The 72089-nt window shown below is 39.5% G+C and overlaps 1 protein-coding gene across 2 annotated transcripts; it reads left to right on the forward strand.

The window, feature by feature from the left end:
• Positions 1-6808: 6808 nt before the first annotated feature.
• Positions 6809-49562, forward strand: LOC117370734 (protocadherin-1-like). 2 transcript variants are annotated; one of them, XM_055221683.1, is made up of 4 exons: positions 6809-7240; positions 7327-7425; positions 33832-34672; positions 45651-49562. In XM_055221683.1, the coding sequence occupies exons 3-4, from the start codon at positions 33839-33841 to the stop codon at positions 47892-47894; spliced, it is 3078 nt and encodes a 1025-aa protein (XP_055077658.1). In that variant the 5' UTR covers positions 6809-7240; positions 7327-7425; positions 33832-33838; the 3' UTR covers positions 47895-49562. The 2 variants fall into 2 exon arrangements, with proteins under 2 accessions (XP_055077658.1, XP_033822154.1); XM_033966263.2 differs by having other exon boundaries at positions 6809-7425.
• The last annotated feature ends 22527 nt before the right edge of the window (positions 49563-72089 follow it).

Below are 72089 nucleotides of genomic sequence, written 5' to 3' on the forward strand. Positions count from 1 at the left end.
CTACACAGAGGAACATCTGACTCAAAAAGATTATATTCAAGCTTTGACTTCCATGTTTGCTTTGAGGGTTGACACAGATTTCTCGAGCCCACTTAGTTTCATTATCACATTTTTCAAAGAGCAGCCTACCAGTATGCTAATGTTTATTTTGGCCTTTTTTCCACAAACCTACACATCCCATACACATCCCACTCTCCATCTTGCTTTCCCTCACGAGCTAACAATACCTCCCCCATACTTTAATCTCATACGCATTCAGTAGGCCTACATATTTGTATATTAAGTATTACTATCCTCCACAGGACTAATGTGTTTTTCATGGCGTGTTAAGATTAACCCAATGCAGCCACCGTATGCTAACGCTAATCCGTGTTGTGTTAATATCTCTGTACAGTAGCCTAATCTGTTTTTACATTACAGCCATTTATATAATTCCCTATTTTGTATTTTGCAAAATGTCTTGGTTATAATGGTTAAGTTCTTGGTTCCTAATAATAACTAAAGCACATTTAAAGTCCCAGTATGTATGTTTTTTTTTTTTTTTTTTAACACTATAATAAAAGCATGTTTTTTTCATTATGGCTGTATCGGTCCGTTGTGGTAAAGAAGGAGCTGAGCCGGAAGGCGAAGCTCTCGATTTACCGGTCAATCTACGTTCCTACCCTCACCTGTGGTCATGAGCTCTGGGTAATGACCGAAAGGATAAGGTCGCGGATACAAGCGGCTGAAATGGGCTTCCTCCGCAGAGTGGCCGGGCGCACCCTCAGGGATAGGGTGAGGAGCTCGGTCACACGGGAGGAGCTCGAAGTAGAGCCGCTGCTCCTACACGTTGAGAGGAACCAGCTGAGGTGGCTCAGGCATCTGCTCAGGATGCCTCCTGGACGCCTCCCTAGGGAGGTGTTCTGGGCATGTCCCACCGGGAGGAGGCCCCGGGGAAGACCCAGGACACGCTGGAGGGACTATGTCTCTCGGCTGGCCTGGGAACGCCTTGGGGTCCCACCAGAGGAGCTGGAGGACGTGTCCGGGGTGAGGGAAGTCTGGGAGTCCCTGCTTAGACTGCTGCCCCCGCGACCCGGCCCCGGATAAGCGGAAGAAAATGGATGGATGGATGGGCTGTGTTTATTGTACTGAAAAGCATGTGTCCATACTGTGATCCGGCTTGCATCTCCACAAACCTGACTCTTATTTGATCTGGAGGAGGGCCTTCCCCGGCTTGTTTCCATGGAGATGCTGTCCCTTTGGCTGTACTGTTCTGCTTAAAATCTATTTCCACAGAGAATGTTCTGAAATATGGGTTTGACTTTCTGTTTTCATGGAATGATGCAGTTGACTTTCCACCAAAGTCTGTATTCTTTATGTTCTGGAAGACAATCATGATCAATCGATAACTGTAAACCCCCAAGTTGTTCACCTCTTGGGTAACTAATGTTTGGCCCCTGAGATCAGACGCCCTTTCCTGGTAAAGTATCAACAGCAAACCACACTCCTTAGCTGAGGTTTTCCTAAAGGCTCCTGTGTATGTATCTCCTCTTACTTAAAACAGTGGTGTGAGGATGCCAGAGGACTGACCTACACTGTCTGGTCTCTCTTACTAAAAGTACTTCTCCAAATCTGGACTCAATGACTCGCACTAAAGGGAGGCAGGACAGAGTACACGGTGACCTCTATATATTTATGGATTTACTGTGTACAAAGTTTACAGTTTTACAGACGGTTTAGAAAGCAAACACTAGAAAAACTGCGAGGTGTTTCCCTGCAACTCTACGCTGATCTAAGAAGGTTAAGTTATTAGGTTTTATCTAAGACCTTCACAGTGGCAGATTTTCTTTTATTTGTACTAAAATGACGACGCAACACTGCCGAATCCTACGCGTATCACCGATTAAGAACAAAGTGCGTACATCACAGTGGACGTGTACCAGTGGGGGCAAAAACGAGCGTAGATCTGTGCAATGACTTCTTATGAATACAGAAGAATAACGATTACTCAAACACGCACGAAAAACAAAACTAAAATTGCAAGGTGTTTCCCTGCAATTCTACACTGATCTAAGAAGGTAAAGTTATTGGGTTTTATCTAAGGAGCATGAAGGCCCCAACCATCTCTCTTAGTATTAAAGGTCATGTTTTGGAGTTTATCCCCCTCGTTAAAAAAAGGTGTCCAAACATCATCTTCGAATAACCAAGGTCTGCGTTATTGGAGATGCACCTCCATCTCAGAGACGAGCCTAAGCGCCAATCTTACAACCCCACGGTCTTCTTCTAGCAAGTGCTGGTCATGAAACATGAGTTCAAGGAGGTGAGAATGAGAATTGGGCTGATGTGGAGCTGGTCTTCGTTATAGTCGTTGGTGTCCTGCTTTGGTGACGTAGCCATCACGAGATATGCCTCCACTTCCTCATTCATTCATTAAGCGTATTGCACGTTTTTGTCTCCGTTTGCACCGGTTGGATTTTCCGTCTTAGGCGTCAGAGTGAACCACTTCCTGCCCACAATTTCCAGCACGTACACGGGGGCTTACACTTCACAAAGCGCGCACTAATGAAACACATAGTCAGGAATAGATGTTAGACTTCTCAAACTTGAATCACGTATACAATTACACATAAAGAGTATAATATATGAGCATTTAGCACAAGAATATGAAAAAAGACTTGAAATAGATATTAAAAAATCGATCATTTCTAACAGCACCCTTCGGTCCACCAAAACATTGCCCTAGTCTCTATGTTTCGATACGAATTTTGAAGTACAAATGGACAAAGCACAAAAGCCTATGGTAAAATGGGTTGTATTTCAAACATTACAAAGTGGTAGTCGCTCGCTTTCTATGATCTACGAATGGTTCAGTATTCTGAGAAAGTTAACAGAATTCAATTTTCTGTTTGTAATGTAGCCTACTGGGCGACTGAGAGATAGCAGAGACATTCTGAGAAATACCTCAAAAGATAACTCCACAAACGTTTTTTCTCTGATCGTTTCTATCAGTGACCAAGTCCATTCTGCCGCCGTTTTTATCCAACCACAACATGAAAGCATCATCAGTGAGGGGGTTCAATGTGAATTAGTTTAAAGCAGACATACTGTGCTTGTGTCTGCTGTACAGTTATAATGTATGACAGCCCTGGATCATTGTGTTATAAATTGCACAAACCTGGGGTCACTGGATCTTACTGCTCTCCCAGTTATCTCACCCATCGCTGATAGCTGTATTTTCTTTTTTATTTGTAATGAAATGGCTACACGACACTACAGAATCCTGTGCATATCACCGATAAAGAAAATACCAGTTCCGCTGGCAGTGAAGATCAGAGCAATGACATCTTGAATACAGGAGAATAAAGATTACTCAAACATGAATCACTCCAAGTACAACTTTAGAGAGAGTACCTTGGAAGGGAGAAACAGTTAAAAAGCTCTGAGAAGTTGATTTTGCAGAATAGGTCGGCTTTGAACATTAAAATTATATATTCCAAAAAAGTACACCAAAATGGAAAGTGCTTTTTTCCATCTGTCTGTTTATTTCACTTTAGCACCACTTTTCATTCAGAAAGTTTGATTTCATAAAGTGGCCAGATACATATGAGTCATGATCTTGGAAAGAAAGTTAACTATGGATTTCGCTGCTGTTGGGTCCTGGTGTCAATAATCATGAATATTGTGGCATCTCTATTAAAGGTGCTGTACCTGATTTTTATTGTTTTAAAAACGCAAAAAACAACACTAGTTCATTTTAAACTGTTTGCAATCAGCCAAAGTTATTATTACACTTGCCTTATACATTCTGAGTATTCTAATTATTCACCATGATGAGTTTACAAGCTGTTTTCACAACACTTAAGACGAGAGCAGCATACAACAGACTTATTTTGACCTAAAGAGCTGCTTATACAGTATATCTGCATTGGAGCAAGACACATTTTGCTCAAACACGTGGGAAAAACACAATCATATACAAGCCCTTTAACGATTTCTAATGTTTGGGACTCGTGTCGGTAATTGCGTGATATTGTAACACTCAAATTTAACACTGGAATCCTTAGTACCAATATCTCTTTATAAAATATGTGAGAGCTGAAGACAGACACGACTTTGCCTAGACAATAATAGACCGTTTTTATCCCACGTTAAAATATGCTTATGTAACGACAAGCTGCTGAAAATGAGCTTGGATTGTGACTAAGTCGGTGATGTGGCTTCCAGCGCCCAGCCCCGGCACAGAGGGAAAAAAGTCTACTGTACCGACAAGAGAGGAAGACCACTGCGCACTGCAAAACACAAGCATGTGCTCCTAAAGTGACAGAAAAGGCACGCTGGGAAGTCCTCTCGGAGAAGTGGAAAAGGTGTAGTGTCCCACGCATGAGGAGAGGGAGGGGAGGGGAAAGCGGGAGCGGAGGGAGAGAGGGAGCAGAGGAGAGAGGGAGGGAGAGAGGGAGTGGAGAGAGGGAGGGAGGGGAGGAGAGAGAGGAAGGGGAGAGAGGGAGTGGAGGAGAGAGAGGGAGAAAGGGAGTACAGGAGAAATAGGGAGGGAGAGAGGGAGATAGGGAGTGGAGGAGAAAGAGGGAAGAAGGGAGTACAGGAGAAAGCGAGAGGGAGGGAGGGAGCGGAGGAGAGCGGGAGAGAGGGAGTGGAAGAGAAAGAGAGAGTGAGGGATAGAGAGAGGGAGCGAAAGAGAGAGTGGGAGAGAGGGAGTGGAACAGAAAGATGGAGGGAGCGCAGGAGGGAGAGCGGAGGAGAGCGAGGGAGCGGAGGAAAGACGCAGAGAGGGAGTGGAGGAGAGAGAGGGAGTGGAAGGGAAAAAGAGGGAGCGGAGAGAGAGGGAGGGAGCGGAGGAGAGTGAGGGAACAAAGCAGAGAGAGGAAGAGAGTGAGTGTATTGCCTGCTCTGATTGGACAGAGCTCAGAGAAAATGTAGGTTGCAGTTTTAAACAACTTAATTCCTTGTTATAAGTTGTTAACTTAATTGGGTTTTATATAGAAATTATCTAAAATAATACTAAAATTGAGTAAAAAAGTTAAATCCACCACAACTACAGGATTTTTCAGTATATATATATTTTTTTTACATATGTGACAAAAAGCACAGACCACAGAGAAAGAGAATTGCATAAGATTTTAAATCTCCAAGTGCAAAGACGTCAGCGGGATATGGCAGTGAATAAACCGCACACCACAAGCTAAAAGTTGTGAGTGCACCTCTCCTCAGCTGTTTCCTGTCTAGAATAAAACGACTCACTTTGAGACTCTAAAAAGTTCCAACAAGGGGGTCATTACTTGCGAATGATGGAGGAGAGATGGATAATATGGATGAGAATGCTGCAGTTTAACAACTTTACGTGAGTAAGCGAGTAGTATTTTTCATGTGTACTTTATAATTGTACACTCAAGCACAAATTTGGCAGCAGTACTTGAGCATATTTGTATCCATGCAACTGATACGTGCGTACAGTTTTTCAGTACTCTTTCAACCACTGCCAAAAACATGCTAGTAAGATTGAATGCTAGTAAGGTTGAATTGTTCACCATTAATCTGAGCAGAACTGAAGAAGCGGCTTGGATGAGCAGCCAAATGTCTTCACTCAAGAACGTCTTTGTCCAGTTGACAGAATTGAATGTTTTTTGTTGTTTTGTTTTTTTTACTGTGGCTCATACTTGGATGACTGAGGGATTACACAGCCAAAGGTGCACTATGTAACTTCTGGAGGAGGTTCCAGTAACTTGCTTTTGTCTAGAGATTTTATTAATTTTCCGATAATGTTCTGCAATATCACATTAAACTTGTCTATCTCCATGGAGACAAGCAGGTGATGCTAAGTTACAGGTCACAACTGCTGAGAGCCGACCTCGCTCACGACAATAATGCATGTTTCTCAAGCATGTTTTTTGCAATGAAAACACATTCAATAAAAAAAAAAAAATGCATGATACACAACGCAATACTGTGGAACATTACAGGCAAAGTAATAACATCATCACTGAGACAAGCAGGTGTTGCAGCTTTAGCTACTGTACAACTGAAAAAGTTTGTATAAGAAATGGCTTGGTGTGAAAAGTGGCAACCTAAAATTTATCTTTGCAAATGTATTTTTTGAACATACATTGCTCCACTATGTTCAGAGTGATCCACAGGCACACAGAATGCAACGACATTTTCTTCAGACCGTCCCAGGGCACATACGGCAGCAAATGTCCCTCCATGGTGACTGAGGACTGAATGATAAATACATTTCATAAGTGCAAGTTTTAAAACACCAGCCTAATATGACGGAAGATTTTTTTTTATATAATGGCCAAATAGTCCACAGTAATTTAAAATTGATTATTTCATTATTATTATTATTATTATTATTATTATTATTATTATTATTATTATTATTATTAGTAGTAGTATTAGTAGTAGTAGTAGTAGTAGTAGTAGTAGTAGTAGTAGTAGTAGTAGTAGTAGTAGTAGTAGTAATATTAAAAATGTACATATATATTTGCAATAAAAAGCTATAACAGGCTAAATCCACTTACAAAACGTGCAATACTTCTTAAATCCTCAAAACGTGAAATAAAACGCTTTTGGTTTAAAAACATCATTTTCGCGTGAAAATCCCACCAATCGATCCAGCCCCGGTAAAACCCAGTAAACCCCTCTGTAATTCTGTGAGACTAGCGCCTCCGGAGGCTCCCGCGCAGACAGCAGCCGAGCCGTGTGTGGAGGGAGGGAGCCGGGGGGAGGAGGGAGAGGAGACCCGCTGCTGCTGCTGCTTGTGCCTGCCTCCTCTCCTCCACAGATCCACTCCACTCTCACATCTCTCCCGGTGCAGTCACAGCGCAGACCTGCTCCTCTCCGGACCGCGACCAGGAGACAGCGGACCGCACTCACACTCACGCACTACCCGCGCTTCGGTGACAGCTCCCGGCACGGAACCTACTCACTCACCCGCTTCTCTCTGGTTCTCCCGGACCTAGTGGACCTTTAGATTTCTTTGCGATTTTCCTCTTTTTTCTGGCTTGTTTTATACTTTCTCACAAGATACAACCACACTACCGAGAACCAGCTCCACGTCCGTCCCACCAGCTTCGTAACTTGCGCGGAGGATGCTACAGCCTTTGAGCCGCTGAGCTAACGTTTCCCAGCAGCGCGGGCAGCCTGTCAGAGTGACCCGGTCCGAGTGGCTCTTCTTCGGGGCACTTGGCAGCGTGTCCCCCCCATCGAGGAGCGGTTGTCACGACTGAAAAAGTGGACATAAATTGTGAGCGGAACACACGGAATAACACTTCTTTTCCTCTATTCGGGATTGTTTGACTTATTTTACCCGCCTTGTGGATTGTTATTTAGGGGTAAAGTGCTCCGTGCGGACAGCGGGCGGGAGCGGAGCCTGTAAGCCGGGCTGGAGCGCTCAGAGGCGGGCAACTGCGTGGGGCTTACTCGGTCCAGGTAAGAACTTCCACAACACCCCACTTTTCGGGCAAAATCTCAAGACACATCATAAATTCGAGATATTACCATGTTTCAGGCACGTAGCACGTCTTGATAGTCTTTCTCCGAGTCGTTTTTCCGAGCGACACATGCACTTTTTCCAGCATTTCCTCCGAGATGTGGAGTTGCATTTTAATTAAAAATCTCCCCATTCTCGCCGGAGCTCCAATCCCCAGCAGTTCTAACACGCTTGTCGGTCAAATAAACCCGTGTTAAACCCATTGAATGCTCATATCCAGCGCTTAATCCCGCCTGATTGGTATTTTACCTATATTACACTACAGTTTATCGACCCCGGGATCGATCCACTTCTCCTTTACATTACCGCCGCGTCTCCCTCGCTCTCCTCCCGTAGAATATCGCTTCTCTCCTGGAGGGTCACCCCGGGCTCCCCAATCCCATTTTGCATCGGGGAAACAACCCTTTAGTGAAGCCCGGGTTTGGTACACTTGCCACGGGGAATCACCAGGATTAAACCGGGCCTAAACCCAGTCCAAACCAGGGATAAAGAAGGACCCAACCAGAATATTAACCAAGTCTAAACCAGAACTAAGACTAACTCTGAGAAAAAAAAGAATAATCCAAGTGTAAACTAGGAATAAACCAAACTAAGGTGTACTAAAACAGAAATCAGGACTAAACCAGGATTAAACCAGCTCAGAAAAATGACAAACTTAAGTGTAAACTAGGAATAAACCAAACTAAGGTGTACTAAAACAGAAACCAGGACTAAACCAGGACTAGACCAGCTCAGAAAAAATAATACATTTAAGTCTAAACGAGGAATAAACCAAACTAAGGTAAACAAAACCAGAAATCAGGACTAAACCAGGTCTAAACCAGGTCTAAACCAGGTCTAAACCAGGTCTAAACCAGGACTAAACCAGGACTAAACCAGGTCTAAACCATCCCTTGTTTTGGTGAAATCTATAGGCTCCCCTTGCACGTACATTGCAGGTGGTAAGGCACACTCATCTGGTGTGCTCGCTTCTACGGGGACTGCATCTTGTACATAAAATGGCAGTAAAAGCCACTTATCGTTACGGATATGGGCCTGGGCGTGTGGTTTCAAGCTAATGTGTCTATAGGGAACATCTCCGGGCTACACAACGACTCCCTCCATTCATCATTTAGTACTTTACATGGATTTTAGAAGAGGCAGAAATTTGGACACCTGTGGCATGCAACCTGTCAATTCAAACAAAACGATGCACTCGCAGTAGTCGCATAGTCAAGACTTTTTTCAAAAGACCAAATTAGGTGCATTTTAGTAACGCAATTGAAGTAGATGTCTAATAAAAAACAAAAAATCCAAAAAACTGAATAGGTTTATGAAATTTGCATAATTGAAGAATTGCAAAAACTTAAATTTCTACTTAATTTTGTAGTTTTTTTTTGACTGGTTTGTATCATACACTCTCTTGCTAAGGGTATGGTATGCCTCTATTGAAGTACAGTAGACATATCGATAAGCGTAATGACAGGTTTTTATGCAAATTATTGCAATTTTGTGAAATACAAAGATAAATCAGACACAATTAAAGCAACGTGTAGTGACTTAAAATATTTGTATAACTTATCACAAATTTTTCAAATTTGCTCAAATTCCCACCATGTAGGACATACAAAATAGTTTTTTTTTGTTCAGACCCACAATCTCATTCAAGTTTACACTTTTGATCAATTGCGTGGCTAATATTTTATGCTAATTTTGCCACGTAAAGCTGCATTTCCGCTTCCATTTGACTTGAAAGACGTGTTCTATAAGATTTAAGCTGCGTACATAATATATTTCCATTCAAATCGGCTGCTCTCGTTGCTTTGTTCTTACATCGCAGCCCCCGTACTTGTACTGTGGCATATCTTTCAATTACATCTGACCACTCTGCATACTGTATTCCGAAGCGGGGATTTGGAGAGAATGAAAGAAAGAGAGAAAGAAAGAGAGAGAGAAAGGAGAGTCTGGTTTGGAAAGCGGCCAAAACGCGACCACTTTTAGCTCGGCAGCAGACTTTGACCTACTGTAATCGTGCCTGTGAGTAGATAGGATTGCAACTCATGTTTTACAAGCTTTTCCTATTAGAAAAATATGATAAAACTTATGTGTTGCGAATTAACACAAAAATATGGGTTTTTTAACGTTTTTGTGCAACAGCGTGTTCTTAGAGGCCGATCTCGGGTCTATCTCTAAGTCAGAATAGTTTCAAAAGTACTGCGTTTTCATTCGCCGATAATCAAGACACATATTTGCACAATTTGCCAGTCCCCTGAATGAGGTGTCCTCTAAATCTTAAACCTGCATTTGTGAACCTTTCAAATTTTCAGCAATTTTAGAATTTACAGCTTCTAGTGTTTTTTCTGTTTTAATTTTTCATTTTTGTACAAGCACGTATTATCGCCATACATTTTTTTTTTTTCACAATGCGGCAGTATTGTTAGCTAACGTATGCTCTATGTAGTCGACGATATCACCAACTCCTTCTACGTTTTACCAAATATATGGGTTTTCAACTTTCTGAAAGCCTGTGGTGTAGTTAATAACATCAAATCAAAATGAAGGCTAATTTTTTAAGTAATTTTGTGTCTTGAAATTGAACATGGAATAGCTCGTTTTGATTTTTCTTAGCCCTTAATGAAACTGAAATACTTCAAAATTAGAATAGGATTTCTGAAATTGCACAATCAACCACACATTGTTTTATTCCAATCTCTATCCAAACCATATCCCTGTTATTAAGATACATTTTTTAAGACTAGGCCTGTCACGATAACACATTTTGCAATGCGATATATTGCTGAAGTCAGTATAGACGATGAATGATAATATTGAATCCAAACCATGAAGTAGAAATATCCCCCAAAAAGTATTCTAAATGTACACTATGTTAAATATTGTTGGGCTGTATAAATGAATAGCAGAATGCAACACTTAAGTCATCTTTAAGTTTGTGTAATTTTAGTTCAAATCTTATCATACAGCAGAAAAAATAACCAAAAGTCTTCCATGACTACGAAGAAAAAGTCCCCACGATAAATACTGACCCCCAAAAATTATTCATCCATTTATAATATATTGAACAATAAGTCGATATAGTGATCATCGTGACAGGGCTAGTTAAGCCCTTAGTTTAGACACCACATATTAGTCAGTAGTTAAGTGTTAATTGGTATGCTAGTTAGTGTTTATTCATCTAGCTAGCAGCATAACACTTACGATTATTACAAAATCACCTATTGGCAATTATGCTAATTAACTCAACTTTAATTAATAGGAAACAAAATAGCTAACTGCTGCTTGCAAATTACGGCCTGAGACAAGGAAGGCATTAATAAGTTAAAAGTATCGAAAATCAGATTGATCTAATCGGTACTAAAGCTAGTATCGAAACTTGATCATACTTTGAGCAGGTATCGATGCTGAAAAAATCACATCCACGGGACAAAAATGAATCTTTCCTGAATATCTTTAGACCGATTTTGAGCTGTATCCGAACAAGTATAAGACACATAGACTAGTATACGCCCATGGACCACTATGGAACCGACCTGGACCACTGAGGGATTACACAGATATAAGGCCACATGGGAATATAAAAGAAAGTGCTACCATTTAATGTTGAAAATCACATTCTATTGTCTAAAGAAAGAGTGTGTTTTTTTTTTTTTTTTATTAGCATTGTGATGTTGGAATCGGTATTGACGCTATTAATAAGCACATTATAAACACTAACAGAGACGCAGTTAAGTGTTTTTCATGCTTGTTACCATGAATTAATCATCAAAATGTTACCCAAACCATCTATTCTATGTGTCTCCTCCCTTACACAATAAGCTCAAATACAGCCTTACACACAGACATAACAAGACAAATGCACAGAGCACATACATTTGGATGGGAGCATCGCAGATAGATGGCATTGTGCAGTGCGGTGGCGGCTCATGATAAATAGCCTGTATGCATCTGGAAGTGGAGTCGAGGCGGCGTAACCAAATAGACCAGAGACCAGTGCATTACTTACACCGGTGTAGAACTGGAGCTTGTTCAACATATACATGACAGTGTAATAATGCTTTCTGACAGCTTATGTAAAATATTGCCTCTTTGTTACAAATCTTGATTAGGGAAATTGTGGAAACGCCTGTCAAAGGGGAAAAGTGAAATATTGTTGTATGTATTGAGTGAAGTGATTAAGTGTGATTAAGTGATTAAAATAGTGAAAAGCTATAACCTCTACCTCCCTTTTTATGCTAATTAAAATGTAAACTGTGTAACTTTTCTGCATCTGTCACCTTCTTATCTCCAGATGGGGATGTAATTTCTTTGCCTGGAACGTTCAACTGTATTGATGCAGCTTTTTCAATTTCGATACCGATTCCAATACTGTGTCTTTAAGTATCACCTCACACCCGATATGAACCGATACCAGAGCAGAAACTGAAAACAGCATTAATTTAAAACTGATCTAGATGCGTTATGTATCTGTTATTTATGTGTCAAGTAACCACAGAGCAACTTTGTGTAAATAAAATTCAAACATTATGAGACTTTTGGGGGCAATTGCGGCCAGTGAAGTGTCTTAAATCAACTTATACCGTCAGCCCACATATCTACTGAACCAATATTTTAAAACTGATATCCGATTCAGCAAAATTTCCTGAATCGATGCCAATACTTGATACTACTACGAGAGCCATCCCTACTGTATGGCGTTAAACATATCTATCATTACATTACAGGTGTGAGTATGCTCGCCTCTCCACAGATCTTTAACTTGAGCTGGTGGCAGCACATGTTAACAATGCCATACTATGGAATATTTTGTCCAAACAATAACATCTCCATGGATAAAAGCAGGTAGTGTACACTCTACCAGAAAAGTTAGGCAGTCGACCTTTAACTTTGTCATGTTCTTGTGTCTTGGTGATGCGTGTTTATGTGTCTTCCTGACGCGTGTACATTCTGAGGCCGTCTCCTCGTTGAGTTTCCTTGGTGGAAACTGTCGACGCGTTCTACATGTGACCATCGCGACATGTTAAAATGCTATGTTTCGGTTAAACATTGCTTTTAGAAACTTAGACAGAAGAACTTGATCGATGTAGCTAACTTCTCCATCCTACTACGCGTGGACAGTTTTGAATACATAAATCTATAACTGCTTGTCTCCACTCACTTGATCCTGTGGTGGCTTCTGTTTGCTCATTTCTTAGTCAAATATCCCGAGGTATAACCAGGATTACATCACCGCCAATGGACACATGCAAAGATACTGAGCGAGGAGGCAGCCACTGTACTCCTGCAGGCCTGGTTAGAAAGGATGGTTGTGCTATTTTGAGATGAATTCTTGGTAATCATTATTTCCATATTAGTATTATATTTGGATAATTTGCATCACATTATCATATTGCTTCTACTTGATGTAAATGACTTAGAAGAAGAAGAAACGGTGCCTGCTTTAAATATTTAATCTTCTTTCGGTTAAGTCCTAGAAGTAGTATTAGTAGCAGGCCTGGTATTCATCATTGCAATTGTATTTAGAGTGATTTGTGCATGTTTGAGTAATCTTTGTTCTGTTGTATTCAAGACGTCATTGCTCCAATCGGCAGGCCAGGTCTTTAGTTGACTATAGTCCCAAAAAGTACTAGGAAACCGTGTATTTATATGAAAAAAGACAGTTTAAACTCAGTATTTACTCCCAAAGCTTACATCCTTACTTCTCTTTTATATATAAGTTCTGATAATCCTGAGAAGATATTCAGTTGACTACAAATTTTCGTAGTCAAATTAATCAACTAATGTAGTATACTCGAATCTGAAACAGTTTTGGAACGTTACCACCAAATAGTATATTGTGGTAAAGCCACAGTTGTGTTGTGTAAACGATTCCCAATGGAACCGGAGCAGGTTTCCGATGAAGAAACAAGACGTCAACTACGGAGAATCCAGCCCAACCAGTCCAACCTGATATACTGTGTGTACTACTGAAGACAGGGAAGAGACAGAAGAGGGAGAGAGGGGGAAGAGAGAGGGTAGAGAGGTAACGAGGGAGAGAAAAGAAGGGAGGAGAGAGAATAGGAGGGAGAACGAAGAGGTGGGAGAGAGGGAGAAAGAGGTAACAGTGGTTAAGGCGGTGAGAGGAGAAGAGGGAGGAGAGAGAGACAAGAATGGTATGACAGAAGAGAGACAGAAGAGGGGAAAGAGACGGGAGAGAGAAGAGGGGAAAGAAAGGAGGGAGAAGGGGGGAGGGAAAGAAACAGGTAAGGGTGGTAAGGGGCGAGAGGAGAAGAGGGGGGAGAGAGAGACAGAGGGAAGGGTGTGAGAGGAGACAGAGAAAATGGAGAAGAGAGAGGAGGTACAAATGGAGGGAGAGCGAGTCAAGGGGGTGAGGGAAGAAAAGGGGGAGAGAGTTTGGAGAGAGCAACAGAGGAAAGGGGGTGAGAGGAGAAAGAGCAAGAACTGGGTGGAAGAGAGAGGAAAGAGAGGTAAGGGGGTGAGAGGCGAAGAGAGGAAAGAGAGAGGGGAGAGAGAGACAGGAAAGTGGGTGAAAGGAGAGAGAGAGAGAAGAGGGGGGAAGAGACGGAGAGAAGTAAAGAGGGAGAGCGAAGAAGTGGGGGAGAGTAACTTGATAGTAGAGAGAAAGAGATAATGGGATGAGAGGAGAGAGCGATGGGGGAGTGAAGATAGAGGGAAGAGAGAGGGAGAAGCAAGTAAAGGGGGGGTAAGAGGAAGAGAGAGAAAAGAGATGAAAATCATATACTTAAGCATTGGCAACTCAAAGAAAAATAGACAGGCAGGAGATAAAGGAGAAGTGGAATTAGGGATGGGTGATAATTTATCGCCCATTTACTGGTTAACAGAGAGAAAATGAAGGAGAAAGAGAGAGAGAGGAGAGAAAGAGGGAGGGAGCAGAGGAGGAGGAAAGAGGGAGAAAGTTAAAATGCACAGTGTGTCGCACGCTCTGCTCCAGTCCTTTGCTGTCACACTTAAACCTGCCTTGAGCTGCAGCCCTGTACGCTCTGTAGACCTGCTTTAGTCCTGGTTTAGTCTTGGTTTTGTCCTGGTTTAGTCCTGGTTGAGTCCTGGTTTATCCCTTACCTTCTTCTTCATTAGTAATGGTTTGGATCTGGACCTGTTTTAGTCCATATTTAACCTTGGTTTGGTTCAAATTTAGTTCCAGGTTTAGTCCCAATTCTAATGTAGTGTTTCTGGGAAAGCACCCAACACATATACTCTCCCATAGTCCAGCTAAATTGTTGAGACATTAATTTAGTCCTGGTTTAGTCCTGGTTTAGCCCCGGTTAAGCGCCGGTTTAGCCCTGGTTTAGTCCTGGTTCAGCCCCGGTCAAGCCCTGGTTTAGCCCTGGCTTAGCCCTGGATTAGCCCCAGTTTAGCCCCGCTTTAGCCCCGGTTTAGCCCTGACTTACTTCTGGCCTAGTCCTGGTTTAGTCCTGGTTTAGTCCTGGTTTCCTCCTCCTGCAGGATCCCCCTGCAGGAGGAGGAAAAGGGCCAAATCAGGGCCCCCTCTGTATCGTGGTGTTTTCATATTCATACTTCAGATGAGTGTTTAACTGGTGTACAGTGTGCATTATTGGCACAGACATATTCCAAGCATGTAGAGCAGTTTAAGAGCTCACATTAAGCTTCTCCCACTAAAAGCTTTTTTATGGAGCAGATTTAGCGCTCAGGTCAACACTGTAATCTCTACTACACCATCTCCCTCTTTCACTCCCTCTCTCCTCTCTTTCTCTCTCTTCTTTCACTCCCTCTCTCTCCATGTACAAGTACTGACCATAAACTTTGTTGTAGTTTTCATGGTAAGTATACGAGAAAATAGCTCATGTTGAACGACACTTGAGCGATGGAATCTGGTTGGGCCCATCACTCTTTTATTTGCAGGTTTTGAATTCAGTTCAGTTTCAGTTCAATTCAGTTCAGTTTCAGTGTGTTTTGTTGTCGTTTTCTTTTCAGTTCTCATTGTTGAAATTATGGAATATTCTTTCTCTATTTTTTCTTTAATTTCAAAGCAATTTTCAAAGTAACACCATCTGACTTTCTGGACGTTACGCATCACCTGCCTCATCGCATCACTGCGAAAATAGAAAGCTAAAAATAGTTTTTTTTACCATATTGTGAATTATTAAAGCCATGGAAACAAGCAAGAGGAGGCCCAACTCTAGACCAAGTAAGAATCAGGTTTGTGGAGATGCAAGCCTGCTCACAGTAAGGATGTACGTTTCAGTGCCATAATCAACCAGAGTCAAAAAACACGCTCTTGTTGTGGTGTATTTTTTTGGCAAAAAACTTTCAAAATCGTTGCTTTGCCTCAGCTGTTAGTTAAGTAAACATGAAGATAGTATCTTTTTTTTTTATTATTATTATTTTAATTTTTCTAACAAGAAAAACTCACTTCAGTCTCAAAAAAACTCAAAAGTTACGCAGTGCACATTTAAAATAGTTTAGAAAATCTGAATCAAACTGAGGCTCTCTTTAAGACGAGGCCCAAGGGCACAGCGGCCATTTGAAGTGAGCATTGAACCAAACTAAATACATTTGAATCAGAACGAATACAAAAATCTCAGATAACTTCACAAATGTTTAGTTAAGATACGTTTTTACAACCATTTGTCAACTCTCCCATGACAAATTTCAAAACCTATTGTCATTCAAGCATCTGCCAACCTCCTCCTGGTTTTCTATTCAGTTCCTCGTGCTTTTTATAGCCGTGCTCTCCCCTGGTCCCCCGTTCACCCGAGGTCTCCACTCTTGTAGCTCTGATTAAAACCACAAAAGGCTGAAACGACTAGTGCTGTGGTCAATGGTGCGTTAGCTGTCAGCTAGCTAGGACCGCCGTAAACCTCTTCTCAAATGAATTTAAACACATTTGTCCAGCCTCCACAGATGCTAAAACCTTGTCTACTCTTTCAAATGTTACATATTACTCATTGAAAAGCTACTTGTTCATTAATAAATCATAACAAAGGTAAACAGAAACATAATTTAGTTGTTTTGAAGAAATTGTACTAAAATAACCTTATCACAGCATTTCAAGGTGCTACTTGAAGATTGCCATTATGAAGTTACAATACATTTTTGTTTTAACCATTTTCTTTGTCATTGGGCTTGATTTGTCCTGATTTAGACTTAGTTCTTGTTAAGATGTGGTTTAAATCCTGGCTAGCCTTGGTTTAGTCCTTTCTGAGATCATGGTCTCAGTTTTATTCCGATGAGTTTAGTTTGTTTTAGACTGATTTAATTAAACTTAGACTGGTCTTGTCTTGCATCATGGTCTGGTTTAGTCCTTATTTGGACCTTGTTTCAACCCAATCCTTGTTATACATGTTTGACATTGGTTTTTCTACACTTAGTTAGCTCTGGTTTAAGCCTGGTTTAGCATCGCTGTGTAACCCCTCAGTGGTCCAGGTAGGTTCCATAGTGGTCCATGGATATATACTAGTCTATGTGTCTTATACTTGTTCTGATACAACTCAAGATTATTCTAAAGCTAGGAAAGGTTCATTTCTGTCCTGTGAATGTGCCTTTTTCGTATCAATACTTGCTCAAATTTGTAACTAGTTTTAGTATCAGTAAGTATCTGATCTGTGATACTTTTGACAACCCTAGTCCTGGTTACCTCTATGAGTAATCCCATTTTGAATAATACCGTTTAGCTAGCATTTTTACACCCACCTGTCATTAACCAAACCATTCATGAGGGTACATCCTTTTGTGAACACACTATTACATTTACACTTTTGTTTCTTTAGTATTTCCACATTTGCGTTAATCCCGAAGCTTTAGAAGTCTTAGCAGTACATGCCGCTCATTAATTCAGCAGAACAAAAGGAGACGGCGCCGCGGCGACTCAGAGAAGAGTTCAAGGCCCTTCAAACAAAATGATTTTCACTTAAATTAAAGCCAACAAAGGAGCGCAAACTTGTGTTCAAAGATGTCCCACGGCTTTGGAAAAGTGTTGAGTCACTGTTGTCTTTTTAAAAACTTACTTTGGTCAAACTGTGGTGATGTGTCAGGAGGTACAGGAAAAAGTTGAAATAGTACAACTGATACTTTGCAGTGACATCACATTGGGGGGGAGTTCTACATGTATCTCTGTGGGGAAATGTTTAACAGTTACCATGGTGACACGAAGCACACATCAGCAAATATTGGCCAAAAGTTTCTAAATGGTCTGAAAATTCAAAAAAGATATAACATTGATTTAAACAATACATTTTCAGGAGCCAAGTGTTCATGGTCCTGTTTAGGAGTTTGATTTTCAACCAAAACGTGAGAGTGGCTAACTGAAAAACTGTTGGCTAATGCTAGCTAGCTTGTGACTGTAATGGTATTTGAGAGGAACCTGTTTAACAGCACAGATCAGCTCACCTGTCGTAGTTCCAGCTAAGTCAGTTCCCTCAGGTCAGAGTTAACTCAGGTTAAAGTCTAACAAAGACTCAGACAGAGCAGTGCCTCGCTTAAGCAAAATATCAATATCAATGCGCGAGATGACAATCAAAATAAAATTGGAATTTGAGTTGGCACATTTATCAAATTGCAACGTCTGCAGTTATTTAAATTAGAGACGTCAAGATACTTTGGCTAAGAAATCATCGTGCTTACTCAGGTCTAGTGTTGTCACAATATATTTAACATGTAAAAGTCCATTTGATACCGAGGAATAGACTCGATTCTCAATTTTGATTCCAATACCACGATGATAATAAAAAAACACTCTTTCTTTAGACAATAGAATGTGATTTTCAACATTAAATGGTAGTACTTTCTTTTGTATTCCCATGTGGCCTTATATCTGTGTAATCCCTCAGTCGTCCAGGTAGGTTCTATAGTGGTCCAAGTGATAGTTCCTCAAGTGAGTATCTGGTTTCGATTTTAGTTTTAGTAGTCAAGGTTTAGTTCTTAGGTAGACCTGATTTAAAGTCAAGATTTAGATTTTGAGTTTAGACGCCTTGATGCCTAATCTTTTCAAATGATTCATAAATTGTGCATTTAAAACTCATATAAATATCCATCTTTATAATTTGCAGCTTTTGTTTGTCTTTCCCACGTGCATTTAGTCCTGTTCTACTTTCTCGCTTGTTGTTTTGAAAGTGAATCATTCCAAGTGTATTTTGCCCTTCATAAAAGTATGTGGCCAAACCAGCCTTTGCTGCAGTTGCCGGTTCCACTCCCTCAGTCAACAGTCCGGGGTGAAAGTCTACCTCTAGACTCACTGTTGGTTTAATGATGTCGCTCTGGTTTCGGTGGATCGTCTTACTTGTGCTGCTCAAGGGCACGGCGGCAGCGTATGCAACTTCACCATTCAAAAGAGCAGGGTCGGGTTTCAGTCATTTTTGCTGTTGACAAAACGAAGCAAATATGTGGACAAGCTGAATTATTCATTTATGATACTGTAGGGCATAGCCAGTTTTGGGGTCATAAAATAAAATGATTAACACTAGTACTAACACTACCTGATTAATATTTTGGAAAATATATTTAAAATCTTGGTTTTGACATAAAATTCAAGAAATATACTATTATTATTATTGTTGGGCAGGTCCCAAGTAAATCAAAAGTCCGTGAAGTCTCATATTGTCTTCATTTGTCCCAGTCCTGCTCCCACTACTCCACTCATGCCGCCGTAAAATTCAAACCATCTACCATGTGGTTGTTAGGCGTGCACTTAACCCACTACTCCACTTTTGCCTCAGTAACCCAAAAGGCCTGGAGTTGTCCTGACTGTCCCATATTGTCTTCATTTGTCCTCGTCCCGCTCTGTACAGAGACATGTGTTCTAAATATGTTTGTGTGGAGGATTTAGAGCAGCTTTTGATCTGCTGCTGCTGTTCATATGGCATCCATCCATCCCATAATTCAATCCCATAATCCCCCGCTGCTGCTGCCGCGGAGACCGTTGCCAAGGGGATCAGCATGCAGTCACATGACTCATCACATGATCCAACAGAACCATGGGCAATGGGTTTGTCAGGAAAACGGGTCTATGGTCACTTTATATTTTTATTTATTTCAGAATTTTATTTATTTGTTGATTTATTTGATTATGTTTTAAATTGTATTATTATTATTATTATTATTATTATTGTTATTATTATTAATTCATTGATTTACTTCTTTTTTTTTTAATAACTGCTTTAATTTGTCACGCAGGTTTAGTCTTGATCTAGTCCCAGACAGTACAGTCCAAATAGTTTAGACCTGGTTCAGACCTGATACAGTCTTAGTTTAGACCCGATTTAGTCCCTGTTTTGACTTGGACCAGTACAAGCACAAAAGTTGTCAACGGTATTGAAAATGGGATACTAAAACTAGTATCAAAACTAGATCAATTGAGCAGGTATTAGTACTAAAAAAGTCACATTCACAGAACAGAAATGAACCTTTCCTGAATAGCTTCAAAACGTACTACCATTTAATGTTGAAAATCACATTCTATTGTCTGAATAAAGAGTCTATTCCTTAGTATCAAAATGAAGTTCATATAGCTGCACTGAAATGGAGCAAAGGATTATGGTCTACGTAGTCCTGTAGTTTTTGCTTTTTACCCAATGAGCTTTGCATTCAATGTGTAAATCCAAAGCCTCCAACTCTATTGTATCATATAGTTTTCAACACAAAACAAACTTATAATCTCCTCTTCATGCCTAGAGCAAGGCCGTTAAACTTTGCAATCAACCTGCTTGCAACAGTGCCCAAGCCAGTTTTTCTTCACTGAATTTTTATTGGTCTGGTGAACTTCCAGATTAGTCAGCCGTCCAGGAACTAAACCATGTCAGTCATCCGGTCTGGCTTCACTGAAAAAACAATTTACAAAAATGATTAACCATTCAGATATGTTTGTAATGCAGCTTTAGTTTGTATAGATCAGCTGTCAGACGAGGTGTGGTGTCACGAGGTATGCGTTCAACTGCTGTGGGAAAAATACTGTTTTTATAAGTTGGAATGAAAGTAGGTGGACTCAAATTCAATATATTGCACTGAACTGGTGTGAAATTTGGTGTGAAAAAAAAAGAAAGTTTAATTAAAATGAAGATGAATGGTAATGATGATTTTATGTACTGCCTAGATACTGGTAGTTGCTATCAGAAGGAATTTCTATTGTGTCGCTAACCCTAGTGGGAGCAGCCTCGGGGAAATAAGTCACCCGATTTGTCTGTTATTAATGTTCATATCTTGATTTACTGACACAACAGCGAAATAAAAACACCAGGATCATGTAGAGCGGGTTAATATGAACAGTTTAAGACTAAATTGATGAGGCTCGCTGCAGCAGTTACAGAGAGACGGGCGACAGTTTCAGAGGTGGCGGAGTAGCCGAGGATTGTACTCAATTAAGAGTGACGTTACTTTGAAATAATATTACTCAAGTAGAAGTACAAAGTAGTGGTTTAAGAAATTACTCAAGAGTAAAATGTATTTGGGAAAAGTACTACTAAAGTAAGAGTAACTGAAAGAATAACTGTCAGGACGTAGCATCTGATTTATAAGAAATAAATATACAAATAATTTCACATTGTTAAGATAAAGCTTTTGTCACTTGTAAAAACTTACTCATGTAGGAGAACAGTAACTTCAAGACAATTTTACTCAAGTAGGAGTAAAAATATGCTGCTAGAAAAGTACTCTGCAAAGTACAATTTCTAAAAAAATTTCAAATACCCAAGGAAATATAATGAGTACTAGCCACCTCTGAACATTTTAGTACTAGACTGTTTGTACCTTTACTACCTTTGGCACAATCACTACTGGAAGTACTATTATTACTAAATACTATGAGATCATTTGCTTTCGGCTTGACTCTTGTCCTGGTGTGATTACAATTTGATCCTAATTTTGTCCTTATGAATACTTTGTCTGGTCCAGCTCTAGTCCTGATTTTAGTCATAGTCTAGTCCAGGATTACAACCAGGTCTAGTCCCACTTTTGACTTGGGATGTGCAAGTGTGAACGCAGCCTTATACTAAAATGTACTTTGTTACTTTGCATAACAAAGTATATGTTTCTCAAATAGAAGTATTTGAAGTACAACTACTCCCAATACTTAAGTTTTTACTACAGCTATTACCACTGCCTGAAATGAAAGAGAATGTTATTATATAAAAAAGTTCAATTTTAAAATGTTCCGAGTACAAAGTTTATTGTAAAGAAGAAAAAAAAAATGCAATAATTTCAAAAGTTACAGAAAATCTTGGCCAAATTTTAAAATACCATATTTAAAAACATAAAAGAAACTTAACACAATAATAACGGTTATACTCATTCAATTTAAAGCAACACTGTGTAACTGTTTGATAGCAGTAACACACCTGCATAACTTCATGGAAATAGTTTAAATAAAAAGCAAAACAAAAAGATAATGAAATCTCAGTATCCTATAACTAAAGAAATGTGTTTGCGTTTAGTCTCGGCGTTGTCGTGGTAATAACCTTGTGTTCCTGTTCCTAAGGCGAGTTGAAAGAGCCCACGTGTCTCTGATAAATAAGGCAGGAGGCAGCCGATCCGCGCGCCCAAAAGTGAATAAAATATGAGAAATATCAAACGCGCTTTTGAAGTTCCGCCACGCTGAGGGAGCAGAGGTGAGTGTGTGGTCCCGGACAATGGATTACTGCAGTACTACTACCTCCTCTGTGTACTGCCGGCTACCATTATTGTGTACTATTGTTAAGGCAGGATTAGTGCTAGACAAACATCCTACTCATTCAAATGCACTCAGTCACAGATACAATGGGCTACAGGCGCTAGCAGCTGTCGAAAAGAGGATCAGAGCCGGGCTGGGGATCCCAGTTTAATATCGCCATGGAATTACAATTTCACTGTGAATGTTTGCAATTAGAAAACCAAATTTTGTACTCAAGTAAGAGTAACTTCAGAATAATATTACTCAAGTAGAAGTACAAAGTAGAGGTCCATGAAATTGCTCAAGTAAGAGTTTAAAAGGATTTGGGGAAACTGCTCGAGTAATTCTATGAGTAACTGTCTGAAAGTATTATATCTGATTTATAATTTGAGTTATTTTGCAGAGGACAAAACTTTACTTGGTACTTTATTTGAAAGTGACAAAAAACTAAATCATATCTGAAGGAGCGCTGCAAGAAACACAAAAGTTCAACTCATCAAAGTCACTTGTAGACTTAGTAACTACAACTTTTATTCAAGTAAGAATACCGTTACACTGCTATAAACTCAAGTAGGAATAAACGTGTGGGTCTGAAAAAATCAAAGAAGTAAAACATTCTCAAAAAAAATACTCACGTAAATGTAACTGAGTACGTCATTAAAGTAACGTGAGATACTTGTGTCCCTGTGTCTCCATAAAGTCTTGTTCTGAAATACATGGGATTCTTGTAGTAGAACATTTCCATCTAGAAACTGCAAATCTAATCACAACCACTAACTCTCCAAAATGTTTCAACCTTCACTGGCACGACTACGAGGCTGACGATTTAAAAGGACGGATGTGTGCGTTACTAAATAAAAGTTTGTGAATAGTTCCATTCACTGCCAAAGACGTTCATAATCATTTCAGAATTACGGACTAAAAGGATGCCAATTTTACCAAATCACCAAACTTAAAAAAAATATTTGTTATAAAAGCACTTGAAAGGTGTTATCTTGACCCAGTGCTTTAATTTATCATGATGAAAGGGTGGCTCCTTTTTGGTAGGAGTATGCCAGGAGTAAAGAAGTTCTTTTGGTACTCCTAGGCCCTGTTCCCTTGTCTGTCCTTACGCTGGTCTCGTCTGCTGTTTGACATTTTGGTGTTGAGGTGTCACATTTGGCGCTCACTTAGGACATGTGTTAGAATGGACAAGTCTCTCCATAAACCTTTGATCACTCAAGTCGTTTATACGGCCGTTGTTCGGTTCTTCCTCTTCCTTGTAGACGTGCTGCGATTTGGAGAAGGATCCAGCTAGGTACTCCTGACCAAGATCTGGAGAACTGTCTTTAGGTACTTCTGACCAAAGTCCTGGCTCAGAACTGGAATTGCGTCCACCTATAGGTACTCCTGACCAAGATCTGGAAAAATGTCTTTAGGTATTCCTGACTAAGATCCTGGCTGACAGCTGGAATTGCATCCGGCTATAGATACTCCTGACCAAGATGTGCAGAAGTGTCTTTAGGTACTCCTGACTAAGATCCTGGCTTAGAACTGGAACTGGGTCCAGCTATAGGTACTCCTGATCAAGATCTGGAAGAGTTTCTAGCTCTTGACCATAGTGTACTGTGACACTGTTCAAATCCAGGCTCAAAACGGTTTTATATTTCCTATTCTGTGAAGTACTTGAATTACTTTGTGTACAGATTGTAAAGGATTCTGGCTCAGATTTGGAGATTCGTTCAGCTAGGTACTCCTGACCAAGATCCTAGCTTAGCTCTGGATATACAAGTTAAACTAGGTACTGCTGACCAATATCTTCCCTCAGAACTAGGCAATTGTCCAGCTGTGTACTTCTGTTTTAATGGGGTAACCTGGGGTGCTCCAATAAGGTATGAAAAACATGAATAGTAAGAATTATTGATTTCTTAGAGGTGGGCAATACTCACCAAAAAACATAGGTGTCAATGGTGATATACTGAAGATAGTATTGTGCAAAAAGTACATACACTATCATCTTAACTACACAAATATCAGTATCAGTTTATCAGTACTTATTATTATACACACAATACTTGACGTTCTAACTTTGCACATCTCCAAAACAACAATTACAACATCTCCTGCCTCTACGATCTCAACATGAGACGTAATTATGAAATGATTATCTTCAGAGTTATGGAGTTGAGTTGAGGAAGTTGAGAGTGAAACCCAGTCTAAAATAGCGTTAGATTCACTGTGTGACCTATGCACTTTAACACATGACCTACGTGACCTCAAAATGTCGCACTTTGGCACCCAAATGTTTACAGGCATCTGACAAATGGCGTGCTAGCTTACAAAAGGCTAATGGAGCTAGCTGGTCACTGGTCACGAACAACTTTTACTTGTTCATCCTGTTTGGGCTCTTTTTATTTTTTAAGAATTTACTTGAGTGCATTTTGAGTACAAGGCGTTTGATTCTGAAATGATTAAAACAGACAAAGTTGCAAACGAATGAAAAAAATGTATCAACAACATTTTTGATATTAGCGAATATGAGGAATTACAGTGACTAATTTCTTTAATCATCATTATAACAATTAGCTACTGCAGAAACAATAGCTTCTCACACATGTTTACACTACTGGTTAAATTCCTACTGTGTAACTTCAAACAGTAGCTTAAACATATCATTTCAAACACACTGACTTCTAACTTGCAAAACTGGATTTTACCGTTTTTCTCCCAGACTGTAAATGTCACTGGAGCCTGTCCTGTATTTTGTAAATGGAGTGGGCGGAGTTTGGGCCTGTGTGCTGTAAATGAAGGGGGTGTGGTTTGAGTTTGGGGACCATTGTCATGAGAATTTACTGTTTTGGTTTGGGAAGGACACGGTACAGTTTTGGTTTGGGTTTCTCGCTGTGAGCATTCTCCTTCTATTAAAGTTTTACTGGAGTTTCCCATCTACCGGAGCACACTGAACACAACGCAGGTCAGTTTACAAGTTTACAGATATTTTATAGACTTTAAATTCCTCTAATTTTTCCAATTCTTTTTGAATTTTCTAAATTTTTGAATTGCGTAGTTTTGATGATGTCGTCTTAATGTGGACTGGACTATACTTTTTGTAAGCATTTCTTAAATTGTTGTAACTTTAAAATTGCAGAAATGGTAAGACAATTTGCAATGGCTTGTAAAATTATCCAAAATTGAGAATGACAGTTGTAATGGATGCGCATGGATGGAGAATGGATGCATTCTGGTGTATTTTTACTTTTACGATAGGCTAAAAATAGGTTTGCTGATTATGCATCGGTGTAATATTTTTGGAATCTGAGTTTTATTTATTGAATTAAAATTGCCGTGTAGCGTTCAATTTGGTGGCTTGTAGCTAAAAATCAACCCTAAACTGGAGGGAAAAAGTCTATTTGGGATTTGACAAGCTGCTTTTTAAAGATATGAATCAAGACAAGCTGCTGAGATAGCTTTATTTGTCATCCGTTACTGGTCAGTCATGTCAGTTGGTAACAGGGTTGCCAGATAAGACATTTAGCGTCGTTTAAAGAGCTGCCACGGGTGAAAAATATTATCTACGGGTTTGGCCAGTGTTATTTTCCACGTAAATGTATTGATTTTAGAATAATTCTATTGAAAGTCCTGAATTTCAGTGACAAATGTTCATATCCAAAGCCATCAGCGCTCTGTGGAATTGAGACAGGGGACGAGGCAGGTCTGTGTCACCGAAGGAGCATTACTTTTATAAAAACAGCAGAAAATCCAGTTGTGTCGTATGTTCCGCGTTTTTTTCAGATGCTCTTGCGCGGGTTGAAACGCTGAAGCCTGGCAGCCCTGGTTGATAAGCTAGCTTGTACAGTTTTAGCACAAAATAAAATATAATAATGTAGCCTAATTGAAATAAATGAATGCCAATATGCTAACAAGTAAAGCGTGTCTGACAATTCTGCAAAAACTATGCATATAAAAAATACAAAACTGAGTTAAATGTACTTTAAAGTTAAATGTGTTGTGTTTAGTTGCTTTTTTTTTTTTTTTCCTGTTGTACCTGAAGTGGCCATAACATCCTGTCACTTAGAAAATGTGTTAGAATGGACAGAATTTTGAGAAAACTGTAAGGCCTAATATGGTACCTTTAATACTTTGCTAATTTACAATAGTACTGTAGTATTAATGGCATTTTAGTCCCTTTTTTATTTAGGTTCAAAGCCTTTAGTGTGTCATTATTGTATCTTGCTGTTATCCAGGAATGAGCTATCCTAGTTTCTAAATAGCGTAGGACTTTGACATGTTAGCTTAGATAGTTTGCTCGTAGTCGCTAAGTTTAAACCCGTAGTTGTATTTCAAATAGTGATTGTCTCTTTTGCTAGCGAGCATTTTCTGTCACTAGTATTCTAAATGTTAGCTTTTAGCACATGCTGAGTCCCATTTTGGTGCAAACGTGTGATATTTGGAGCTCATTCAGGGCATGTGTTAGAATGGACAGGTCACACAATGAACCACTAACCACTCAACTCATGATACAATTGTTTGGCTTTAGTTCCTCATTTTGTTTCCACAAGTTCCTCCTTACAAATTGCTAGCATTCTCATCCCTCATCAAAATTCTATTGTATTTTACTTACCACTTATTATCTAATTTTGGTCTATATAATTTTGCTCATTTTGGTCTAAATGTACACTATCATCTCGAAAAAAAAAAAAAGTGTTTCGATCATTATCCCCCAAATAAATGCAACAATCCAAGAACTTTGCATTATCACGGCATGACTATTGTAATTTTTAATAGGCTTGATGTGTTTCAATGAGTCTGCAAAAAATGATAATGCCTCCAACACACTGCTAAGAACTACCTCTATAAAGTTTCTCCATGTCTCTTGACTTTTGTCCCCGTCTAGCTGCCGTACTGCTCCTGGACATCTAGTATTCACCTTAATCCAGAAGTTACCATGACTACCGCCATCGTCATTTTGGTGGTATTATTTTGCATGGGGCTAGCGATTTTGAGCAGATAAGTTGTATAGGGACTACAGAGCCGTTTTAAAGCCTCCCTGAGAATCACTGAGGTGTCGACTTGTTAGTCACATGAACATAGAACGTTTGACACAACTTGAAATCATAGAAACTTTTCCCAAATTCGCCATTGAAAAGAATGGAATTACCTTTTAACCCGTTAGTGCCACCACAAGAAAGCACAGTTTGGGGTGTTTAGAGGCAAAAGTGGGTGGGGCTGAATCAAGTCAGTGCGTAAATAGTTTTAGCTTAGTCATTAGCTAGCATTTTTATCGCTCATTTCATGCCAAAACTGCACAAACCTTTAATTAAACAGTTTTTTAAAAATATGTTTAGGTATGAGTATGATCAATTTTTTTTTTTTTTTTTTTTTTTATCTGCTATTTTTGCTGTTTTTTATTAGCCTGCTCACTGTAAGAATGCATGTTTTTTTCAAGGAGTTTTGAGCAATTAAAACACCTATGGAGATAAAAAACACAGATTAGTTTAATACACTACAGTGGAACATTTCTGGACATCTCCATGGTAAAAAACACATACTCCAATAGAAAAGTTACATAGTAGATCTTTAAGTAAATTAGATATATTCTGAATCAGTTTACAAAATATATATTGTCCCGGACCCCATAAGTTTGTCCACATCTAAAGCTCCTGGATGTCTGGGCGGTTGACCCTATGTCCCTCCCGTCTTTGTGAATAGCTTGGTGGGGGACACAGCTGTAGAGCAGGAGCACAGTTGTAGTTTATTGTCATGGTAACGCCTTGGGCACGCCTCTGTCTCGGTCTCACACGTTTTTGTTTGACTTCACACCAAAACAAACAGGTTGAGCCACACGCCCCTCTCATTGAAATGCACCAGTGGTTTTGTCAGACAGCACGCTTTCCACTAAACAAGTCTGAAATGTAATACTATAAGAACTTCTGACTCGATAAACTACAACTTTCTACAACGGTTTGCTTTGATCGGAACAGTCAAATATTTCAGAATAAGCAAACTGCCGACATCGGTTATGAATTTAGATAGGCTGTGTCCAAATATTGATGTAAAAAGCTACGGTTGGTGAGTTCAAATCCAGAGAACAAGTTGCTCTTAAGTTGCATTATGTAACTTTTCTGGTGGCGTGAACTCATAGACAGTATAAAGAAGTGGACTGAGTGAGTGTGACGTCACCCGTAACATTCAGCTCCAGTCAAATGAAGCTCATCGACGCTAGCAGTTATAGGGGCGAGGTTGGACCCGAGTTCCATATTTGGAATTCTGACTGCGAGTATCATAGCAACCAAAGAGCCAATCTGAAGCAACGCTGTTGAAGGTAACGCCCCTTCCTGCTCACTCCTCTGGTTTGGCAGAGGGCAGGCACTTAGCTAGGTCAATTTATATATATTTACAGTCTATGGGGGAAACTCCATCTGCGTGTCTCCATGGAGATGTTACGACTTTGTGTGGAATGTTCTACAGTATGGCATTAACTTATCTATCTTAAATGTATTCAATTACAGGTGTTTTCACTGTTAAGGCATACCCCATGAAATATATGCTTAATGTCATACTGTTTAACCTTCCAGGCAAAGCAATGGCCTCTCCATGGGGAGAAGCAGGGAAAATTACATTAAGTAAACATATTAAAAGAAAATGCCTAGCTAACAATTAGCTAGCAGATATTAGTTTAACACAACTATCTTAAAACAACATGGCTTGTCTGAAACGTCATGAAAAAGTTTAATTCATTTGCTTATAATTAATTAAAAGATATTGCAATAGTGATTAAACTATTTAATAATTCAGCCTTGATACAAAGTGTTTGGATATTCGATGGACCACATGTACCCTCTGGCCCCTCTCAACTTTGTCCTGTCATCTTGTTAAATATTTACTTCAAACCCTTGTCCACTTCCTCTTGAGCCCCTCTAAAAATTGGTGGGAAAGCGAGGATCCCTGTCGCATCCCTAGTGGATTTTTCTTTTTTTTGTTGTTGATTTTGAGATTTAGTGGGAGCGTGCACATCCCTCTCTTCTCACTCCTTCATGAGATAAAACCACTTGTGACTTTTTGGCCTTTCCCAAACTCTCATTATTTACATGTTCCAGAGCGTTGGACAGCCGCTGGGACACTAAACAGGAAGCTCCATACATTCACCAGGGACTGACAGGGTTATGGAAAATGTAACTGTCTATGTGCTGGTTCTCATAGATAACACATTTGAGTTTTGTTTTTAACAAGATGTGTAAGATGTTTTTGTAAACTTTCACGTTTTATGTATTGTTAATAATATCAATGCATTTGTTTTATAGCACTTTTTTGGATACTCGCATTATTCATTCACACAGGCCACAGGCGCCCCAGGGCAGACTGACAGAAGCGAGGCTGCCAATCCGCTCTTACGCATCTCTGACCATCACCAACACTCACGCACGCATCACATTCATATTATATTACATTCATATCAGGCAATGTGGGTGCCTTGCCTAAGGACACAACAACAGTTTTTGCTACTGGCGCCCCACTGGCACCTGATATTCAATATTTATATCCCACTTTATGATTTAATTTTAAATATATTTTTAACAAAGGTCAATCACAACACCATTTGCATCCATAGTGATAATTTGACAAGCCTTATACAAAAAAAAAAAAAAAAAAAAAGAAGAAAGTATATACAGGCCTAGTGTTGCTGCATCAAAGCCTGTGTCTGTGTGTGTTAAGACTCTCCTAGTTTAGTTTGCCAATTATGATTTTTTTTGGGTTTGGTTACGGCTTTGTCTTGGTTATCTTCATTCTACCATTCACCTTCGCCTGAATTTCTCTCTATTTCTATAAAGCTTTGAGTCAAGTATTCTTCGGTGAACTGCATACATTATACATTTTGTTCCTCCAGTTTTAGTCTGAGTTTGAAGAGAGCTGTGTGTAATGGGCCCATGTAGTGAGATCTCTCCCTTCTGTTTTCACTGCCCTGTGTGTGCTTCTCCTGGTTAATATTCAAACGCACTGCTCCCAAAATCAACAGGCACTTTGGACTGAAAAACACTCCAAAACACTCCAATTTGAGCCTCTTCGGGTCAAACTACTTGAATAGGGAGTGTTTATCCCCATCTTGAATTGGGTTGGGTCCTGGGTTAGGTCTGGATTTTGCGTTGTTTATCCTGTTGTAGCCTAATCTTGGTTTAATACTGGTCTAGTCCCGTTTTTTCAATTCCTACAACACTTGGATTAGAATTTTGAGTATAAATTGTCTGGTTTAGTCCTGGTTCAGTTCTAGGTTGGGTTTAGGGCTATGTTCAGCCTGGATTGATCTTTGAGTTATTGTTTTAGGTTTGTTTAATCTCGTTTTTGTCTAATCCTAGTTTAGTCCTAGTTTAGCCACTCCTGGTTTCGAGTTGGTATAATATTGGTTTAGTCTGACTAGTTCTAGTTTAGTCAGAGTTTCTTTCCTGGTTTCGACCTAATGTAATCCTTTACTAATCCTGGTTTAGTCCTATTCTAATCCTTCTCTAATCCTCGTTCGTTAGTCTCAGTTCTTTAGTTTTAGTCCAGGTTCAATCATTAGCTTCCCCCCCTCTTCTTTTGTCCCTGTCTGCTTTTTAAAAACTCATCCCATTAAAAAGCTTTCTTCTCTTTGCGTTGTTTGGCCGGGCCTGGGGTTGCTACGGCAACGTGAAATGCCACGGTTGAGAGGTCAGAGGTCAAGGGTCGTCAATCGGCTCCGGACAAAAACACACACATTTACAGCAGAGATGAGGACACTAGAGCCCAGACAGCAGCTGAGGGGAAACAGGAAGGACAAGCTTCTCAAAGTGGAGTACTTCAGACTAATAGTTGTAGTAGTATGTGGTAGTTATTATACTTATATTGGTACAGGATGTGTATAATTTGTTGTTGTATAAATAGATATATAGATATATAGAAAGAGTAGGGTTGTCAAAAGAATCAAAAATCAGATACTAAACGATACTAAAACTACACATATACACCCATGGACCACTATGGAACCTACCTGGACACTGAGGGATTACACAGATATAAGGCCACATGGGAATAGAAAAGAAAGTACTACCATTTAATGTTGAAAATCACATTCTATTGTCTAGTGTTTTTTATCATCAGAATTGGTATTGAGTATCGAGTCTGTTCCTTTGTACCGAAATTGTGACAACACTCATAGATACATAGATTGGGCTGCAGGATTATTTGAAACAAAAATTGAAATTTGAATGGATGTAATTAGCAAAAGCTGCAATCTTTTAAGTACCATAATTTCCTCCAAAAACAACCAAATCTCTGTCTTATTCTGCATAAAAAACGTCTAACCCTGTAGTTTAGATTTGTATAAACATGTTTTGATATGTCAAGAGTCACATTTCAATTGGTTTGTCAGTTCATATTTCTCTTTTTGTCATTTCTTCTGGTCGTGTTTAAAATGTGAACTTCATTCATCATTAAAGCATAAATCACAAATGTAGTCGTAATGATTTTCAGAAATAAAATCAAACTGTTCAGCCCTAATTGATAAGAATTCACTTGGGATTTGAACTGGCTATCTTCTGATTTGTGGGCAAAGCCATTTATGAAAAGAATAATAGTCATAGTTGATTTGAAATATAGCAGCAACCAAAAGATTGGAATAGCTCCATAAAGTAATCTATTTTATCAGTCATCCAAGGTAAGAGCAAATGGTCTCTGAAGCATCAAAAGAATGAGGGGTTGTAAATTTAAAATGGCGGCACATAGCTTTGGGGCTTGTTGCTTAATTCATTGCCTGTAATAATTTACAAAATAGTTGAAAATTTAATGCAGGAAAATGTTTTATTCTGTCTTCTCAATGTCAGTCCCTCCGTGAGTTGAAGTCTTTTAATATGAAAAAAAATGTTGGAAATAGTAGGAAGTAAAATTGGATTGTATGGATGATGGTTAAGCAGTAGCAGAAGTCATAGTAGCTGTAGGTACCAGTAGTAGTAGTAAAAGTAGTACTAATGGTTAGTATTAGCTGTTTAGAAAAATGTAATTATGTTGAAATTCAACTTAAAATTACAGTATATTGTAAAAGCAACTCTTAAAGCAAAGCACTTTACTGTCAACGAACCAGGTAGTTCTTTGGTGCACTGTTAGCATGCTAGTTGTTGTTAGCAATGCATCGCCTCTCTGGTCTCTGAAATTTGGTATGCGTAAAATAATTGATGCTAGAAATGTGTTGGGAAAGTGAGGAATAAGTGTAGTGTGTCTGCTTTCATATTTTTAAGAAAAATCTGTACTTCTAATTAAATTTGACTTGATTTCAGTACTAAGGAAAAGACTCAATACTGATTCTGATACCACAATGATAAAAACGCCCTTTCTTTTGATAATATGATGTGATTTTCAACATTAAATGGTAGTACTTTCTTTTATATTCTCATGTGGCCTTATATCTGTGTAATCCCTCAGTGGTCCATGTAGGTTCCATAGTGGTCCATGGGCGTATACTCGTCTATGTGTCTTATACTTGATCTGATACATCTCAAACTCATTCTAAACTATTTATATCTTCCCACCCACTTCTATAGTGTTAGCAGTTTGGCATTGTCCTTGTTTACAATGTAAATTAGCCACGTGCTCTTGGGTTACGGGCAGTGTTTTGCATCACCTTATCCACATGTAAATACAGGTGTGCCTTTGACAAAGGTGTCCATGCATGAAGCTGCGGAGGCTGAATCTGACCCCAGCAGTGCGGGTGGGATCACGGCTCAGATTACCAAAAAAACTCCCTGACATGAGCAAAAAGGGGAATTTTCAGGATAGATTTGTACTAGAATTGGGGCTATTCTGCGTTTAAAATTGTAACTGGGTAGAAGTTATTCTAAATTTGGACACAATCTCAGCATGTTCAACTTGCTTCCAAAATTACTTATTTAATTCAAACTAACGAATCTTGCTAATTTAGTCCATTAAAACTCACAAATCAATTCTTAGCCATTTGAGAATTAGAATATGAATAGTCTAAAACTGCTCTAAACCAGGACTACGGTAAGACTAGACTAGAGCTAAACCAAGACCAAATAATTTCTTATTTCTTATCAACCAGGTTTAAGTCAGGACAGAACAAGTAAGTCAGGAATAACCCGGTGTGTAAGTTGGACTAAACCTAACTAAACCATGCCTGGGTGCATTCATACATGAGCACACACTCCACAAACTGAGACTAAACCAGGATTAGAACAGGATCAAAGCAAGTCTATATTAGGTCTAACTGAAACAAAACCAGGACTAAACCAGATCTAAACCAGGGCTCCATTTGAATCTGTTTTGAGCTTTAAGTTGACCATAGCAGTGTTACCCTCCCCTTGACCCATATAAGGACCAGAGCCACCAGTCGGGACCCCTGCTGTACAGAAGGGGTCCTGTCTCAAGGGAGGAAGACATCAGGTGTACCTAAGATCTTACCGTCTGCTGCACATCAAGGTGGAACGTCGACCTATTAAATTAATTAAGCGTACAATTGTATACTGTATTATCAAGGCTAACTGTTAGCCGTAAACAAGGATCAGGTGTTGAAGAATGAGTAATAGTACTGCTGTTAGTACTTGCACTACTTTAGGCAGTTTTGTGTCGTAACTGAGCATTGTATTCTTTTGTATTTTGGCTTGTTGAATTGTTGACCATTACCTTGTTTTTACATTACACCACACACACTCTTCATTGGCAGCATTTTAAGAAAGCATCAAGCCAAAATTCCATCCATTTAACTTATTTTTTCCTTTCTCTTGTCTTGCAGAGTTCAGATGGGCGGAGTCATGGCTGCGTCCTCCTCCCTACATCACTTCCTCCTCCTTCTCCTGTCCTCCATCTTGTTTCTGACCTCCTGCCTTGCCGCGCCTACTGACATTTTGTACCGTGTCCCTGAAGAACAACCCCCGAACTCCCTTATCGGCAGTTTGGCTTCTGACCAAGGCCTCCCCGACAGCGGACATCTTTACAAGCTTGAAGTGGGCGCCCCCTATCTACGAGTCGATGGCAAAACGGGTGACATTTACACCACAGAAGTCCCGATCGACCGTGAGACCCTAAAAGATTGCCGTAACCTTTTCGATGATGACAAATGCTTCTTGGAATTCGAAGTCTCCATAACAGACATGGTTAAGGGCATTGGATCGGGACCTAGGTTGATAGAAGGCCGCATCGAAATTTTGGACATTAACGATAACACCCCGCAATTCTCCTCTCCCGTTCTGACGCTGTCCATACCAGAAAACACGCACGTCGGAGCGCTGTTCTCGATCCCGATGGCGAACGACAAAGATTCCGGCGTCAATGGAGTGGACAGGTATTCACTGAGCACCAGAGACGATTTCGAGCAGCTGTTCAGCCTGCAAGTCGCAACGGATTCAGACGAGAAAGTGCCGCAGTTGGTGGTTATGGGTAATTTGGACAGAGAAGCCAAAGAGTCGTACGATATGAACATTCTGGTGGTGGACGGTGGGACGCCCGAGAGGCAGAGCAGCGCCTTGTTGAGGGTGATCATAACGGACCAGAACGACAACGCGCCCAAGTTTGAGAAGAGTCACTACGAGGCCAACCTGCTGGAGAACAGTCCGCTGGGACACTCCGTCATACAGGTGGGTGCAGAGACACGAGGAGAGAAGAGGGCATTTTGTTTTGGAGGGAGTTATAGCAGGTACCGACAGTAAGTGAAAAAAAATGCATTTGTTCATTTGATAGGGACAAGTATCTACATTAGACATTTAACATACTACAACATTACTAGCCAAAGTTAGTTTGCAGTGTCTGTCCCTAGAAGGAGTTTTACAAAAGGCAAAAAAACACACAGGGTTCACTTTATGATTTAATAATATACAAATGCAAGCAAATGCAGGTCCTCACTGATGGTTTTTTACATGTCTGACTCTTTAAGACACGTTTCAGTTCATGTTTAAAACCAACTCAGTCTAGGCCCAGTTTCAGCTGAGGGTTTAAAGAGAGCCCTGGACAGAGAATATGGACTGCAAATGTTTTTTTCTCAAGAGAGAGAAAAAAATAATAAAAACAATACATTTTATATAAAAAGTAAAGATTTTGAAAATAAACTCAAAAATAACATGTCAATATGATTTATGTCTTAAAATCATAAAAAACAAAACTACCGGTAGTTAATTTTAAATGCCTTGTTATCCTTATTCACAGTGACATGTTTATTAGCACTTTTTTACAACTTTCAGAAGCCAGAGCGGTGTTTGCCGTCACAGTAAATCTAGCAACAACTAGCATGCTAACTTGCACTTCCTGATTGTGAGACAGTAAAATGCTGTATAATTAGATGCAGATGGTACACAGTTAACATATTCTAACTGCTTATGCAATATATCTGCACCAAGGCAAAACACAATAGAACATTTCCTACAAAACCTCAAATTTCAAATAAAAAGTTACCACATTTTAGCAACAGACAACAATGGCAGTTCACATCAACCACAAACCATGTATTCAGTATTCATAAAGTCAGTGAGCTTTTTCATGCAAAGGCAATCACAAAACTATAGTAAAAATGTCTCAGATCATCACACTGGAAACTAACGAGCATATTTTCCCACTTTCAGTTTGACTGTCCCTTCATCAGAACCATTATATTAGCCTGTCTGCATTCAAAGCCTGCTCTGATCTGAAGCTAATATAGTCTATATGACAGAGTGGAAATAGCCCATAGGCTGCGGAGTGGGCGACCTCCCTGCTGAATCCAAATGACTGGCTCATACTCTGATTGATTAATAACAGGGTCCACGTCCTGACGAGACGCTCTAAAATCATTAAAGTCCTCTGCAGCCACTCGCACGTAATTACAACTTAGTCACAACTTCACTGACACCTGTCCACAAGAACACCTAAACCATCAACTTTAACTTAGAACATGTGTTTTGGGCATTTACTACTACTGTGACTGCTACTACTACTACGACGACCACTACTGCTACTACTATTACTACTGCTATTAGTGCTACTTGTAATACTAATACTATTACCACTTCTATTACTGCTAGCTGCAAAACATACATTTAAAGCTACCACTACTGCTTATACTACTACTTTTGCTTCTGTGACTGTCTGTCTAACTGTAATATATTAAAAGGTATTTTCATAAAATGACTTTTTACTCAGACGGACTGTTTTATTCGTGCACTCATTAGTATCTAGTTAATGTTCACCCTATGTCACCAGATGCCTCAGTGCACAACATTGGTTACTTAATAATCCAAAGAGAGAGAGAGGAGTGGGGTAGGAGAGAGAGAAAGAGGAGAAAGAGGAGAGAGAGAGGTGAAGCCGGGCGTGGGAGAGCAATATTCTGTCACATATTAACACAACACTTGACCTTTGAACCAGAAAACTGTGTCTCCAAATGTCCATAACAGAACAACTACTGAGCCTGAACTGGGACTGAACCCGGGACTAAACCAGGACTGAGCTAGGACTGAACCATGGTTGTCTGAAACTAAGGATAAATTAGGTCCAAACTCAAAACCAAGTAGTGTGTTTTATTGAAAAAAAAACAACAGGACATTGACCAGGTCTAAACCATGAAGCACTGCACAGGAAATAAACTAGAACCAATCACACATTTAATATTATGAAACATTTTAAGCCAACATTGTTAAGTAAGTTGTCTTACTACACCCGTTTATACACCAAAATGGGATATCGACTGAAATGGTATCGTGGAACCGATATCCTATCGATCAAAATGTTCAGTATCTGCACTGATATATCCAATACCAGTAACATATCGGTGCTTTCCATTAAGTAGTATTTGTAGCCGGTTAGCAGCAGCACAAGCGTCAGCGTCCTATATTTAGCAAAATTGTGAGCTTTAATTCACTTAAACATACCTGGAGTTGTGTTTTGTTTGATTCACTCAAGTCTGTCATCTCCAAAGCTCAAAATGCAAGCTAAAAAGTTAACAGCTACTTTCTACCTTTAGTTCAGTAGAGATTAGCAATTCCAAGATTGAAATCACCCAAATGATTCTAGTTAAGGTGTATGGAGATTAAAAACACAGTGGAGCACTTCCTGTATTACTACATGACATCATAAGGTGGAACAGAGTGTTTTCTGTTTGAAAGAAGAACTAAATATGCAGAGTTTGTGTGTTAAACATGAAACAAAACACAACTCTGGGTATGTTTGTGATTAGGAAACATTATAGAACAGGTCAGAAAATAGCGTAATATGGGCCCTTTAAGTCACTCACAAAGTTTTTCCTAATGCTTTCAGTATGTGCTTTAGCTCCGTTAGCATTCCTCCTGTCGACTCTTCCACAGCAGCCCCTCTGTACCGCACACCTCACCACAAATATCCCTAAACCCTTCCATCCCGCACGTATCCACGGCTCTAAACCGCCTTTTCAAAATGGCTCCAGATTATCCACGCTGCACATTGCGATTATTGGCCCGGCAGGATTGGCCTTAGCGCGTTTTCAATTCATTTCACTTACCTGTGCCGCGGTGGAGCCCCGAGCTGCTAAAACCACCCACCATTTCAAAAGAGATGCAAGGCCTTTTTCTGCAGATTTTTGTGCTAGTTCCGTCTGATTTTGAGCGGATTTTTTTTGAGGATTATTCGCCATGCCAGAGAGGGGAGCGGGGAACGGGTTGGGGCGTGAAGGGGACAGAGCAAGAGAAAGTTTTGAAGCAGGATTTAGTTAGCAAAGTGGTAGTTTTCAGAAATACACAAATCTCTTGATCATTTCTATCAGTGACAAGGCGCGATCACACCACACCATATGCAGGTTAACTAGAGGCTTACAGGCTTAGACGAGTATTCCATGCAGTCTAAAACACTCTTTATTTAGACAATAGAATGTGATTTTCAACATTAAATGGTAGCACTTTCTTTTCTATTCCCATGTGGCCTTATATCTGTGTAATCCCTCAGTGTCCAGTAGGTTCCATAGTGGTCCATGGGCGTATATTAGTCTATGTGTCTTATACTTGTTCTGATACAGCTCAAGATCATTGTCAAATTCACTGTCCTGTGAATTTGACGTTTTTAGCTTCGATACTGGCTCAAATGAGGACCTAGTCTGGATACTTTTGACAACACTACATGGCATTCAAACGAGTTTAGATATCAGTTCGGTGTAGATTTGATTCAGTTCTTGTTAGTCCTCCACCTGTAGACCACCGCACACCTTCCATATCCCCGCTCCACCAAACCCCTCCGCACAAACGCTCCATCCACAGGTCATTCAAGCAGCGTTTGGTTTGGAAATCGCCTTCCATTGTCCCTTTTCATTCTTCCACTTCTCTCAATTTTTCCCTCTCACAAAAGATCTGGCGTCCAATTACCAACACTGAGGGACTGATTTGTGTAATTACTGCCAGCTCCGAGCCCATTAAGACAAATAAAAGAAATGTTCCAACGAAGAACCATTCACTCGGAATGTCATCGGGGAACAATCCAGGGACAGAACGACGCAGCGCGATGGATTCACTTCGAGCTCAAACCTTCCTGCGGCTTACACATCGATCCCAAAGTCAATTTAGGGGTTATAAGGTTTAATGGGAGCAAAACAAAATGTGATTGGTGCACAAGAGTAATTCTGGGTTGTGATTGGTCAGTGTAGATGTGATAATGTTGTTTGGATACTTGAAGAGATGCAACAATATGTGAAATATCGTGATATTTATCAAAAGTCTCACAGATATAACATGGGCTGCAGTAATATATTGAATTATAAGCTTCTTTGTTTGAATGCATTGGTTCACTGTGGCAACACATAAAAAAACTGAGGGAACCACTGCATGATTATTTTGCTCCATTTCAATGCAAACGACATGAAGAATGAACTGCTATAAAGTTTTACAATGTTTTGGACCATGATAGTAGTATAGAGCCAGACTTGTCAAGGCTTTTTAAAAGGAAAAGTAGCAATTCAATTCTGTTAGCGTCTCCACAATAATGCAATAGATATCGTATCATGAAATGAGTATTTACATATCGTTACATCCATAGATACTTGGCAGTAGTAGTTGTAGCAGCAGTAGTTGTAGTAGCAGTAGTTGTAGCAGCAGTAGTTGTAGTAGCAGTAGTTGTAGTAGCAGTAGTTGTAGCAGCAGTAGTTGTAGCAGCAGTAGTTGTAGCAGCAGTAGTTGTAGTAGCAGTAGTTGTAGCAGCAGTAGTTGTAGCAGCAGTAGTTGCAAAAAATGTTCAAAAATGACAAAAATGTTCTGAAGCTTGGTAGAAGTTATTAATAGTTGTAGTAGTGGGACTAGTAGTTATACTAGCAGTAGCTGTGTTAACAGCAGAAGCAGTAGTAGGGATAGTAGTGATAACAAGTAGTTGCAGACGAATCAGTATAGTTAGTGACATTAATGTCTGAAGTTTGGTAGGGCATAAGTAATTACTAGCTTTTAATTGGTAATTTAAAGGGCCTGTACGCGACTTCTTCCCATAGATTTGAGCAAAATGTGTCTTGCCCCAGTACAGATAAACTGTATAAGCAGCTCTTGAGGTCAAAACAATCTCCTCTGTGTGCTGTCTGCATCTAATTAGAGAGTGTTTTATAATGTGGCGTGTTATTATAAGCATGCTAGTTGCTTTACCGTCACAGCAAAACTCTCCTTTGGTGTCTGAGAGCTGTGAAAGGTGCTTATAAGCTCATTGCAGTAAATAATTATGATGTTCGTAATGCATAAGATAAGTTAGGAATCATCTAGCCATCTTCTGTCTAAACTGACTCATAAAAACAAGAAGCTTGTTGACATTTGAAAATTCTAGACCACCTCAGACCAGGCTGAACTGGTTTCTCTGTCAGCACAGGTTAATATTTAACTCATATAAACCTGTAGTGTTTGAGTACTGGTACAGCTGAGTCTAGTAGATCTAGTTCACCCCTGTTTTAGACCTGGTTTAGCTCTGCTTCAGCCCCGCTTTAGACCCGGTCAAGATCTGGTTCAGCCTTGTTTTAAACCTGGTCAAGATCTGGTTCAGCCCTGCCCTGCCCTAGTTCTAATTTCACCCAGCTTTATCCTTGGATTCCATCTTCCTCAATATTTGATTCAGTTGTGCTAATCCTTTTGCTCTGTCCTTCTTGGCCTGACAAAATCAATATGGCCACTGGAACGATCATTTCAGTTTGCGCTTCTTTTGAAATCTGGCCCGAGTGGCACGCCTGGGTGACTCCTCTCTGCTCCATCACACAGGGAGGCCAGCCAAGCGCACGGCTCAGGGAAGAATCCACTCACACCAAAGGATTTGTATCAGGTCTGGGCTGAGAGAAAGATAACTTCAAATAAGAGGTCATTGCAGAGGGTTCTCTGCGTTTTTGGAATAGTTTAGTTTATGGTCATGGTTAGATTCAATTTCATTTATTTATTATTATTTTTTAAGTTTCCTGTATTAGTTCTGCGACAGTCCTAGTTTAGATCTGGATTTCACCTGTTTTAGTCTCGGTTAAATTCTTGTTTACAGTTTGTACTTGTGTATTAGAGTTCATTTAGTGCTGGTTTAGTCCTGGTTTAGTTCTTCGTTTTCATCTGGATTAACCATGAATTGGAATTGACATAATCCCTTTTGAGGCCTGTTTTAGTCTTTAGTCGTTGTCTATAGACCAGGTATAGTGCTGCATCAGGCCTGGGTTACGCTTAGTTGAGTCTTGGTTTAGTTCTGGTTTTGATGAAGATTAGTCCTAGATAGAACCTGGTTATGTTCCATGGTTTAGTTCTTGTTTCTAGACCCTGTATGAGACCGGGGTTAGTTTTAGTTTAGTCTTGGTTAGTCTTGGCCTGATGTAGAGCTGGATTGGTGTTTAGCCTTGGTTTAGTCCCTCATTAGTCCTAATTTAGTCTTTAGCCTTGAGTTCGTCCTGGTTTAGCCTGGGTTCAGTTCCAGTTTTGGTCTGTATCCTCCCTGGTTTGGTTTAGTTTTTGTTCATAGGCCTGGTGTAGTCCTGTATTAGACTTGCTTCACCTTAGTTTAACTGAAGCTCTAGTTTAGTTCTCTGATTTTCTGGCCCTATCTTAGTCCTGATTAAGACCTAGCTTAGCCATGCTTTAGCCCTGTTATTGCTTACCACTTATGTGTCTTTCATTTGCGCTTTGGTTCATGCCAGGTCCTCCTTGCTTCATCTTTCGCCGTGACTTTAACCTTGGCGTTTTACATTCTCGTTGTTTATGCTCTTCGCCGATGTCACCTCATATTTTTAAGACTTACATTTTATAAGATTATTTTCTGTAGTGCTGTTTTGGACTCTTTCCAGAAAAACAACAAACCCAACAACAAGAAAGAACACGACAGGGCAAAGCAAAGGAGGCACAGCTTTCAAGACCAGATAATGGGGATCAGATCAGGTGGGGAGGTGCTGTGAGGTCTGGTTGAGTCTGGTTTTAGTCCTGGTTTAGATGTGGTTTGGGCTTGACCTGGTTTAGTCTTGGTATGGACTTGATAAGGATTTGGTGTAGTATCAGTAGGTTTAGTCCTGATTTAGTCCTGATATAGTTTGGTTTGGGTAAGACGTGGCTTAGTCTTGTTTCGATTTGGTGTTAGTAGTAGTTCTAGGCCACTTTTAGTTCTTGATTTAGACCTGGTTTCAATTTGGGTCAGTTTTGGTTTAGTCTAGTTTTAGTCCTGGTTCAGACATGATTTGGTTTGGGCTAGACCTGGTTTAGTGTTAGTTTATACTTGGTGATGTAGGAGTAGTAGTTTCAGGCTCAGTTTAGTTCTTTTTTAAACCTGGTTTGCAGTTCGGTCAGTCTTGGTTTAGTCCAGTTTTAATTTGCATCAAACCTGCCTCAATATTGGTATATATTTGGTGTAGTATGTTTAAGATAAGATTAATACTTGATTTACACATGCTTTGGTTCTGTCTGGGTTTAATCTGGCTTCAGTCCTGGTTTAGACATGATTTGGTTTGGATTAAACCTGGCTTAGTCTTAGTTAAGACTGGGTGTGGACCTGGTATAGCACTAATCAGATTTAGGCCCTTTGAGACGTAGTTTCAGTCCTGATGTAGGAGAATGGTGAGGGACTCTGTGATTCCCAACCCTATTGATACTTTGTAGCTGACGTCATCAACGTTACCTGGGGGTGTGATGCTAACTGTAGGTTCTTCTCTGTCTGAAGCACTAGAATTTAGTCTGAGCACTGTTTTAACACAATCTGACCATAAAGAAATTACTTAGTTGGAACTACAACAGGTGAGTTAATTTGTGCTGTTAAACAAGTCCCTCTCAAATAGCGTTACAGTCACAAGCTAGCATTAGCCAACAGTTTTGCAGATAGTCACTTTCATTTTTTTGTTGAAATTCAAAGCCCTAAACAGGACCATGAACCCTCATATTGATCACAGACTCCTGAAAATGTGTTGTTTTCGGACTATCTTAAAACTTTTTGGTAGCGTTTACCAATGTGTGCTCTGTGTCACTATGGTAACCAGTTAACCCCTCCCATCATGATGTCACTGCAGATTACCAATTTCTTCTTCACATCTTCTTTAAAACAATGGGTTGGAGTTGCAGGGGGAGTGGTGATGACAGTAGCAGAATAGCCAACACAGCAGTCACACCTGGCCTGTGTTACAATCAGCTGTTTGATTCATTCACACAGCGCTCCGACCCACTTTCCACACTCCAACATCACTGATCATCCAGGCAGCTCCATGGGCTCTGCTGAGGGCCCACATGTGCAGACCAGGCACTTTCTCCATGACAGAAAAACAAAGAGGGCTAAATTAGGTACCAAGACTAAGCACATGCTGTGTTCTTATGCAAGAAGGAGACCGCTATTTTACAATTTACTTATAGCTGCAAGTTATTGCTGCTTCTAGAGCTACTGTTTGGTCAATGCTAGATATACTTGCTATGTAGATGTTATTTCTTTACCTGGAATGTCGCATACAAACATATATCTATTGCCATAAAAATAAGCAAGCCAAATTATAGGTCAGATCTGCGTAGTGACGAGCCCACTCATTGTATTGTTGTCGCAATACTAATTATTTTCAATTCAATTTCAATAATAAGGATACTCGATACTTATGCTGAACCCATGATGATAAAAAAAACAAAAAACAAAACAGTTTCTTTAGACAGTAGAATGATATTTATTAAATCATAGTACTTTCTTTTCTATTCTGATGTGGCCTTAAGTCTGTGTAATTCCTCAGTGGTCCATAATGGTCCATGGGTGTATACTAGTCTATGTGTCTTATACTTGTTCTGATACAGCTCAAGACCATTTTATAGATATTCAGGTTCATTTCTGTCCTATGAATGTGATGAGTTTTGTATCAATAAGTGCTCAAATGAAGATCTAGTGTCAATACTAGTTTTAGTATCTGATTTTCGATACTTTTGACTACCTTAGCCTCGAATGTCCCATTAATTAAAAACAAATATCTATATACAAGTAGGCCAAGTTATAATTCAGATCTGTAGAGGCGAGGCTGCTCACAAATGGAATGCATGTTTTTCAAGATGCCTGTGTAATCCCACAGTCGTCCAGGTATGATTCATAGTAAAACACCAAAACAAGGAAAACAATAGTGCTAGCCAGTGTGCTAATAGGTGTGAAAGCACACATTTGGGACCTGAACCATTATGCAAAATATGACTCAGTTCACAGTTCACACTTAATTTAGTTCAATAGACCTAGCCAACAAACAGAAACTGTGAACACACAGGTGTGTTAGTTTCAGTGTAGTTAGCTTGTCCCTTCAAATAATATATAGGACAGTGCCCAATAGTAATCTGACCAGAAATGAAGAAGCCGCTTGGATGAGCAGCAAAACATCTTCACTCAAAACACTTTTTGTCTAGTTGAATTGAGAATTGACTTTTTCAAGATGTGTTTGAGTAATAATAAACATCTGTAATAAAATATGCTAATATAATAATAGATATGTTTAATGCCATACTGTGGAACAGGCAAAGCAATAACAACACCATGGAGACAAGCAGGTGGCAGAGCCTTGTCCAGAAAACTTGCATAGTGTACTTTTAAAGTGAAAAGTTACAGTAGCACCCACAGATGCTTTGCTATAGCCGCCATTGCTCTGATTGGTCAGGACTGATCACGAGGGGGACGGTGCTCATTGGCCACATGAGATAATGAGCTTCCATGGGAGCACTTTAGAACCTATAGTTCAGAGTTGTTCATTAAAAATCTATACTGAAATCTATACTTAAAAATATCAGTAAAAATAAATTACTAGTACTCAAGCCAATTTCCTCAGTTGTTTTTTTTAGGCAGTAAAAGAGGTAAGGCTTTGAGAGTTTAATTAGGACAGTAATGAGAACACCACTCCACAAAGCTGCTGGTTGTGTGGTCTGAAGTGGTCAGTACCACAGTCTACATTTTGCACTTCTTCCACCCACCCGATCTCTTTATCTCCCTGCCACATCTGAACAGCCATTTGTTGATGTTGAACCATCACTAATTCAATAATTCCCTCCCTTTTGTTTCGAAGCAAGGAGGAGATTTTGAAAGCTAGCATATTGAACGCCCACGCGACCAAAGCTAACCCAAGAGCGTAGCGGGTCATTTGCGGCTAATGGACAAAGAGTTAGCGCTAATGTTGGGATAATTATCAGAAAAGCCACGGTCCATTTGAAAACCAAAGGAAATGGAGGTAATTAGCAGATTAAGAAATACGATCAGTCAGCGCAGTATCACTTAGAACTGATCCATCAAACGTGTCCATTTGAGCGTATAGGGCCATTGATAGATTTCTACATTGCTCAGTCTAATTGGGTGAAATATAAACATTAGCTATTTCTTCAAAGAGAAATTCAAAACCACTGAATATTATGGCGGCCCATTTTTCTGAGCTTATATCTCTATAACCGCAACTGCGATATATTGAAATAAAACTATATCAGCTGGAATATCCAAAGTAAATATGTTTAATAGTAATAAAATATATTTATAATTGCTGTCATTGTGTTCTTGGGCAAGACACTTGCCTCCAGTGTCTGTGAACACTGGTATATGAATGTGTGTGTGAATGGGTGAGTGGTTTCTTGTAACACGCTTTTGGGTGCCTGGAAGGTGGAAAAGCGCTATATAAAAATGTGACCATTTACGACTTAATAATTTTGGTCATATGATATACAAAATTAAATGACAATAAGAAAATCAGTTTACAGTACCATCATATTCTTGTTATTTGAAGGGAGATTAAATGTACTGCATAGCTCTACTACTTTATGGCTACTACTCATATTGAGAATAAATTATTCATATAGGTTGACTGAAAGATTACATAAAAAATATATTATGGAAATGTATAAAGCAGCATATTCATAGTAATTCAACTATATATATATATATATATATATATATATATATATATATATATATATATATATATATATATATATATATATATATATATATATATATATATATATATATATATATATATATATATATATATAATGGCTATACTACTGTCTATTATACTGTTACTTTGAAAACCAGTTCATATAATGTTGAAAAAATAAAGTAATAAATATTTAAACATAGCCTGCAAAGCCAAAACAAAATGCCAGGAAAAATTAAAATGCTATATTGTCTCATAATATTATATTTTTATTCTGTGTCTTTCAGGTCCGAGCCACTGACGCCGACAGTGGTGTGAATGCTGAGATCGACTACGCCCTCCACCAGGCGTCTGACACTGTTCAGCGGCTGCTCCGGATTGACCGCTCCACTGGCGTCATCTACGTCAAGGGCCCTGTGGACCGTGAGGAGGAGAATTTCCTCAAGTTCTTCGTAGTTGCTCGAGATCGCGGTCCCAACTCCAAAAGCTCCAAAGTTTTAGTCACCGTCATCATCAAGGACCAAAATGACAATTTCCCTGCTATTGAAATCCGCGGAATCGGGCTTGTTACGCACCACAACGGCGTTGCTAATATTTCTGAAGACATGCCCATCGGAACACCGGTTGCCTTGGTGCAAGTTTCTGACCGCGATGAGGGAGAAAACGCTGTGGTGACTTGCGTGGTTGCTGGCGACGTACCCTTCCAGCTTCGCCCGGCTAGCGAATCAACAAATGATCGCAAACGGAAATACTTTCTTCAAACCACAACACTTTTGGATTTTGAGAGAGTTAAGGATTACCGTATTGAAATTGTGGCAGTTGATTCTGGAAACCCTGCTCTCTCTAGCACCAATTCTTTGAAAGTGCAGGTCACAGATATTAACGATAATGCACCAACCTTTTCGCCAGCGGTCTTCGAAGTGGACTTTCATGAAGAAAACCAACCAGGGGATAAAGTTTTGGATGTTATTGCTGCAGATGCAGATAGTGGCTTGAATGCAGAACTTGTCTATAGCATTGTGGATGCAAACGCACGGCGGCTGTTTGAAATCGATTCAAGTACTGGGGAGATTAGGGTTAAAAATCTTTTGGACAGAGAGGAAACAGAGAGATACGAATTCCGTGTTGCCGCAGCCGATAAAGGAGTACCAATCAAAACTGGTACTGCAACTGTTGTTATTAATGTCTTGGATCGCAATGACAATGATCCCAAATTCATGCTAAGCAGCTATAGCTTTTCCGTCATTGAAAACATGCCTCCGCTGAACCCTGTTGGCGTAGTAACTGTTTCAGATGCGGACAAAGGTGAAAACGCAAGAGTTAAGTTGTTTGTTGAACCAGAAAATGGAAAATTCTTCATCCAAAACGGGACAGGAACTATTTTGTCCAGTATTTCTTTTGACCGCGAAAAGGAAAGCACGTATACTTTCCGTCTAAAAGCTGTAGATTCTGGAGACCCACCCCGCTCCTCCTATGCTGGCGTGACAATTAACGTTTTGGACGAAAATGACAATGCCCCTTACGTTACCAAACCATCCAATTCATCATACACATTTCTAACCCCGCTAACACCACCCGAAACAACCATTGAAGTCGTTGAAGCCGAGGACATTGACTCTGGACCTAATTCAGATTTGGTTTTCACGATTACAGGAGGCAACCCTTATGGACTATTCCACATATCGCCGTCAAACGGAGAAATCACGCTGGCACAAGAATTCACCGGAAAACATAATGGACTGCATCGCCTGGTTGTAAAAGTTAGTGATAAAGGAAAACCGCAACGCCACACCACAGCTTTAGTCCACGTTTATGTGAATGACACCAAATCGAATGTATCGCAAATTGAAGCTCTTGTTGGACACAGCTTGTACACCCCATTGGACCACGACATCGCTGGAGATCCAAACTACATCCTCGCACAACGTAACACACACATTGTGTATGGTTGTTTGGCCGGGCTTGCTGGTGTTATAATGGTTATTGTGATTGTTGTCGTGCTGCGCCAACGCTTGCAAAAAGATACAAAAAGTGGCTACCAAGCGGGCAAAAAAGAAAGCAAAGATTTGTACGCACCAAAGCAGGGACCGAAAAACAACAAAGCTAAAAAGACCAAAAAGGGGAAAGCGCCAAAACCGGCAAAACCACTAGAGGAAGATGAGGAAGCCAGCTTGCAAAAGGGGCTGAAGTTCAATCTGATAAATGACAACGTGAACGACAGCCCGAGAATCCATTTGCCGCTCAACTACCCGCCCGGAAGCCCCGATTTGGGACGCCATTACCGCTCGAATTCCCCCCTTCCTTCTATCCAACTGCAACCACAATCCCCGTCCGCATCCAAAAAGCACCAAGCTGTCCAGGACCTCCCCGCAACCAACACGTTTGTTGGGGATAACAACTCCACCGGCTCGGATCAGTATTCGGATTATAGCTACAAGGCGCCGAAGTACAACAACAAACAGGTAGGCGACTACGCTAACACGCCTATGTACAACAACCACAACATCTACTGGACCAACCGCGTGTGGTAGCCATTTTGGGGACTGTTTCCATCCACTGCACTGACTTTCACCAACCCCTTTGACCCTTTTATTTTACGTTCACCTTATACAAAAGCCGCCATTTTGTTTTTGCTTCATCATTGTTTTCATTTTTTGTTGTTTGTACATGTGCTTGGACACTACCACTTTCACCGTGAAGGATTAAAAAAAGGGATAGACCAAAAATGGGTCACCAAAAATTATTTATCAATGAATTATTTTTGAAGGATTGTTAATATTACTTTGCTGTAAATGTTTATTAATTTTTAAAAATGGACTTGAAATGGTTCCATATTGGTCTATCCTTGACTTATATGTGATTTGCATTATTTTAAATGTACGTGGCACTGGTTTTGTTCTTTTGAAAAGCTTTTTTGCTCTGTTACGTGTGTTCTGTTCTATTTCCTGCTTCCGTTTATTGACGGAGACTGTGAACTTTTGTACCTGTTGCTTTTTGAGACAGACTTGGACCAATTTGAAGTGTTCACAAGCAATTTTGAAGTGATTTTAGACAGGTCAGGGAGTTGAATACCGGAGCAACTAGCGAGAAGGATCGCACAAAATATGAAGTCGGAACTGTGTCTTTTCAACCGAAGCTTATTTATGAAACTATTCTATTTTTCAGCCTGAAATTTTTAGAGAAAATTTTTTCAGATAGTAAAAATTGATAAAAAAATAAAAAAATAAAAATGTAAAATATCAACTCAACTTTAAAAAATAAAATAGTTCCATACAATATAAATAAGCTGTGGTTAAATAAAGACATTCTAGGTTTTCTACACTATAACGAACCAGGGTACAGCTGAAAACATTTAAGTGAAATACAATAGTGCTTTTATTCTGAAAAACCCAAATCTTTGCACAGAAATGTCGGGCCACTTCCTCTTTTTGCCTTAAATCTGGAGTGCCTTGGAACTGCTTTATTTACTCAAATTTAAACACAACATTTGGGAAAAATGGGGCCATTTTGAGAGCAGACAATCAACCATGAGTTTGTAAATATTAATTATGAATGTGTTTTATGTTTTGTGCCGTTTTGTATTCATTTAAATATTATTGTGTGGTGTGAATGTGTTTGTCATGGTCCCATGTGCTAAGAATTCAGCGCCAAATTCAATACAATTTAATGTTTTGACAAATAATAATGTAGAGAGTTTGAGATAGAGACAAGGCAATAAATATTAAGGACTAAACCAGGTCTTAACCAGGACTAAAAGGGGACTAAACCAGATCTAACCGAGCGCTAGACTTAACTACCGGTAGTACTACAATTTCCTTATTTAAAGCACTAGGACTAAATAAAGACTGAACCAGAACTAAACTAAACTAAACCAGCCATAATCCAGTCTAATTCAAGAACTAAACCAAGATTAAATTAGGACTAAACCAGAACTAAACATATTGTAATGCTAGTACTTGAAACTAAACCAAGTCTATTCTTGTCTCAAATCTCTGCAATCCAACATTATTATTTTCAGAAAGCATATGAATAATTCTACCAGTGTCCATATTACCTCCTCATACCAAAGACTACTACGATATTCCATGGATTAACACACATTTTCATATCTCACTTCTGACCTGTTTGGGACATCCTTGTACAGTGTTCATATTTGTTTTATTACAGAATTTATTTCAATAAAAGTGTTGCTAAAATGTAAAACAATACTTGGTGTGCATTCAATGGGTGGGAATAGGTTAGAGTTTTCATTCTCATCATTCATACATTCATATGAAGAACATATAGCAGTCATTTGAAGTAATACTATCCCTTACTGATAATTTAGTGAAATAAAAATGCATTTTTTTCTGTGTTATAATTTTGTATCCTCATCACAAACATACCAGGAGTTGTGTTTTGTTTCATTCACACACGTTTAACACACAAACTGAGGCTGATTTCTTCTCTCAAATTGAAAACAGTCTGTTCCACCATGTCATGTCATCAAGCGGTGATACAGGAAGTGCTCCACGGTGTTTTTGAACTTTGTACAACTTCACTAGAATCACTAGCTTCACAGTCACATCTGTCCTTTTAGCCTTGTTGAAACTTCTTAGCTTCTTGGTGCAAAAGAAGATATCAAGGGATTTTCTGTTCTTTCAGTTTCAACTGAACAAAAGGTAAAACAAAAGCATTTCATTAAAAAGCAACAACTTAAGTGTATTGTACAGTAAATCAGTTCAATTGACTTAGCTGTTCACTTTAAAACTACCACTTAATTACATCACAAGTTGGAATGGAGCATTTTGCACATTGGAGATGAAGACAGCCTATTATGCAGAATTATTGCCTTATGTGTGAATGGAACAAATACAACTCTAGGTATGTTTTTGATGAGGTAACAGCGTCCTAACATGGCTCTCACTGGAGTAAACTGTGTGTAATACAGGGCCTTTTAACTTTGTTCCAGTTTTATATATGTACTTGTATTATTTTATAAGTTACAGTGAACAAAAACATCAAAACATCTGCATTTTCAATTTAGTGAAAACATTATCATTAATAATGTTGAAAATATGATTAAAAATGTCTGTTTTTATACCCATTCGTGCCAGACTTTTAAAATGGCACCATAACTATTCTCCTTTAGCTCCTTAGCTCAGATCTTGTATGTTAGCCAGGCTAATCTCCCCCAGGTGTCCGCGGTGACGGACTGATACCCAAAGCTGTGGTAATAGCAGCCATTAGCGGCGCAGCTAACGGCCTTTTCCTGTGTTCCAAATTACAGTCATTTCAGAGAGCAGTGGCTAAAAACGGCATCTGTCACCCAGAGCTCTACACTGACAGAGACAAGTCCATGTGAGGCTTTCTAGCGGCTTAAGGCAGCTGGTGCTACGAGGAAAGTGATGTTATGCTAGCAAGGGATATTCAGCAGTGTTGGCATGAAGCTAACATTTCAAACTTGATTTTGGTGTAAAAAAAACAAACAAAAAAACTTCAGTAGCTGTAAGAGCGCGGGATCGAACGGAAAAATCCTTATGTTTGTTGCCAGATGTGCAAACGTATAGAGATACATTAGCAGATACATTAGCAAAAACAATAAAAAGTTAGCAAAAGAGCCACAGCCACACACTGATAAGCTGCTGAGTCACTCCTGGTATATTTTTACTATAGTGTCAGAAAACTTTTGAAGGAACAATACGTAGTTAAATAGTTCAGTATTTAGCATTTTTAAATTTCCATAGATTTAACATTAGGCTAACTGAAAATACTACAGTGTGTGACGACGCAATCCGAGGCTGTAGAGGCTACTTTATATAACGATAGAACATAATTTATCTTTACTGATATACTGTGGTCTTGTAGTATAGTTCTGGTTTTGACAGAACTGTTCTAAAACTACACAGAAAAGATCCACGTTTGCTTTCCTGTTTAGCCTATGTTGTTCGGGTTAGCATCTGGTAAAAACTGTTTCGACAAACCAAATATCCAAGAAGTTAAAATATATTGCTGACAGATAGTAATAGTTACTGGCAAAAATGACTCATGACATTTGACCTTTGACCTCTGGCTCCGCTGCGACATAATTTCAAACTTATTACAAAATGGCGTCTTGCATTCCAACCGGATCTGTCACACTGATGTCTCGTCTAACAGGTAAATGAGTCTAAATAAGTCTGGTCAAATCCAAGTTCAAACCAGGGCAGAATTAGCTTGAATTATGACAAAAATAAATAAAGTTTGGATAAACAGTAGGCAACAATCATACATTCTAATACAGGAATAAACAGGTCCTCAACAAAGCCTGGTGTAACTGAACTCATGTCTAAACAAATCTGTCTAATTAATCGCAGAATAAATGACGTGTTACTCAGCTCTGAACAAAGCCTGTCTGTTTCAGAAATAAACCAGGTCAAGACTAGATCCAGGTCAGGTTTAAAGAAATGTGGCTAAACCAGTATCCGATCATCAGTTCAAGTCTAAAAATAAACCAGGACTAAACCAGGTCTAAACTAAACCCAAGCCAGGTTATAAACTGGAAAAACGGACTAAAAGAACTAAACCAAGACTTAGCCGGGACTAGTTAGGGACCAACAAAACTGGGTCTTGACGAGATCTAAACCAGGACTATAGTAAACTAAGTTGAAAACATTGGACCATAAATATATTTACTAGGGACCAAATTGAGATCGAACTAATATCTTAACAAGAACTAAACCAGGTCTAACTCAGGACTAAACCAGGTCTAAACTAAACACAAGCCAGGGTAAAAGCAGTAAAAACGGGCTAAAAGAACTAAACCAAGACTTAGCCGGGACTAGCTAGTGACCAACAAAACTGGGCCTTGATCTAAACCAGAACTATAGTAAACTAAGTAGCAAATACTGGACCATAAATATATTTACTAGGGACCAAAATGAGATCGAACTAATATCTTCACAAGAACTAAACCAGGTCTAACTCAGGACTAAACCAGGTCTAAATATGGATTAACAAAACTAGGTCTTGACAGGATCTAAACCAGGACTACAGTAAACTAAGTAACAAACACTGGTATATTTACTAGGGACCAAACTGAGATCTTGACAAGAACTAAGCCAGGTCTAAACTTAAATGTCATCCCACATTCCAGGCAGATCCATCACCGCGACAGCTAAATTAATGCAGTTTGAAAGTCCTACACAGGGTCTTTGTTGGGACCGGGATCTGGGACAGGTTCTAACAAGTCTGGACCCGAGATGTGCAGATTGGGAGTAGCTGACGTGAGCGACACAGAGGCGCTTTTGTGGACTAAAACCAACAGCACAAGTCAAAAATGGTCCATCACTCATCGTCTTGTAATCCTAAGTGAGGGGGGACGGACAGGTGTGTGGGGACAGGTGTGTGGGGACAGGAAGTGGGCGGGGATTATACACAGGTGAGAATGACAGGTGGGCGGGGCTTATACACAGGTGAAGAGGGCAAATGACAGAACATGTGTTGTTAGTGAGAGGTTTGTTGTTAAGGCGGAGGTTCTTCTGTGGTTTTGAAGGCAGGTGTTTCATAACGGTCCAAGCAAAGCAAAAACAGGTGACAGGAAAATTACAGAGTACACCTTTAAACTAAGATTGGAAACAGTATTGACGTTAGCGTGAGTTTTTATGACCAAAACAAAATAAATAACTGAACTTGGTGAGCCGTTAGTAGTACAGCTCTGGGCAGTTTGGGCCTTACCTCTAAACGGTGCATAAGCTACTGTTAATGTTGTGTACTTGGGCAAGACACTTTACCAGCCTTGACTACAGCGTGTGCGCAGTAAGTTAGATATCACACATTATATTTGACTTTTACTTCTATATATACTTTGGTTACTCTCCCCAAAACCATCTGACAAAATCTTTATGTCTTATCTTTCTTTTTGGTTTGTTTTTTTTGGTTTGTTTGTGTTTTACTTTTGTTTTGTCTCTACTGAATCATAAATCTTACATGATCAGTATGCCTACTTATGTAACTTAAAAAAACAAACCTGTACTTTACTTTCCTGTTATTTCTTATTACACATATGAATTCTACTTATTACTTCAACCTGGGTAAAAAAAAAATCTGAAGTAACATTTTGTCCACTCCCCCCAGCATTTGTTGATTTTGTGAACAAAAACTGGACAAAATATACCTATTTATCCCTATGTTTATTAGAATTAGATGTGTTTGCAGTGGTCCAAAGTTACTGCTCACTTACCTTATGCATTCTGACCATCCTAATTACTCACCATGATGAGTACTTTTTACAACTTAAAGATCAGATCAGAGTAGAGTTTTGCCGTTGCGGTAACAACAACAACAACTAGCAAGACAAGAACAGACAAGAACATAGTACATAGCAGACTTATTTTAACCTCAAGATCTGAACAATGCAGCTATTATGGGGCAAGATGAATTTTGCATAAATACATGAGGAAAAAATTGGTACACGCCCTTTAATTAAAAATAATTACCAAGAAGATTAACAGCAAAATTGACTAGTGAATTCAAAAAGAAATATGCCGCAGTCCAGAGACACAAACAAAGTCTGAATGAGGTTGAATCAAATGGATCTATAGACAAACCTGAACCGTTCCTTTTAGTGTTCAAATATAGCAGAAGCCGGTGTCTCTCCTATAGCGCACAGCTAGCCCTCTGCCGGATCCGTATATTAGCGCTGGCAGCAGGTGGTCCGTCTCTGCTGTCTGCCGGAGGTCAGGGGTTCCCGTGGTTACCACCGGGGGTGAAAGGTCACGGCGGTACATCTGTTTTAACATGGCAGACATGAAGTACAGAGGCAGGCGCTGTCTCCGCTACCAAAATACTCCTCCAGCAAGGTTAAGCTAACATGGACACGCTTTCACACGCATTTGTCAAGAGGAGGATCTAGAGCAGGGACTAAACCTGGACTAAGAGAGGTCTATAGAAAACCTGGAGCATGAAAAAGTTACAGGAGAGATATTACACTTCTATGCACAACTACTGCACATCGCATCAGGTTTGTGAAGTTGTAGTGTATTGTTTTGTATTACGCTTTTGGCTTCGTGTGAGTGTGGGTGACAGGCTCGTACTGCTAACTGTAAGGAGGGTTTGAAAAGATCGCTAGATTACTGAAACATGCATGGGTGACATCTAAAACCTCTTCAAGCATGTCTCAGATGAGAAAAAAAATTATAACATGGCAGAAAGCTCCAAAAGTCCACCATTTCCAGATTTGAGTAGGCCTACCTAACTGGGTCATTTTCAAAGCCAAAACCAGGATCTTGGTCTGGTCAAGCGTAACTTATTTAGAACTTTCTCCAGATCTCAGCCAGAAATCTGGTCTGGAGTGCCTAGCTGAAGCCACCTCCAGATCGTGGTTATAGGATAGTGGTCATGAGAACCTGGCTAGACCCTTCTCCAGATCTCAGCAAGAATATTGGTCTGGAGTACCTGGCTGGAATTTTAGTCATGAGCATGAGGTCTACCTAGTTGAAATTTCCTCCAAATCCCAGCTATTTATGTTAGTCAGGAGTACCTAGATGGACCCACCTCCAGATCTAAGTCAGTATCATATTGTGTAGAGTAACTAGCAGGATTCTCCAGAAAACCTCCTGATTTTAGCTAAGATCTTGATCACGAGTATGAGTACCTAGCTGAAATTTTGTGCATGGTTATGTTGATCAGGAGTACCTAGCTAGACCTTCCTCCAGATCTGAGTCAGGAGTACCTAGTTGGACCCATCTCCACATCTGAGCCAAGATCTTCATCATGAGTACCTAGCTGGAATTTTCTTCAGATGTTAGACAGTTAAGCTGGTCAGGAGTACCTAGCTTGACCCTCCTCTAGATCTGAGCCCGGATACTGATGAGGAGTACCTAGTCACACACATCTCCAGATATTAACCAGGATCTCGTTAAACGCAGGCTAGCTACTTGGCGCCAAATTTCAACAGTCTTTTAACCAGATTTTGTTTTTAACATGACAAAAGACCCCACTGTCTCGCTCTTTCTCTTCTTTTTTCTGCCCCTCTGCCACTTCCTCTTTTTTCATTCTTTCTATCCCTCTTTCTCTCTCTGCCTCTTTATCTAACAGATCACCATTTGGAGTGTTAAATCTCTTCTGCCAAAAGTACAGTCAGTGTGTGAGTGACAAGCGCCTGCTAACGACAACTGCTACACGCTACAGCTAGCACGAGCTAAGTCACGCTAACCCAGGCACCGGCCCAACAATGAGCGCTCAGACGACTGGAATGGCACTCAGTGATTTTTTTTTTTTTTTTTTAACAAATATTCAACTTTGAAAATAAAAATCTTTAAACAGTTCAGTTATTTGCTAAATAAAAATCGGAATCAGAAAAAGGCTAGTTGGCTAGTTTACTTATGTCAAAACAAACAACTTAGCGACTGCAAACAATAAAATAAACAGAACTAAACCAGACTACGCCAGGACTCTCCAAAGACGACTACATTAGCTTGAAACAGTGGGTGTGTGCTTTGTTTTGAAAAACCTTGTTAAAAAAAAAGTAAAGACGCACTATGTAACTTTTTTGTTTCCATGGAGTTCTGCCTGGAATGTTCCCATGTATGGCATTATATTTAGGCCTGCTATCCTGCTTTTCTTCAATTACTTTATTGATAAAAAAAATAAAATAAAATGCACAAAAATAAATAAATAAAAACAAAACAAAAAAAAAGCAAAAAAAAAAGCAAAAAAAAAAAAACACCCAAAAAACTTGAAAATCATTTATGCTCTCCTCTACGCAGACCTGACCTGTAGGCTTGTCCGTAAATCTGACTTACAGTATAACATGGCCTGGTGGCATCTCCTGCTACTTGTCTCCATGGAGAGATAAGTATGGAATATTCTGAGCAGTAACATCTCCATGGAGACAAAACTGGCTGCGAATGCTCCAGAAAAAAGTAACGCAGTGCAGCTTTAAATCATTTGATAATAATTGAATTCAAAACCTCATGTTCAGGTTACGCCGTATATGACTGTGTTTATCTGGATGAGCTAACAGAAGCTAACAGGAGATAGCGGGGGAAGGGGACACATGCTAATTGGTGTAAATGAATCAGGAAGTAGCGCTTACGGGTTGTTTCCTGCTGTGATTGGGTTAGACCTCGTTATGAGCTGTAATCAGCGCTAATCCAGAGTCGACTTTCAACACAAGTTTGTCAGTTTGAGGACAGGGAGGAAAACTCTACTTTTCACCCCAGGAAGTCAAGTCAATGCCTAAAGGGTTTTACATTTACTGCAGACATCAAAATTTGAGATTTATATTCGTTAAACACTTTGAAACATATTCATTATCAAGAAGTATTTTTTGTTGATTAATCTCATATATATATTTTAACAAGTACAGATTTTAATGAATTTACGTAATAACAGGATAATTAACAGGGAAAATGGCAAATTCATAAGAAGTTTAAAATGTTTATTAATGAATTGAGATGTCGTCTTGCAGTTAAAGTGACCTGTAAAAGAAATGAGTCGAAGTGCATTGGATATTTGCTTGTAATTTAATTGTTTGAATTTATACTGTGTCTGCCATCTTAGGTTTTCAGGGCAAAGAGTGCCCAGGGAGCCGGATAGTGATGAGACGCTTGTGAACGAGTTGGCTCTTTTGAACGGTTCTGGATGTCACTTTTAAAAAGAACCAAATCTTTTTCTTTCAAATTTTTATGCATTTTTATCCTGATCAACACTGAACCGACACGAGGATCAGCACAGACGCAGAACAGGCCACACTAGTGAGACAAAAAACACATTTGGCATCATAATAAGTTATTTTTTTAATGATTATTATTATTATTGTAGTGAAACATTTTATTTAGATTTTGAGTCATTTGAAAGCGTAAACACACCAACTCCCATTTTAAACACATCTGAACCTTTGTCGCTTTTCCCTGTGATCAGTTTGTAGATAAAATGAGTTTTTACACTGTTTTCTGTCATACAAATGAATAGTAAAAAAGCCAGACTTTTGAACAGCTCTTTGACATGAACGGCTCCAAAAGATTCGGATCCCATAAATCACATGTGTCAAACTCAAGGCCCACGGGCTAAATGTGGCCCTCCACAGGGTAAATTAAAAGGTATGATGGTCTTAAAATGTCATTTTATCAGGAGATACAAAGTTAAACAGACATATTTTTTTACATCTTTGCAAATGCATATGCAATATTTGTAACTTGAAGAAGTAATAAATACAGAAAAAGTTCAGAAGTTGTTACATTTATTTACATCTGGCCCTTTGACGGCAGCCATTTTGCTGAAGTGGCCCTTGGTGAAAATGTGCTTGACACTCCTGTCATAAATGAACCAAAAGTCCCATCACGAGAGCTGGAGCGCCTTAAGAAGGTTCCGGGACAGACCACTGTGCGCTGAGGAGGAGGGGTGTCCAAACATTTAGTTTTTGTATGTAGTTTATTTTCTACATTGAACACCGCTAAATGAATATAGAGCTCAATTTTTACAACAAAAATGATTGGATAAAGCTTAACACTGTTTTCAGCAAGGCTAACTTTTAAAAAATATAGTTGTACTCGCTGGTATTTACCTGTGCCTGTGTGGGAGGGGCCAATTAGGATAGGTGCTCTGTAAAAGGAGCCGACCTCATCGTGCTCAGTGGAGGTGCTGTGTGTACAGGCTGTTATGTCACGCTGGTTTTAAAATTGTCCCTGGTGTTTTTTGTAAATAGTGTTCTTTTTGTGTCGGTGATAAATGCTCTCAGGTTTGCTCTGTTCCTCGTCTAAACTGCTAACGTTGCTATCGGAGTGATTTTTTTTTGTCTCAACTGCTTTATTTAACTTGGCAAAAATTACACAGTTGTTTACAAATCAACACAAGATAAATGAGTAGCCTAATAATGCAAACAGTTCACCCTAAAGACAGAGACAGATTGTGCAAAAATCCACTTTAAAGATCCGGTTTGATAATTCTCCCTCATCTCATTTAGATTTCGACTATATCTGTGGGTTTTTTTAGATATATTTTTGACAAACCTGTCTTTATCTCCCTGTTCCATCGCATTCACACTGGGCTCATTTTTCAGCCTTTGCTTTTATTTTATTTCTCTGTCTCCGTGGCGACGTGCGTTCTGTCTGGACTATCTGTGATCTGTGGAGGACGCTCTCAGGACACAGGGGACAGAGCTGTGGGGTTTACGCTGATGTGAAAGCTTTCAGAAACACAATGCCAAGTGAGGCTTATATAACAATGCCACATTTGAGCATGAGTTTCAGAGTGAGGAAAAATGTGCACCGTTTCCATAGCTATTACCTATTCAAACATATTCTATCTTGGATTTGGATAAAAGTACTCAAAATGGCGTCTACAACAGTAAAACCAAATGTATTCCAAATAAAGATATTGTAATACAGTGGTCCCTCGTTTATCGCGGGGGTTACGTTCTAAAACTAACCTGTAATATGGCAAAATCCATGAAGTAGCTTTATTTTTTACAGTTATTATACATGTTTCAAGGCTGTAAAACCCCTCACCACACACTTTATACACTTTTCTCACACAGGCATTAAAATTTTCTCAACTTTCTCTCTTGTTTAAACACTCTCAAAGTTCAAACCTTCGTAGGCGCCTTTGTCGGTGCAGCACGTTTCATCGACATTGTGGGTTTTGTTGGTGAGAAAACTTGCAAACATACAGCACTTAAGAGTCACACTGCGGTCGAACATTTATGTAAATTTGGCTGAACACGTTCTGTACTGTACAGGAGACACGGCACGGAGGAGACTGATGGACAATGGTCTACAGTCCCTCAGCCAATCAGGACGCAGAACACAACGCATGTTCATATGCTGGGGAAAAAAAGCATGTAAAATTGCATTAAAAAAATCTGCGAGGGACAACTGTACTACATTTAGAGAAGGCAGTCTCGAGCTTAATGTTGCCGTGGCCAATTCTCACAGCCATCCATCGATAATTACACTATTTATCAGGAATAAGTTTATTGACAAATTTAATTTAATCATAAAATTGACCCATGTGTGACCCAGATGTGAAGTAAACAGGGTCAAATCAAAGATAACTTTTACTGATAACAATTTTAATGCTGATTTATTCATGATTACAAAAACACTGGACACGAAGGACAAGTTAATGTTATAATTTGGTCTTTTGGTTGAAGACATTTATTCAATCAGAAAGTAGAATGAGTCTCATAAGAGTCTATCATTTGTGTTGCCAGTTTCAATGCTAAAATCCAGTTGGTTTAAACCTAAAATGCCTCTCTCTGATCTGAATGGTCACTGCCTAAACCCCAGCACCTGCAGACAATCATGAATCTGTGCTAGTGCAGCCTTTGCAGTTGAATGAATAGCATAAACTTGCATGTGTGTGTCTGCAGGTTAAGGCTTTGACACACAGGCTCAGTTGTGACGTGGTGCAGGACACATACAGTACAATTCTCAGTCTGAACATGGCTGCTCAAACTGGATGTCTATTACTAAAGGTAGTCATTATTCAGAGATCTGACCTGTAACTTGGCCTGGTTATGACACCTTCTTGTTTCCATTGAGATAGATAAGTGTAATGCCATTCCAGTCATTTTACAAAGAAAAGTAAAAAACCGAGACCTGTTTACACTTGTACCCGATACATCATTCCTTCCTCGTTTCCTTCCCTACGTCCTCACCATGTCTCCTCGTCTCCTCACTCCTCGCCGCCGCAGATAAGAGCAGCACTGTGTTTTTTTCTCTTTCTGTGTAAACTCTATGTTCTGTGGGCCGTATCAGATTCCTCATGTGCTTATCTCCTCTCCTCCTCTCCTCGCATCCTCGCCTCCTTTCCTCACGCCTCACTAGCACCCACACGACCGCTAGCTAGCATTTTTCAAATAACCACGGTGACCGGAGCACAGGGCTGGAAATAGTCAGGATTTACAATGGAGCTTTATCACAGGTACGACAATGTTATTATAAAGAGTCAGGTCCGAGAGTCTCAGCGTGTCTCTGCTGCGGCGGATTCAAAGGCAAAAAGAAAAACAAGAATGAATGGAAAAAAAAAACACAACTTTTTTATTAACGTTAACATGAGACAAAAATACAAAAACGCAAAAACATTACACTGAAGTATTACTTAAGTGGGACCAAAACAGTTATAATAGGTCTAAATCGGCGTGATATTCCAAAGATAATAATTTGTTATGGCCCCTTTTACTTTTTCAATGCATGTTCCATTAGTGAAAAAAATGGTTAAAGTTTAGACTTTGAGACAAATATAAGTCTATTAAAATATATAATTTTTCTGTTTTGTTATAAGATATGATTTTAGCTTTGCACGTCCGTAATTGTACTTCATATTTGTTCAAAATGAAACGTCACTTGAGTGAATCGTGGGCTCTGACAGAACAGAAGAGAAGCGTGTGTTGATGTTGAATGTGGAGCAATCATGATCCTCAATCCTAATTTGACCTCAGAGATTAAGACCAGAGCAGCCCTAATCCAAGCACTCTGCAAGAACCCACTAAGAGCACGGATTTCACTTATCACATGGAATACCACATAGTTTTTAAATTTCTTTTTATTTATTCTGTTTTTATACATTTTATTCATAATTTTTTTGTGGAATTTATTTGATCCATATTTAGTTATTCAGGCATTTTGTGTTTGTTTTGTAGAAATGACATTTATTGATGGATAAAAAAAATAAGAAAAATTCAGTTTTAGGTACCATTTGGATTTTTTATATTTTTATAGATTTTTCTTTTTTTAATAAAAGTAAATCAGTACTTCTTTATATTTATATTTATATATTTATATATATATATTTATATATATATATATATTTATATATATATATTTATATATATATATTTATATATATATATATATATATATATATATATATATATATATATATATATATATTTATACTTTTTTTTTGTTGCCCTAATTACAGTTTTATATTTCTGACTTTTTTTTTTGTTAAACTTATTTGATCCATATTTAGTTATTCAGGAATTTTATGTTTGTCTTGTAGAAATGTCATGTTTATTGATAAAGAAAAAAAAAAAGGTAACATTTGGATTTTTGTATATTTTTATAGATTGTTTTGTTTGTTTTTTTTAAATAAAAGTAAATCAGTACTTCTGTTTTTTTCTTTTATATCTTTTTTGAATTCATTTGCCCTATTTATTCAAAATTCTAATTGTTAATTCTAATTTTATATTTATTAAAACAGCTGTATTTATCTGATTTTATTCAAATGTTCTTACTTCTTTCACTACAGTGTTTGGTTTGTTGGATTACATTGTACAAACTGTGGAGTGGAGTCACACTTTTGTTAAACTTGACAATATAAAGTAAGTTTACGTTGCACTGGGTCGTGTTGAAAGCGGTGGAGGATTAGTGAGAGACAGATGTTCGTGAAGGCAGCGCGATGCATTTGAGGAGCACGGGACACTCTCTGATCCCTCCACACAGTATTTATAGAAATCTGACAGATGTCTACGGCAGGAAGTGACGTCAAAGCTTCAGTGCTGTAAAAGGACATATGTACACATTAAAAACACAGTAATACAAGAAAACTAAAAAGTTATATCGAGATGAACACATTTTTTATTGTTTTATTTATTCTGTTTTGAAATCTAAGTGGTTATTATTATTTATTTTTTTATTTTTTTATTTTCCATTCGACAATGAGCTCACGATTCACTCCTCAACTTTAAAATAAACTCCTAATGCCTTTAAATACTTTGAACTGTAATTCCTTTATAGTCACACATTTCATTATTGTAGTTAAACCCTCCTCTGTAGACACCAGCTCAGAAACAGTAGTAGTAGTAGTAATAGTAGTAGTAGTAGTAGAAGTAGTAGTGATAGCTGCAGTATTATTAGTTCTTTGGGCACTTTAGTGAAACAAAAACACATTTAATTTCCATTGGACAAGGCGATCCTGATTCACCTCTCATGTACCACAGACTCATAATACATTTAAATACTTCGACTGTAACTCAGTAGTGCGGTGACTTTTAAGGGTGGGCAGGAGACTTGGGGTGGTCAATATTTAGTCGATAACAATTTAACAACATCTCTCACCGATGCAAATCAGAACCACCTCTTTCCTGAACAAACATCCTGTATTTCCCTGAAGTGGAGCAGGTCCAGAACAGCCACATCATGTTCCTCCACACATCCGGGCTCAGACGGGACGCGGATTTTATTGTTGCCGGACACTGGAGCCTTTTCCCTTAATAAGTAAGATCCGACGCAGGAGTTGCAGTTGGACCGAAGCATAATTGTCCCGTTATTCCACTAACGCTGTTGCTTCATAAACAGACGGGCTCCTCTCCAGCTGCTGTCACTCCACTGCTCCGTCTGGATCCATCATTTCACACAAACTAAACCCTGAAACTAGCTCATGTTTGATTAAATGATGGTCTGTATTTTTAACTAACATCTAATCACTAGAAATGTCAATAATGTCCTCAGTGGGGTTTATTCAGCGCTGTTTGAGCCGGTCCTCAGTACGCACGTGCAAACCTCTAAAAACAACCGGCTGGCTCTTCGATCGGGTCTCCGGTTGTAAAAGTGTACGTTGAGAGTGTGCCGCGGCTTGGCCTCTGTAGCACAGGACAACAACACAAGCTAATAAGACGTTTGGACGCGCGGTTACTGCAGTGCGCTCAGTGACCAGTAGGGTGTAGTAAATTACACTGTGACGTCAAACATACTTCATAGGTATAAGTCAGGGGTGTCAAACTCAAAATCACAGTGGGCCAAAATTAAAAACTGAGACAAATTCACAGGCCAAACTCAATATTTATTGGCTGCACTTGATATGTAATGTTTAACTTTTTCAAATGGAAACAAACTTTAGTTTTGCTTAAACACAAAATCTGTAACAACTCATGCTTGATATTACAACAGAGCTAAATTTAATGTGAAATAAAAGAGTAAAAGATAAAGAAAATAAATCAAGTGTGTCTCTGTAGTAATTCATTTGGCTGAGATGACTGTTAGCTTGGTTGCTAATGAGTGTCAACAGAAAAGGAGGGGCACTTGCCAGTCTCGACTACACACCAGTGTATTAGCAAAGCATTCTGGGATTTGTAGTATTAGTGGTACATGAGCTATATACAGGTGGGCCAGCTCTAATGCACATTTGATATGATCTCACGTGTCAAATATAATTATACTGCGGGCCACATATGGCCCCCGGGCCTGAGTTTGACATATGTGGCATAAGTGATTTGAAATGAGATTATTTGGATATTATTCAAATCTATTTAATTACAGTTTTGACATACGATGATTTTACATTTTATTTCTTGCCTTGACTGCCCTGACCGCACGACACTTGTGTAATTCTATTACAGTCACACATTTCATTACTTCATTTTTCATGCCATTTCTTGTACTCAGACCCCTCCTCTGTAGACACCAGCTCAGAGACAGCTTCTTCCAAATTCATACAAGTTGTCAAGCCGTGACGATGCACAGACAAACTCTGCTTTATCCTCTCCGAGCGTGGTCCCAGTCCACACACACACACACACACGCACGCACACACACACACACGCACACACTGTAGAGACACACAAAACCACGCAGACTGTAAAAAAACACACATACTGTCAAATGTAGTGTCAGGATCAGCATCATGGGCATCATTCACACCCGCGCTCCGTCAAACTCACATTCACTACTACTACTGCTACTGAGGAGAGGAGACACGGACGGGGTTAGCATCACAGGGATTTAAAGCAAGACGGTGGAACTTTTGTAGCATCTTTTGAGTATGTGTGATGCTTAAAGGTGCGACATTAGGTGGATATGTTTGCAACATTTTGAACCATTTGGATTTAGTTGGACTTTTGAAGACGTTTCCTCCAAACTGTAAATGTGGAATGACTTTTATTTGAGAAGTTTCCCTAACCCTAAGTACTTGACCTGTACTCCTGCTTGAGTAATATTATTCTGAAGTAACAGTACCCTTATATGAGTAGACCCGCCTTTGCCCAAATCACGGTTAAACTTTAATTTGAGTTAGTTTAACTTATATATATATTCATTTTATGCAGTATGGGCTTTACCTAGGATCCGGAATTAACACATCTCTAATATTTTACGAAGATGTGAGTCTGATCACTGGCATAGACTGTGAATATAAATGGACATGGCTAACCTGCTAGCTAGTTCCAAATAGAAAATGATCGTGGGCGCGCTTCTGGCTCCATCGACTCTGGCTCCAGTTCACTTTACATTGAAAAACTGTCATCCCTCTCTCTGTAACTGCTGCATTGAGCATCGTCATTTTGATCATAAAAAGTTCACATTGACCCGCGCTACATGATCCTGGCGTTTTTATTTCGTAAGCTGCTAAGTGCCCGCTCCCTGCTAAACCAGTGGTGCGGACAGAAACGGGCTTTACCCCTGGCTCTGGGTTGGCTCTTTGTTTGCTGTGATACTGAACGCTACGGGAGACGTCGCTCTCACTTTGTCACTGGTGAATTTTGAGTTCAAATGGACTTGATTGACAGGTGGTCCATCTGCATCAAAACAGAAATGGCTGCTCAGGAGGAAAAAATAAAGGAAAAAATATCACAGCGGACTGAAAAAACATTGTAATTTTTTGCAGAATCAATAAGAGAAGCACTGAACTCTGTTAATCTGAGGTCAGAGAAGTTTCTAATGCGGCACTGAAATAAACAAATCTCATAAGACTGATATCCCTCTGTATAAAAAAATAGAGATATCTTTCTGGACTTGCGAAGAGAATATAAAGCAGGGCTATGTTACCTTTTTAGCCTGTTTGGAGTATATGCAAATAGTAATGAGATAGTAATACCAATTTGAAGTAACGGTACTTACTTGACGACAATTTGTAACTGCTATACCACCTCGGATCTAAGAAGCAAATCTATCAACACAAGTCAAAATCGCCCAACTCATTGTTAAACTTTGCCTTGATTTGGTTGAAAGTGTTTGTCCACTGATCTGAAGGTTGGCGGTTCGAACCCTGCTCTCAACATAAACATAATTGGTTGAGTAGAGCGTACAGTAGTGTATAAATGTGTGTGAATGTGTGAGTGGTTCCTTGATGTAAAGCGCATTGAAGGTGGAAGAGCGGTATTTAAAAATCTGACCGTTTACCATTTGACCATTTGAGAGCACATATATTCAGTTTGTATGCAGTGCAGGCAGTGTAGTTTACTCTTACGCAGTGGTGGGTGAAGTAGGCTACTCAGTGTGTTGCTAAAGTTAAAGTACTGATACAAGGGCAAAAAAATACTCTTGTAAAAGTATTTGTATTTCTTAAAAATTGCAGGAGTAGATTTTTTTTTTTTTTTTCAAATGTGCCTTTAAGAAAGAAAAGGTGTTTTGCACAGACGAAAAGACTCAAACGTGATACTGATAAAGAATAGTACTGTCTTTAATCATAGAGACAGAATCAATGTCTGACTTTTTGCTGGTGTTTTTTGGTGTTTATAGATGGAAATTGCTCGAAGTATTTGTATTCTTCACTGTAAAGAATACATATACAGTACAGTACTGTCACTTTTGAGCTTTGTTGCTTTCCACCAGTATCTGACCCAGTTGTTTTGCATTGCACGTGTGTAGTGAGGCTTTGTGAGTAAACCTGTTGCGTTGGTCTGAATCACTTCCAGTTTTGTCTCTGAAGTGGTCCAGACGACACACACATACGCACACAGACACACACAGACACACACACACACAGACGCACAAACACAAACACATGAATGAAGTCATGAGACCGAGCCAGGCGGCCATTTTAACTGTCTACTGTCACCGCGGCGACCACTTTAAAGAGGGTAGGAGGGGGACAGAGGGGGGGGAGAGGAGATAGAGGAAACAGCAGGGAGAGAGAGAGATAAAAGAGGGGGGAGAATGCAAGGAGGGGGGAGAATGCAAGGAGGGGGGAGAGAACGAGAGAGAGAGAAGGAGAATGAGAAAGAGGGAGTGAAAAGTGAGCAGCAAGGGAAGAGAGAAAAGGTAGAAAGATAACAATGTGAGAAGAGAGTTAGAGAGAAAGGAAAGATGTAGAGAGAGAAGAGTGAGACAGAGAGAAAGGAAGGAAAGAGAGAAATGAGGAGAGAGAGAGAGGAAAGAGAGCAATTAGGGGAAAGAGAGAGAGAGAGAGAAAGAGTAATTAGGAGAGAGAGACAGAGAGAGATATATGAAACAGAGCAATGAAGAGAGAGAGACAGAGAGAGGAAAGAAAGCAATAAGGAGAGAGAGAGGGAAGACACCAATTAGGGGGGAGAGAGAAGAAAGACAGCAATGAGGACAGAGAGAGTTAGAAAAGTGAGCAACAAGGAGAGTGTGAGAGGAAAGAGAGCAATGAGGAGAGAGAGAGACAGAGTAAAGTGCGGAATAAGGGGAGAGAAAGAGAAAAGAGAGATGAAAGCAAGATCAAAGAGAGAAAGAATGAACAAGAGGAGTGCAGTGAGCAGTGAGGAAACAGAGAAAAACAGAGAACTTTTTTAAATGTTCATTTATTTTAATAGAAAACAATGCTACTAAAAACGTAAAGTTTAATCTTCCAAAGACTGAAATAAGTGTTATTGTAAGTGCTCAAGTACAAGTGTGCAATCATGTTTACTTTGACTTCAAACAAACCAACACTATATAAATAAATGAGGGAACCGTTGCCTGGGTAACCACATCAACCCGAGCGTGGGGGGGGGGGGGGGCTGTTGTCATGGAGGACAGACATGTTTGGGCATGGCGTTCTCCTGTGTATCGCTACGTGACCCTGGGCTGTTTTATTTTGATTGGCTTCATGTGGAGAAGACCTATTTATGCGTGTGTGATCAGGCATTTAGCGCAGTGTGAGGACTCAGATCTGTACACACACTCACATCACGGGGACCTGCGTCTCATGGGGACAAACATCGGATCTGATTCAGATATGGGTTAAAATAGGTTAAAGGCATTGCACCTGATTATTATTGTTTTAAATACGTTAAACACAGGACTAGTTAATTTTACATGGTTTGCAGTGGTATCCTAATATCCCATCTAAACCAGGACTAAACCAGGACTAAACCAGGACTAAACAAAGCCTAAACCAGGACTAAACCAGGACTAAATAAGGAATAAACCAAGACTAAACAAGGACTAAACCAGGACAAAACAAGGACTAAACCAGGACTAAACCAGATCTACACCAGGTCTAACCCAGAACCAGACATTGTATCATGGCGGTCTCACTCTGACCCCAGATTGTGGCCTTCGACCTTTCGTGTGGAAACAAAATGGCGGCGCGTGACGGATCAGGTAGTGAATTGACGCTAATCTGATCAGGGCTAGGCTAGCGTCTGTGTGCGCTGACTGTACCGGACAGCAGCAGGGACACTCTCATTAGATTATCAAGGAAGTTTATCTTCATTAAGCTGTAATTACACAGATCCGAATCATATTTATGGCTTTAGAAATGGAAGAGAATGTCCATAGTCGTGTAGTTAATATATTCAGAGTAATTGTCCTGCAGTCTTAGATTTGGGATTGGACTATAGACTGTATAAAGAAGTGGACTGAGTGAGTGTGACGTCACCCAGTCGAATGAAGCTTATCGAGGCTAACAGTTATACGGGCCAATTTGGAGCCGAGGTCCATATTTGTAAATCTCACGAGTATCATAGCAACCAAAGAGCCAATCTGGAGCGAGGCAGTTGAAAGGTTTAAAAGTTTATTGTGTGGCAGATAATCTTGTTTAAAGATGGAATACCTGATTTTCAAACCATAAAATAGTTTTGAAGGTAGGTTTAAAATCTAACTAGCTCCTTGGCACATCTCTATAATTCACCTGAAAGATTTTTAAACCACTATCTCAGCATTAAAACTACTAATGGAACTTTTGGCTTTTTTATGGGATCCGAATCTTCTGGATCCATTCATTTCAAAGAGTCCTTCAAAAGACTGGCTCTTTTACTGGGTCTATTTATTTATATGACATAAGTGCCAATGTGAGAGCTCATTTATCTACAAACTAATCACAGAGAGGAACGACCAAGGCTTAAATGTGTTTAAAATGGTTCAAACTGAGTGGGAGTGTGCTACATTTAAAACCAAAGGCCTAAACTCTGATAAAACTTGATTTCTGTCATAAATAATGATCAGATTGGACTGGTACACAAATATATAATATTCATAAAAGCTTTTATCAAGATGGATCTCAGGTAAATGTTTGTCCGGGATGTGGAAATTCGCTCTCTTTTAACAGGTCAAGCTAAAGTAAGCGGTTAATGCTAACAACTTTGCACCAGAAGGGTTTATTTAAAAGTGTCAGGATCAACAGTGAGATAAACCAGTGCTTCTTTCTGCTTCATTCAGTCGTGTTGTGTCCAGTTAAAGACCTGTTGCTGTTCGCTGTTGTTTTTCCAACTCTCACAATGCATTGTCGTCTATATTGACCACAGGTGCCCAGTACTTTTCAAGGTGCATTGTGGGAAATTTTGAGCGCACTACTTTCTCACTCCTTGGTCATTTGGACACCACTAAAAATGGCGTGACCCCCTAAACACTGCCCCCTGTAGAGAATAGTGTGGAAATTCGGACACAGCCCAGATCTGATGAAACTGATGTGTTACTATAGGTTACCATGACGATGCTCTCTAGCCTTTATTACACGTCATTGGCCAAAACCGCCCAACAACATTAGCGATAGCCTCCATCCATCACACGGATCTGTGCTAACCTGTTCTGATGTGTTTATTTACATTTGGTTCACAACATTAGCTTCCATCCGTCACCGCCGCTGTCTGCGTGTTGACTCGGTTAGCTGATAAAGCCGTAGCGGGTGCGTTAGCATCTTTTGTGTGCTGACTCCTCCCTCCTGTGACCTTTGACCCCGTGACCCTTCCCCTGTGAGGTGTGAAGTTTATACAGGTAGTTGAAAGACGAGGGACAGCCAATGAAAACCTGAGGAAAGACGGGCTAGTGGTGATAGTTGTAGTAACAAAAGAAGTAGTTGTAACAGACAAAGTTGTAGTATATTATAGAGAATAGTTGGCTAATTGAAGTAGTAGTGTTAGCAGTAGTAGGCCTGATAATAATCAAAGTAGTTGCATTAGTGCTAATAATAAAGTGAAGTGGTTGTAGTAAAAGTAATAGTAGTATTAATCATATCACTGAAATAGGTATAGTTGAAACTGAAGACGTAGCCGTAGTAGTAGTGTTAGTCGTAGTAGAAGTATTAGTAGTAGTAGAACAAGTGGTAACAGTAGTAGTAGCAGCAACAGCAGCAGTAGTAGTAATAGTAGTAGTAGTAGTAGTAGTGATAGTAGTAGTAGTGACAGTAGTCATAGTAGGCCTCAGAAATTTAAGTAGTAGTATAATATAGTCACAAACTTACTCCTTGTTGCATCTGTAGCTTAGACCTGGTTTGGACCTATTTTAGTCCTTGATGAAGTCTCATTCAAATGTAGATGTAGTTTATACCTAGTTTATAGACTATCCTGGTTTAGTCCTGCTTTAGGCTGCATTCACACTTGTACACATCAACATTGTGACTAAACCTGGAACTAGACCAGGACTAAAACAGGACGAGGAACACAACTAAAGTGAGTCTGAATCATGACTAAACCAGGATCATACCAGAACAAGTGTAAATTGAAGTGTAGTTCTTGTTTTAATCCCGGTTTAGCTGTTTGGGATTTAAATCTAGTCTTGTTTAAATCCAGACTTAGATATTTAGTCCTGGTTTAGTCTTTGGTTTAAACCAGATGATGTTTTTTATGTGTTTAAATCGCTGCTCATATAGAACCTTTGAATTATGTAAATTTTGTTCTCACTCCTATAAGGTTGAATAACTCTGTTTACAGTAGAAATATTAGTACTCTGACAGATCCACAAACACAGTACAAACAAACCTGACCCTAAGAACCGCCATTCCCACAATGCATTTCACCTGCTACAAGAATTTCACACAAGCGCTAATTAAATACATGAGTCTACGCATATTATAAAACCAATGGGCAATTTTGGGACTTTTTTTTTAATGGTTTGGTCTAGTTCTGTATTAGTCCGTGGTTAAGTGCTGATCCAGTTCTGCTCTAGTCCTGGTTTAGTCCTATAGTCCTAGTTCAGTCCTGCACTATCTTAAGTCCTGTTATTGTCCTGCACTAGTCCTGGCTTTAGTCCTGGTTTAGTTGTGGTTCAGTCCTGATTTAGTGCCGGTGTAGTCCTGGTTCAGTCCTGCTATCGTCTTGGTTTAGTCCCGGTTTAATCCCTCTTTATTCCCAGTTCAGTTTCCCTTTAGTCCTGGTTCAGTCCCCCTTTAAATGGGAACTGAACCAGGACTAAAGGAAGACTTAACCAAGACTAAAGGGAAACTGATCCTGGAATAGTCTTGGTTCAGACCCCTATAGTCCTCATTCATTCTCCCTTTAGTACTGGTTCCATCCCCCTTTAGTCCTGTTCAGTCCCTCTTTAGTCCAGGTTCAGTTTCTCTTTAGTCCAGGTTCAGTCCCCCTTTGGTCCAGGTTCAGACCCTATTTAGTCCAGGTTCAGTTTCTCTTTGGTCCAGGTTCAGTCCCCCTTTGGTCCAGGTTCAGACCCTCTTTAGTCCAGGTCCAGCCCCTCTTTAGTCCAGGTCCAGCCCCCCTTTACTCCAGGTCCAGACCCTCTTTAGTCCAGGTCCAGACCCTCTTTAGTCCAGGTCCAGACCCTCTTTAGTCCAGGTCCAGACCCTCTTTTGTCCAGGTCCAGACCCTCTTTAGTCCAGGTCCATCCCCGGTTTGACCCTGTGTAGCATCCCTCTGTGCAGGGCTGCAGTCTATTCTGTTTTGAGGTCGATCAATAAGTGTCTGTATGTTCAGACACATGTCACTCCCTGGATCTAACCCACATACACCAGACCACCAGGACCCTCTGTAGTCCTGGTTTAGACCTGGTTTAGACCTAGTTTAGTTCAGTGTTCCGTCCTGATGTGAACCCAGCCCACATTAATCCTGTTCTGGATCAATATCTGGTCTGGTCCCAAATTGGCACCAGTTGAAAACAATGTCAACAACAATGATAGAGCCAAACCATGAATAAAGCAGAACTAAAGTGGGACTAAACCAGGACTAAACTAGGGACTAAACCAGGGACTAAAGCAGGATAAAAGCAGGACTAAAATGGGAATAAACCAAGACTAAAGCAGGACCGAAACAGGAGTTAAACAAGACTAAAGCGGGGTTAAACTGGAACTAAAGCAGGACTAAAGCAGGACTAAAGCAGGACTAAAGCAGGACTAAAGCAGGACTAAAGCAGGACTAAAGCAGGACTAAAGAAAGACTAAAGAAAGACTAAAGCAAGAATAACTTTAAAGTTATTGTACCTTAAAAATGAGAAAAACAAAAGTAGTTCATTTCAAACAGTTATATACAAAGTTATTCCTCACTTACACTGTGCATTCTGAACATCCTAATTATTCACCATGATGAGCTTTTGTTGGAGTTTTGTTGTCACGGTAATGCTAACAACAACTAGCATGCTAACATGTCCTCGTTCCTTGTTATCGGCTTATAAAACACTAGATACAGACAGAACACTGTGGACTTATTCTGACCTAAGAAGCTCCTTATACAATAAATTCCCTCTCCTATAATCCCATGTTTCATTCTCGTCTCTAACTCCACAGCAGCCCATTACCGCCATCACTGCTGTCTAAACTCTTCCTGTGTGGGTCAGAGGTCGTGTGGGGTCACATGGGCGCACGTGTTCCTGGTTACCGGCCGGTTACTGTTACCGCGGCGACCAGGTGGGGTGGTTGGCGATGACGACCAGGTG

The sequence above is a fragment of the Periophthalmus magnuspinnatus genome, chromosome 5 (assembly GCF_009829125.3).
Source record: "Periophthalmus magnuspinnatus isolate fPerMag1 chromosome 5, fPerMag1.2.pri, whole genome shotgun sequence".
Classification (NCBI taxonomy): domain Eukaryota; kingdom Metazoa; phylum Chordata; class Actinopteri; order Gobiiformes; family Gobiidae; genus Periophthalmus; species Periophthalmus magnuspinnatus.

Bases quoted from the DNA above. Each gene is read 5' to 3' on its own strand.
- LOC117370734 (XM_033966263.2), top strand. From the start codon at position 33,839: ATGGGCGGAGTCATGGCTGCGTCCTCCTCCCTACATCACTTCCTCCTC. The intron at 34,673-45,650 runs GTGGGTGCAGAG...TGTGTCTTTCAG, and splicing joins TGGGACACTCCGTCATACAG to GTCCGAGCCACTGACGCCGA.